Here is a 72,089-nt window from a genome sequence, read left to right as displayed (position 1 = left end):
CACTTTTAATCGGAATGGCTGTTCATTCCGATTAAAAGTGGAATTAAACTGTCCATGTAAACGTACTGACTGTCCACTTCTGTTCTATCATTATCTCCGCTACAAAACAAAAAGTCTTTTGGTTTTGGTTATTGTACAATTGTAAGATTTGTTGCAAATTTCATTCCGAGTAGCATTAAAAGTCTTAAAAAGTTGCCTTAAGCTGGAGGAACCCTGTTTAAACTGCACTACATAACACTTCCTGGAAGTAGCCACAGCCACTCCAGCACTCTAACACAGACAAAAGCTCGCTTTCTCCTACTTCTCTGGTTTTATATATTATCAGACAAACTGCCAGGGGGTTAAAGAATAGATTACAACATTAAAAAGTGTTGCAAATTCACTTAAGTGCTGTGTGACAAAATTTAGCTCAAGCAGTGCCGGTGGTGACTGACTGACACTGACACTGCTGAGATCGCTCGGTACCATAAACCACTACCCAATTGAACTCAACTGCTGTTAATGCCATGCTCCCGTACATACAAGCTGATCTCTTCCTGTACACGCTGAGCTGATGCCTGTATGCTAAGAGAATACCAAAGACACCATTATATTCGGAGGTCTCACCTGGTATATACCAAGGCAGCATAACACTTGAACTTCCCGGCACTACATCTTGATTCTAGATCACAAAAACAAACAATAACTTTTGCAAAGGTCAGATTCTTACAGTTTTACAGGCTGAATATACTTGCAAACTCATTAGAGCTAGACTTGTAAAGAAGAGAGAACTAATTAGGATGTTAAAAACACAAAAAGAGACATGCGATAGGTGGAGAATCAAACACAATCAACACAAGAAGAAGGAAAACACGTCACATTGAGTCCAGTGCAGTCTTGGCAGTTGGCCATTGTTCTAATGAGTGCCCATTAGGAAATGGACTGATTCCCTCTCAGAGACCTTAAACTAATTTCCTGAGGCCTACCAACTCCTTTGAAGGAGGGGGGTACTGAAAGGCTGCGTGTGCCACTGGGTCGCCAAGGTGACGGGACATCCCGGCAGGAAAAACAGGAAGTGAGGGCAAGGAGTGACTCTGATTGGACCCCTCCTCGCTCGCGTGCAGCTCCTTTCCCCTCTTTCATTTGTGGTTTATGTGTTAATGGGACTGTGTCATTTAAAATAAACATGGCAACGTCTTGAACATCCTTTGGGCTTTTAGATGTTTCACCTAATCAGCAATCATGATAGCAAATTTAATTCAAAGCTGGAGGATGTATCCAGCCATGCCTTTTTGTTCCATGCCTGTCTTTCCCAGAACTTCTTGCCACGTCCTACCCCAATCCACACCACTGTACATCCTCTCAATGATAAGGTGTAAGGTCATTGTTAATTAAACTGTCTCTATTCTCTCTGTTATCGCCCTCTCTTCCTCCCCACTGCGTCCTTGGACTAGTAATCAGACAAAATACCTGCTTGTCTTTCCAGAACACAAGCTCTCAGTTTCATCAAGTTTGAAGAATCCAAACAATGAAAGTGCTGTATCTATGGAAAATGGTGCGCAATATGAGCACGTATCATTTATTCTATTTAAATGTTTCATATTTAGCTATTTAGCAATGCCTGTTGCTCAAGTGGACTCAAACTGAGCCACTCACACTTGTGGAACTCTCTCTGAGATCACTGTAACCCAGCGTGACCTGAAAGAGAAACAAAGTTTTAAGGCAGATAAATGTCAAATCCTTTTTCTCAGAACTTTAGCCGTTGGTCTCGACCCCCTCTTAAGTTGTAGTCTAGTCTAGTGTTGTTTTGACATGTATAATATGTTTGATATTTCTTTCTGCAGGAAGTTATACAGGATCCCACTGGAATCAAAGATATCTGAGAACACAATGGCAAGACATTTAAACTGTGAGCACAACACTCAGGCCTCATATGTACAGTATGTAGACACATTTGTCCATGCATTGGTACACACAAGGTTACATTCAGTTGGTCTTTTTACCAATGTTTGCATTGTTTAGTTAAAGCTGCACTCATCTTTTTTAACAATGGGTGGTGCTGCTCTTGTTGATGAACCAACAGAGAATCATTATTCAGAATTATCACCTGATTTGACAGTTCCAGTAGCTGTACAAAACTCTCTAGCATTTTTCAGCGCATTGTTTTGGTTTTATGGTTCACTCCTTCACTGTTTTGGTTCACTATCAGTGCTCTCGTCAGCATCATTTCCAGCAAAGAAACCCTCTGTGCGCTGCCCAGCACTTTGCAGCAGACAGTTATATTTGCATCTAGCCATTGAACACTGTGCTGTAAATTACAGCTAAAAAGCCAGATATTGCTGAGACCAAAACGTAGACAGGAGAGGCGTAGAGATAGGACATATAGGCTATTTGACTTACATTCGTTATGTGGCCAGACTACAACTACAATGAATGCTAAGGTTGGCACATATCCACTAGATCAGTGTCTCCCAACTAGTGAGTCTCAGTCCAAAAGTGGGTCGTGGGTCCATTCTGAATGGACCGCAAGTGACTTACGAATGTGTCAAGTATTCTGAAGGGCTGTTTTCTGCTGTAGAGTGAATAACTAATGGACAGAAACTTGACAGAGACAGCAAACCAGCTTGACGGCATGGCCGAATGCAAGCAAGACGCTAAATATATTAAATTGCATAGACCTTGACCAGTCGCTGGACCAGTTGGGAACCACTGTACTAGATGAGTAAATCAGCCATTTAAATAAAATGAATTATAATGAGATTGCCGATACAGGCGGCCGAAATTAGTTTCCTTTGTAGGGTAACTGGGTTCAGCCTTAGAGTTAGGGTAAGGAGCTCGGAGTAGAGCCGCTGCTCCTTTCTGTCGAAAGGGGCCAACTGGGGGTGGTTTTGGCATCTGATCAGGAAGCCTCCTAGCAGAGGTTTTCTGGGCATGTCCAACTGGTAGGAGGCCCAGAAAATGCTGAAGGGGTTATGTATGTCATCTGGCCTGGGAACGCCTCAGGATCCCCCAAAAGGAGCTGGAAAGTGTTGCGAGGGAGAGGGATGTCTGCAGTACTTTGCTCAGCCTGCTGCTCCCACAATCTGGCCTTGGACAGGCAGCGGAAAACGGATGAATGTATGGATGGTTTATAAACCGAGCTGGCAACACTGAGTATTAATAGAAGAGAAGTGCTTTCATGTAGGCTTCAGGTCAAGACATCTTTAAGCTGATAATAAATTAATCTATTTGCAGTGGAAACAACTTAGTTATGAGATGAATCATAATTATGAGACACAGACGTTGCAATAGTGAGATGAGGTTTCAATTTTGTTTTTCCTTTGGGGAATGCCATACACCTCCATAAAGCAGGGCCTTGAATATTTAATTTCACATATAGCTTTATAATATCCCTGTGGCTGTATGGGCAGACAGCAGCATTTCTGTGGTAACAAAATACAATCTGGATTAGACTGCCCAACTCAAAAAGGATTCAAGTTTAAATGGAGGGGAAAAGGAAACAAAAAAGAGCATGATCCCCTCATAAATGCTTTGACTTGTGAGGTGTGAAGTTATGCTTAATCTTCATCCTCCTTCCCAACCCCCCACAAGCTCACCTGAGACCTTGCCGCACCTGAGAGAAGAGATGTCGGGGGCGGTTGTGGGTCTGAGGGCTCGTCACAACATCGGGCTGCTCACACATGTCCAAGGACAAAGACCCCAACACCTGTGGGTGCAGAGGTCGGGGATGTGGATCGGGTGGGGGTCTCTGTGGGTGGATTGCAAGGGGGCTGAGAGGAGTGTATGAATGTTGCGGAGACATGCATGGTAACCGAGCTAAGTGCTCGGAGGCGTTTAAGAGGATATGTGTGTTTGGAGCATAACTAGAGAGGGAAATGAATGAAAACGTGTTGAGCTGCAAGTGTGCCGCATGTGTGTATGTGTGTGTGTGTGTGCGGCTCTCTCCACGTCGCTGCCTTTCCATAAAGTCCAGGTGTGCGTTGGGGTCTATTGTCATCCGACTGGACTTATCGGCCCCTCTTCTCCCTGTCAGCTACCTGCCCTTTGATGTCTGGGAAGTCTTTCACCCTCTTTCCGTGTGGGTCAACATTCCAGCAGACACACACACACATACACACATACAAAAACACACCTGCATGTACGCACACAGACATAAAGAAACGTGTGCTGAAACACACACACACATACACAGAAAAGAGGGAGGGATGAGCAGAGTGAAGGGAGGAATAACAAAAGAACAGGAGGGGAGTGAAGTACAAGTAAACATTTGCTCTGTATCAAAGAGATGGGCTTAAAACTGAACTAAAGCAGAGTCAGCTGTGGAGAGCAACCCATCAGATTTTGGGCGTTATTCTAATTACTCTGATTTGCTTGCTTACAAAGAGTCAGCCAGAAAAAATGTTCACATTGTATATTTCTGCAAACCATGGATACATTATAATTGTGCATAATTTCACAGTGGATACATTGAAACTTTCTATTCTTCATTAACACTGTGGTTAACGTGCAGTTAACGTGCAGTTAGAAGGCACAAAAATCACCGAGTTATGGTTATGGTTTTAGCTTAAAACACCCACATTTGGGGGGCGGCACGGTGGTGTGGTGGTTTGCACTGTCACCTCACAGCAAGAGGGTTGCCGGTTCGGTCCCGGGTGTGGGAGCCCTTCTGTGCGGAGTTTGCATGTTCTCCCCGTGTCAGCGTGGGTTCTCTCCGGGCACTCCGGCTTCCTCCCACAATCCAAAGACATGCAGATTGGGGACTAGGTTAATTGGTAACTCTAAATTGTCCATATGTGAGTGTGAATGGTTGTCTGTCTCTATGTGTCAGCCCTGCGATAGTCTGGCGACCTGTCCAGGGTGTACAACCATCCCCTCCACCTCCCGAAGCGAAATTCAACTTTTATTTTTTCTATAACATGCAAATGTAACATATTTATAATTAGAAGAAATGTACGATGTGAATATTATTTTCGGTCAGGTGGTGGCACTCTCAGATATGATGTTGATCTTCTCATCTAACTGTCAGCATGAAAGCAAATAAGCCAATTTTAACTTTTCCTTCAAACCTCCACTGACTGATTCTTTGGCCAGTGTGGGGCAGCGGAGATATTTAGGGAGCACAACACTGACATCGCCTTTTTGCATTAATTTGGCTAACTTGTTAGCAGACAGTTATTATTTACACATCAAGCAGTAACGATGCAACATTATCGTTCATTTAAAGTAGTGTTTCTGTCCACTTAGAGAATTCAAGTCCAGTGAACGAAAGCCCTTTGCGCAGAGGACGCGGCTGCAAATGAGCACATGGACACATGCATCATCAGCATGAACTTCAAGCGGCAGCGGTGCAGCAGTGAGAGCTCCACAGTTAAGTTTAGCATGGACAAGGTGTTTCCACTTCTCCCTTTTGATGCGTGCAGAGTGATTAAGAACCACAATTGTTGTAAACGTCCTGCCTTAAGAGATTAAAGTATCCTCTCAAACCCGATTCTCTGGCCAGAATCATTCACTCCATAGTTGTCCAACCCAAACCAGTGTATCCCTGAGGTCCCCGTCCTCACATCCAATATTTGACTATCTTTTTAGCTCTGTGTTTGGCCTCCACCAACTCCTGAGGGCTATATCTGACTCTTTGTGCTGCTAAATGTTCCACTGTACCCACCAACTAGCTGCTAACTTTGTCTGTGTCCTATGTAGTGCTGTGCAGGTAGCATACTGTGGGTTTAAAGCTATTAAGGCGAAAACAGCTGCCTGCTGGCTGAAAGCAACTATGAGAACGTTGAGAGTGAATCAAAACAGCAAAGGTATGGGATGGATGGCTAATCAATGAGCTGAAACTCAATACAAAGTCTAAGGGACCTTCAAATTGAGGAGATAAGTCTCTTTAGGTTCATCACTACAAGTGACCTCCTGTCATATTACCAAAATAGCAACCATAGCTGCTTTAAGTAAAATGGCATTAATATCAGCGCAACATATTAAAAGGAGGAGTATTCAGCTTTGCATTAATGTATCCTCAATAAATACAGACACATTAATGTTTAAAGGTCCAGTGTGTAGGATTTAGGGGCATCTGTTGGCAGAGATGGCTGATAATATTCAGAAATATGTTTTCATTAGTTCATAATCACCTGAAAATAGGAATCATAGTTTTTGTTACCCTAACATGAGCTGTGTAGGTCTAGATCTAGACAGGGAGCGAGATAGGACCATTTGTGTTTGCGTTTTTGCGTCAGCCACCGTAGTTCTTCTGCACACTTTGCACACATGGAAGTTTCAGTTCTGTAACCACACCGCTAGATGCCCTTCACACCGGACCTTTAAGCCATCTTTTAATGTTGTAGCTAGTCATCATTACGTAAACCTTAATTTGCAAAGTAAAACACTGTGTATATTTATGGAAAGGTAGAAAGTAGCAAAATTAGAAATGCTCAAGTAAAGTATCTGATGAAGCATATAACAATTAAACTTATTAGATATATACACGTAAGTCACTTCTTTCTTTCCTCCATGTTTTTCAGTACATATTTTCTGTGCCCATGTTCTGTACTGTATATAATATTATGTATATGTTATATCTATTATATCACCATATAAACACAATGCTTCACCAGAGTTCCATCTCCTATAACGTTCCTCTGTCCTCACATCGCGCCTGTCTGTGTCTGTGGTTGTTTTCCCAGTGCTCTTGATGACTAGTGCTGACAGATGACAGACTGTCAAGGGCCTCTGATCACACAAACAGTTTCACCAGCGCACTTTCACTCACTGCTACACTCGCTTTTATATACTCAGCTTGACTGACACTCCTACAGGAACACAAGGAGAGGAAGATTATGCTGAAATGAAACAAGAAGAAGGGCTGAATCTTCAGGATCGGGCATGTTTTACTGCAGGTTTGTTTAGTAAGAATCCCCTCTGTCTCAAAATGCATATCCGTTTGTGTTTTAATATCCAGGAGGGCTGTTTTAAATGGTGTTCACTGGTGAAGAAACAGGATGAAAGATTAAAATATAGTTTGTCGGGAGAGGAGAGAAAGGGTGGTCCTCGGGTTCAAATTTTCTGTTTGACCTTTGTACTTGATGGTGTAGTTTTACATTTCAGGTTAATTGGTGAAGAAATGATGCCTCCATGCATGTGTGTATGTGTGTGTGCTCCTGTGCATGTGTGTGTGTCAGGGTTGGGGCTCTGCCTGTATATCTCTGTCTTCCTCTCCCAGCCAGGTGCATGGCACTGCTGTGGAGCTTTTATCCCAGGCAGATCCCTGGGAATGTAGGGAATTTCTCCCAGACGCTCCTGGTCACAGTGCCCCGGCAGCTCCTACTCACCGACACACACACATATACACACACAGATACACACTCACACCTCCTCCTCCACCCCTCCTCCAATCCCCGACATCATTGACAGACACAGCCCAAAGAGCAGACACCTGGCTTCACATGCACACACACTCACACACCCTGGGGAACTGCAGGGAAAGTCAGGGATCAGCAGAAACACTCTAGAGAAACAGGAGAACACAGAAGGAGCCAGATGCAAGATAGTACTCAACAAGAGACAAAGAGAGAGGTGGGGGGAGCAAAGAGTGAGGCTGGAACAAAGACGAGAATCAGCGATTAAAGGGTCAAGATGTCAGAACTGTACATGGATAAATTCACACACTAAACCACTCAAAAATTAAAGCAATAAAACCATATTGTACTTGACCAGATCATGTGTGTTCAACATCATGATCAAGGTCAATGTCATGACCTCTGTTGCATGACATTCAGCTTCTTCTTCTTCTTCTTCTTCTTCTTCTTCTTCTTCATTCCCAAATGATTCTTTCAGTGGAGGAAAAAAATGTGAGCATCAGAGTTTGAAAATGTAACAATAAATGGCACATGTTGGAGAAAGTCTGGGTGAGGAAGAGTTAACTGACTCCCCCCGCCTGTCAGTGAGGGCGCGGCCTGCCTGTCAGTCAGGAGTTAACACCACCTGAGAGTCCTGTCAGCCTCACTTCCTCTCCTTTCTACCGCCTGCCAATCAACCCACCACACCGCGTAACCACACGTGTGTGTATATATCAAATTGTGTGTCTGCGTATTTATGTGTGCGGTTTCTGTGGATTAAAAATAAAGATAACAAAAGAATAACAAGAGTTTGGACTTTACAATATGTTACACCAGTTAAGGGAGCGAAAGGAATTGGGAATTGTGTGAAACACTCATCAGATCAAGTGAAAACAAAACAGAGTGGAAACTGCAGAAACCTGTTGCTTGCAGCTCTACCGTGGCATTTCTCCTTGTTGTACCACTGACTGGCATGTGTGATACTATCTTGTCTCAATTCGCACACTGAAAGAATGAAAATCATTTAGCTGGTGGGAAGAGAATCCACATGCAGCTTCCATCCTAACACACACACACACACTCACACACAGCTCATTATCTAAACACTGCAGGGCATGGTTCTCCACTCCTCTTCTCTCTCTGTCTGTGTCTGCACCTCTGAGGCCAAAGCAAACACTAGGTGTGTGTGATACGCTCATATCTCAACACACACATACACACACACCTCTCCCAACTCCCAATTCCCCAGATGTGCTGAGACTTTAAGTCAGGTGGTGTATGTGTGTATGTGTTGGGAGTGGTGCAAATCGCATCATATACGGTATATCAAGGCTGTTTTCATGCAGTGTTCATACGTATACCTATAAAAGCAATGCTAAATTTGTATATAACCCACATGTTCGTGAGCCAATTATTTATGTATAACCCACAAAATTGTGAAGACTGTGATCATGTGACCAATGTGTTAACAGGAGTAGAGAAGGAAGCAGAATAAGTCTTTGTAACAGGGCAGGTTGGGGTGTTGAATGGGTCAAACAACACAGGACTTTCCTCCAGGAGGTCAGTGTTCAGGACTGTGTGAACCTAAGTGAACTTTGGATTATTTTAAGGTACATCATCACCTTGTTTCTTTGCCTAAACCTAACCCATGTGACTGTGTGTTAAGTATGTACCTTTATGTTAAAGGGATAGTTCAGAATTTTTTGAAAGTGGGGCTGTATGAGGTTCTGATCCATAGTCGGTGTATTACATACAATGGATGACGGGCAGTATGCTCCCAGTTTGGAGAATCAGGTGGGACTAGCGCCCCAGAAGCTCAGCAATGTATTGCTCTGGATGGAGGTTTCCAGCAAAACATATTTTAGCCACTTAAAAAAGGCCTAAGTAAAAACATCATTCTAAGTTTACCCTGCTGTCAGACAACCCTTTCCAATGGCACTAAATTGTCTCGATCTTATAAACGTCTGTATTCCTATGCAAAACTACAGCCGTGTGTCAGACTGTATTACGCCGCAGGTCAGTTGTTTGGGTCAGACTTCCAGAGATTTTTAAAAAAGACAAGACCAACACATTCTGACTCTGACCTCGTCACATATTGACGTTTGGTCATGGACTTTCCACGTCTAGATATGATGTGAAAGGTACCCTGGGTGCGTCGGTTGCTGACGTTCTGGGATGCTGTGTTAAGTTCTACCTGTTACATGCATTGTCTTCTTTCAAAACAGGAAATTTACCGTTTACATACAGTCTCTTTCAAAATAAACACACTATATCAGTACATCAACACGTGGGGTTTGGCTTTAGAATCTTGAGGGATGCAAACAGCGCTGTCCCGGGTGTCTGTAGTCTGTGTTTTCTGGACCCATCCACCAGCCCTCCCACCTGCCCTACTCAGAGTTTTGCTGCCTTAACTTTCATTCTTGTCCCGCCATGTTTCCCCCTGATGCCGCCGAGGGCCATTAAGCTCCAATGGCAACCAGCTGCATATCGTGCCATATAAACGTATGAGTGTATGTTGATATATCACACTAACCTTTCATTGTTGCATCTAACAAGCATAAAATCTTCATATTGTCACACTTTATGTGAGTCCAATTGATTATCTTTTAAAGAACGAACTACTTGTTTGCAAATACTGCCTCAGAAAAACAGCGTCTGTCTCTTGTTGTCTTCAGTGACCGCTTGAACAAATAGATTCAGCTGGAGGAAGTGCACGAGATTGACAACAAATGAAAATGGGTTAGAAGACACAGAAAATGGGTTTAAATAGCTGGCGAGTACAGCTTGTCAACGACGCTGTAGCTGTGCAGCTGTGTGGTGTCTCTGTCAGTCGGCTGGTCTCTGTTTCACAGAGAATTCCTTTGTGGCTCTCTAATAGGCTGACAGCCCCCCCTGGCCTTACAATGCTGACCTGCTATTGGTTCCCTGGGGGCCGTGGACCTCCCCCACTCTCAGACAGATACAGACTCTGCACTTAAGAGTGTGTATGGATGTGTGTGGGTGAAAAAGACAGTCAGTGTACACCTGTCTGTTGTTCTCCTGGTCATGTTAAAAAAATGTATGCGTACAAGGAATCTCTTAAGAAGAGCTGCCCGACACACATTTGTCACTTGTGTGGAAGTGAAGCTGAAATTCTAAAGCAAGAATGAGGAAGAAAAATGCAGGGGAAACATGAAAGTACTAGCTGTTCCCTGAAGTGCAGAATCTGTCCTGCTTTATGCTGCGGTCACATCCTGTGGGAATAACAGTTTGGAAGTGATCATGCATGTGAACTTGCTTTAAAGCACCAAGATGCTGTAATTGAAGTTTTCTGTTGACCTTGGATGCTCCCGGTCAGCTTCTTAGTATGCAGAAACATGTGCATTTCAGTTGTGCAGCACGACAAACATTGCAATGTCACTGCGTCCTGCCATTGTGCTGCAACGCATATAACAGTGTGATAACATCAAAACTTGGTTGCTGTTGTTCACTGCCTACAAAAGGCATAGGGAAGGATTTTAAAAAGTCCACTAGCAAATTGTCTTGTGCAGCCGGATCTGAAAACAAAATAACAAAGAAAGAGTGATTCTCTTAGACAGTTTTAAAACTCCTACATACCCCTGGTCCATCTACACAGATGTTTTCACTTATATTTGCCTGATTGGAGCTCTTCTCAGGACTGTGTGGGCATGCACACACTGTACTTGACTGACATCTTCCTCACTCTCCTCGTAGTCTTGTTGCACTACTCAAGCTTTTATTGCTTCATTGAGTTTGGGGACTTTATGTAATTCCCTGCATAGCTTTACTTTACCTCCACCTGAGCAGAGGTCTAACGAGTTGATTCATAACACCTTTGTAGGTGTGCGAGAAGGCCTGCACACCATGATTTAAAACTGGGAAACTTCATGGCAAAATCAGTGTATTTCAATTGAATTGTTCGATTCAATTCAATTTTATTAATTATTAAGCCCAATATCACATATCAAAGTTTGCCTCAGAGGGTTTTACAGCATACGACATACCTCTATCCTTGGTCCCCTACAGCAAATAAGGAAAAACTTCCCTTAAAAAAACCCTTTAAAAGCAACTTGGCTCAAGGACACAACATTAAACCATGCTTATGTTCCACATAGAGTTAAGTTTTGGTGAGCTTTGACACACGTCAATGTGCTGCTGACCAACTTTTCCTCTTCCCCTGGGCAAAACAAAACCTTTTTTGTGATATTACTACATTTTTCTAGTTTGGGCTGTTTTTCATGTGCACATTGAAAATGCATATACAAACAGGTGGATGGAAACGCACCTTATTTGTGCCAGTATGTCATCTCAGCAAACGATGATCTGAAGATCTTATGATCTTCTTAAAAATCTGAGGCCAAAGTTAAGGTTTTTATTTCAGAAACAAGTCCTGTTTCTCCTTTGAGGCCATAAAAAGACTGGTTACTGCTACGTTTTTGCAGGTTTCGGATCATACAGACCTGTTGCACATGAATGCATCTGCACATTGTTTGCACATGTTAGATACTGCATATCATAGTGCACTGAGATCTGTTACAAACTGTACAGCCCTCACTCATCACTGTACGCTTTATTCCAGGGCTGGTCGGCCATCTCTGACCTTTCGTAGGCTCAGTCACTGGTATTTGTTCATTTATAAAGCCATACTGGGTAAACTCCCTTCGTACATGTGTACTTTGATTGAACAGAGATCTGACTGTAGCTTCAGTCTGATTTTAAAGCTCTCATAAGTACAAGGAAGAATTTGTCAGTTGGGTCTTGCCATTGTGCGTAGGTGTTCCAATATTTCCTCATGTTACTGTGTATCTTTTGTGTTCTTTTATTGTGTTGTTGTTTGGCTGAAACTTTTTGTGTGCTGCTGTCTCAGCCAGGTCTCCCTTGCAAAAGAGGTCGTTGATCTCAACGGGTCTTACCTGGTTAAACATGGGTTAAATAAAAACAGTCTGAGAGTCCTGCACCTGCATGGGACATGGTCATCATTAATATTATTACTCCTCTGTTTGGCGAGCTAGCAAGACCCATTGATCTGTTTGCTTCCATACTTATCTATACATTTTAGATTGTACTGTATGTTACAAACAATTTGTTCCTATAATTGCTTGTTTTGGCTACAGGCTCTGCAAAAAGAGAAGAGGGACCGAAACAGGCAACATCTGTGGATCTGTCTTCACAAAAGTTCACGGTTCAGCCCCAGACTGAACCCCCAGACTGTCAACAGGAGTTTTCTCTGGGTAAGAGTTTAACCCTCATCACCACATATGAGCCTGGGAGGCATCTGCCTGCTTGTACTCACAATAAACTTGGAGCCATCATCATTCATAAACAGCTCTGAGTAAAACTTATTTGTGAAACAAGAAAGCAGCAAGGGAGCTATATTTAGAAACAATTTGAGCTGTCTGTTCTTAAGAATGAACCGAAATAACAGATAAAATAATAATGCAGTAGTGGCACAGTAAATAAAGGCTCATTCACCACTACTGAAACCAAATTTGGAGCCAAGCTACATGGATGTAAGGTTGTGGTTTCATCAGTACCTCTTGGGTCAGCGCTACAAAGAAAATACAGGAAGAAAGGGTTAGAGTGGAGGTTAGTCCAGAGGAAATAAAAGACAGGGATCTATCACAGAGATTAGCACTGGCAGGGCTCTGACAGGAGATCTCACAACAGAAAGGGAGAGGAGGAGAAGAGGAAGAAGGAGAGGAGGGGTATCTGTGCTTATGCTTATGTGCTGCTGACAGTAATAGTCTATAGACAGAATGTAAGACTTGCAGGGGTAGTATCATTCTGGTTTGGATACAGGGCATGAAAGCTACTGGCTAACAGCGCAATACAGTGAATAACATCTTGGGTTACTTGAGGCATTTCCAGTCCAGTGACAGGGGAACACACTGTACTGTACAGACAGGAGAAGGAATAACACAACACACTCTCCCGAGTCATCCTGACGCTAATGAACACAAACAGGAACTGGGCAGATGGATGGAGAGGTGAAATTAAAGAGGGAAACACAAGGACTCGACACAGAGCGCTTAACAATCTCTCCATCATCGTCATGTCATCACTCAATTAAAAGGTTAGGCCATGTTTATTCTTTCTATTAGCAAGATTTGGAAAACATCAACAAGCACTTATTAGTGGGACTCACAGCCTGAGGGCAAAGCCACTGCTAATTGTAGCGTGTGTGTGTGTGTGTGTGTGTGTGTGTGTTTGCTTGCAAAAGAGTGAGTGAGAGGGAGAGAATATCATCTGCAGACAACACACTGCTTGTTTTTCATGCTACTTTTCAGCCAACTCCAAAGACACACCAACTACATCCCATAACAAGTGGAAACAAATTAAATCCATTCAGAAAAACCCACATTTTTTCCTTACAGAATATCCCTGTAACACCTCTATAGTTTTGTTATCAAGCAAATCGTTTGGCATTATGAGAAACACACTTCTTTCTTGCCAAGAGTTAGATAAAAAGATCAATACCACTCTTATGTTTGTATTGTAAATAGCAACAGCCAGGAAACGATTATCGTAGCTTAGCATAAAGACTGAAACAGGGGGAAACTGCTAGCCTGGCCCTTACAGGAGATTTAAATAATCCACCTACCAGCACCTCTAAAGCTTGCTACTTAAACAAGAACTTCATGGCTTGGAAAAAAGATCATCTTTTTATAAAAGCAGGCTATCTTTGCGGTAGAAAGACATTAATACGCTTGACATTGGTTCTACATGACCAGAGAAAACAGAAGAAAAGGGCAGTGGCATTTGCTTTTGCTCAATAGGTCCATAACATGCGGCTAACAGAACCTGCACAGTGGCCGCATCTGTCCACTATACACTCCTGTTGGTAATGCGAGCTTGTCTGTTTTGACCAGGCCACCAGGAAGTGCGCCAGGCTTTAAACCCACTTTTCCTAGTGGAAGACCGGAAGAACAACACAGCTAGCTCTGTTCAAAAGCAACAATATCTGCCTACCACCACCTCTAAAGCTCACCACTTTAACACATTATGTGTCACTTAGTTTGATAGAGATACTGAGGGATTGTTTTTATTGGCCGGGCTAGATGTTTTCAGTCTTTATGCTAAGTGAAGCTAACCATCTCCTGACTTCAGCTTCATATTTATCACACAGCCATGAATGCGGAATTGATCTTGTGATCTAAGTCTTGGCAAAAAGTGAAGCGTATTTGCAATATGTTGAACTATTCCTTTAAGAGTGTCAGGGGCAGTGAGGCTACTCCTTTCAGTCAGAGCAGACCCAGACATAAGAGTTCACAGTTTGTCTGTGTCCATTATGTGTGTGTGTGTGAGACCACATCAACATGCAGAAGATAAAACACCTCAGCCTGAGTCACAGTCCGTCTTTATGTCTCCCTCCCTCTCGTCCCATCTGCTGTCTGCTGAACTCGTCTTGTAGGGTCCAGATAGGCATCTCCCTCACATCTCAGATGGGACGCACATACACCACCACCACCACAGACCGCAGAGCAAGTGAGCGTATGCCTCTGTATGAGAGTGTGTGGGTGCACATAAAGTTATGTGTGATTGGATCTCAGCAAATGAGATAAGGTTGGTGCTATGATGATGCCGCTTGTGTGAAAGCGCGGGAGTGTGTGTTGCGGCAGTCAAGCGTGCCCGTGGTCTGCAAGCACCTAGTAAGTATATGTGTGTGAGCAAAGCAGGAAGCCAACTACTCTGCAGCATGATGGTGGCGATAAGGGCGGGTGTGTCACCAGGGAGGTGGGATGGGGTTCAGTGGTAGGACATGTTCGTCCATGCTGGTATTCGTGAGAGGCTCCCAAATACCAGGGCAGGATGGGAGAAGGGAGGCGGTGGGATGGTGGTGGGGAGTTGTAGCAGGGAGCAGCCCAAAGCCTGGCACTTTATCTCTCCGAGCAGAAATAAAGTACACTGGTACAAACAATGCAACAACATGCCTTGAGTGCTCTGAGCAGGATGCCTCTCTGATTTGTGAATATAAATTTCTCTTTGGGCTGCATCCTTCTAACCTGTGTACAAATGTGTACAAGTCCAACACATTCTCACTCCGACCTCATCACATATCGACGTTTGGTCAATAGACCTTCCACGTCCAGACACAAAGGTTTAGGCAACAAAAGCACGTGGTTAGGTTTGAGAAAAAAAGAGCAGGGTTTGGCTTTACAGTTTTATGGGATGCAAACATCGACTTCATGGGTTAAAGTTGCCGTTTGTTGGACCCATCCACCACCCCTCCCGCCCACTCGACTCAGACTTTGGCTGCTTTAACTTTCGTCCTTCTCCCGTCTCGTTTGCCCCTGATGCTGCCAAGCACTGTTAAACTATCACAGCGACCAGCCACGTATCATGCTGACGCTAAAGGACGGCTTTTTTTTTTATCAGTGTCTGACGCCACAAGTCACAGCCCAAGTACTGGATTTCGACAACTTCGGAGTAAGACTGGGTTGAGAAATCACAATTATGACTTGCATTCCCACTTTTTTTTGGTTGTTATGGTTCTGTTCTTTTTGGAGAATAATACCTGATTCTCTCTTCATACTTTTATAACCCTTTTCTCCTTCCATTTCTGTTTTTTTTTCCCCTAGTGTGTCATGTTTGTAATAAACATTAGAGAGAGCACAGAGGCAAGTTAAAATGTTACAGCGGCTTTTTATAGTCTGGGGGGCTCGGTTCGATTGGGCAGGGAATGCTGAAAAATTACACACCTGCATTTGGTTCAGTTCACTTTTAAACTGCACTTTTTGAAGCAGACCAAACCGCCTGGACGTCGAGCAGTTACACCAGCTGCTCGTTTAGGGGCGGTATTGTTTTTGGCATGAGTTGCCCAACTTCTTTTTTTTTTTTACCTCTGCTTCTCCCGGTTCGCGCTGTTGGCTCTGTTTTTTTTTTCCTACCCAAAATGCACTCTGCTCTATGTCACTTCCTCTCTTCAGATCACTTCCTCTCTTTAGTTCGCCGGATAGTCTGTTTGCATTTCCCACTGTAAGCGAACTGCACTAGGGTGACCCTGAGACCCCAGTTTTCAAGCCGACCAGAGATTGCTTGTTTGGTCCGCACCAAACAAGAGTTCGAATGAGCGTTCACACCATTTCAAATGAACCGAACTATACGTGGAAGTGGACCAGGATTCGTTTAAAGTGGACCAAATTGTGCCAGTGTGAATGCGTCCTAATTTGGAATAATGTGCAGGCGATGCTCCTGGACGGGGACAGATGAGGGGGGGTGGGCCTATTGTAACCTGTGCTATTTGTGCAGTGGGAAAGGGGACTTTATCAGTCCCTCCAGGATGTTGTGATCAGCAACGGAAATCTAGCCAGTCCCCGTGAATTCTGCACAACTTTGCAATTTTGTCCAATCACAGCAACTTTACCGGAAATTTGACTTATTTCAGTGGGTGAAATCTTATTTCATCGTAGATTTGCGTGAAGCATATTTATCCACTCAGCCTCTCCTTGCAGACTTTTTCTTTACTGATGTTCTCCATCAGGTGTGATGAGTGCCACCCTGTGCCATATCCAAATGAAGCTTGTAGTTTATGAGAAAAAAAAGTAAGGCAGATCAATTAACACTGCCCACAACTAGTTGCACTACCATGCTGGCCTTGAAGAATTCACAGCCTTTCTCTGTGAGTGTATGCTTAACAGCAGTATTAGGGCTTTCATGTGTGTGTGTGTGTGTGTGTGTGTGTGTGTGTGTGTGTGTGTGTGCGCGTGTGTGCGCACAGTGCAGCAGGTGTCAGCAGTGACAGGGGGAATGTCTGAGCAGACTTTGGCTCAGAGCTGAAGTGTGAAGTGACACTCAGTACTTACACTCTCAGGCTAATTGCCGTTGCTCGCAGCTGTTCTTCAACAAGAAACACACATGCATGATACATATCACCCCTGTGTATGCTCATGAAAATGGTGCAAACTCATATAAAGCTGAGCAGAGAATGTGCAGAGTGTGGGTCCGTTTCTGTGATTTGCTGCGCGCTACAGTTAATCCTGTAGTTGGCATTGGTCACAATGTTGGTATCAGGATAAACTTCACTTTGTGCCATTGAGAGGCCACCTGCTCAGACTAGAGGCATGGCAGAGATCCTGGCATAAACTGATTGGTAGAGAGAGTAAATAAATATAGTGCTGTGTGCAAAAAGGAGCACTAGAGTGTTTTGTTTGAAGAAACTGTCCTGTTTCCACTGACAAAACCAGGATGACATTTTTCTATGGAGTTTTTACTGAATCGATCTTATCATATTCTTTAATGTCATGGATAGGAACGTGTATTCAGTGTTGGATTTATTGGCAGAAATGGAATATAATATTCATAACTCTGTTTTCATTAGTTTTTTATCTATCATGATCCTTGGTTTTTGTTTATATTCTGTTATCTTGTGGACTTTGTTTTGGAGTTTTCTGTTTGTGTTCCTTGTTTCATGTTATTCATTCATGTTTGATCTGCTTTCTGTTTTATTTTGTGTATTCATGTGTCATGTCTGGTTTTACTTCCTGTCTTTGTGTGTTTTCCCGCCTGTTTTCTGTCACACCTGTCTCGTTAGTCCTTCCCTGTTCCCAGAGTCTTCCCTTCACACCTGTTCTGTGAGTCTTGTCTGCTCCACCCTAATATTCCCCACCACACCCTTGTTGTCAGCCAATCCCCACTTCCCTCCTTTTGCCCGTGTCCTCCTCCTTCAGCTGTGTCTCGTTCTTGTGATTAGTTGTCTGTGTATATATACCTGTGTGTTTCCCTTTTGGTCTTTGTCAACTTGTCTGCATTCATTCCTGTGCTCATCCCTGTGTTCTTGGTGTGGTTTCCTGCCAGGTTGTGTTGGCCTTTCAGTGACCTGCTTGCTCTGGATGTTTTTAATCAGCTGCATTAACGCTCACTTTTTGATAAAAATTCATCTTGCCTGTTACTCTGCATTTGGGTCCTCCCTGGACTGATTTATGACATAATCACCTAAAACTAAGAATTGCGTTTTTGTTAACTTCGAATGAGGTGTTTATATCTACATGTAGAGTGGATCCTCTTCCATGGAGTCCACCATGTTGTTTCTACAGTCGATCAGAACATACAAACGAAACACTGGCTCTAGCTAGGGCCCTTTGCATTTTTGCGTCAGCCACCGTAGCTCTCCTGACAAATGCAAAAGTTGTAGTTTGTTGATCTACAACTTCACCATTAGATGCCACTTAACTTTGGACCTTTAAAGAACAGAAACCCACAGAATCAAGCTGTATGTATCAGCAGATTAGTGAGTCACAGCTTGATTCAGTGACCCTGTACACCAGACCGTTAACAGCAGGCACCCTTTGCTTGATGAATTTCAGCCTCTTCCTTCTTGATGGAGATTTGTAGTTTCAAGGTGTGGAACAAAGTGTTGTAAAAACAGCTTTGCTCCGGCAGCCATCACTCAAATAAACAAGTCGTAGCAACATTCTGCATATGCTATACTTGTAGTTATTTATTTATTTTAAGCAATTATTGGAGCCAGACTTTTATCATGTCTGTTGTCTGTAATCTGTGCATCAAGAAGGGTAACTCCTCTTTTACAACAAAACAAATCTACCTACAGGTCCAAATAAAGTAACCTTACCTTACCTTACTTAAGTGATAAGTTTTTCCTTATCCGCTGCGAGGGTCCTAAGGACAGAGGGATGTTGTATGCTGTAAAGCCCTGTGAGGCAAATTGTGATTTGTGATATTGGGCTTTATAAATAAAATTGATTGACTGATTGAAATTGAAGTGTCAGCACCAGGACACCTGACCTTGAATCAAGAGAACTAAACCAGAACCACTAAGACAGAGACACACTAAATATACACATGCACACACACACACACTCAGCACAGGAAGAGAGTGATGAGGTGTCTGACAGGACCAAACAAATGCAGTGCCCCTAAACAAACACCCACACACAATGAGCATTGAGAGAGCTGAACACACACACACACACACACACACACACACACACACACACATATCCAGACATGAAAAAGTACTATAAGTAGCTCCGATGTAAAGTCGGCTTATCTGCAAAACTGTGTTTATGTGTGAATCTGTGCATTAGGCATTTAGACTTAAAACATATCCTTCCTTGTTCCAACTTCTGCTAAAGAGCAGGTTATGTATTGTGTGTGTGTGTGTGTGTATGCGTGTGTGTTTGCGATAATAGCCAAGACCATTATGAAAGCGTATGTGCAAGTTCCAAGTGTGTGTGTGTGTGCAAGAGAGAAAGAGATCTGGTTATGTTTTATTATTTTTGAGACAAGGATGAAAACAAACAATCAAGCACTTGCTGAGATGTGTGTGTGTGTGTCTGTGTGTGTGTGTTTGCGATAATAGCCAAAGCCATTATGAAAGTGTGTGTACAAGTTATGAGTGTGTGTGAGAGAGAACAGAGTAGCTCAGTCATTATTTTGGCAATGAATATGAAAACAAACATAACTGTTTAGAGCTTGTTGAGATAGGCATATGAGTGTGTGTGTGTGTGTGTGTGTGTGTGTGTGTGTGTGTGTGTTTGTGATATATTTATTTATACACGCTTTCAGTACCTTATGTTGGCAGTAACAATAAAAGTTTTTACTCACACACACACATTCACACACTGAAGCACAATCCAAAACACCGGGGGCTCCTCATATTCAAGCCAAATTATTGAGTGTGTGATATCCATCTGCCGGCGTGTGGCACTGCGAGGTGAAAGAGAAGCCGAACAGAGGGATGAACGGGGGCGAAAGGTAAATATTTGGTCTAGTTAAAGTGCTGGTGTTTACGTTAAGAGTAGCGAAGCTGTTTGTTTGAAGCCTCTCTCCCCTTCCAGTGTGTAAACTTGGCTACCAGATAAAGACTCGGCCCTGCTCGCCTCCTAGAGATGAAGAGAAAGGGAGTGAGGGAAGGATAACAAAATAAACACAAAACAAATGAAGGAGTGCTTTTCCAGTGGCTCCTATCTCTATCAGAAACATTTACTGTACCGTGGCACAACAAATAATGAAGTGACAAGTGAGCAAAACATAAATAGCACTGCTGTGGACCCACACGGAAGACAAAGACGAGGAAATACACGCACAAAAAAGACACACTGACAAGCAAACACACTGACAAAGAGATCAGCTGAAGAAAATATGTAATTCCCACGGGCCTGCAGCACCACGTCGAAATCGCTCTGTAGAAATATGTGTTTTGGCCAAGACAGGAACGCAGGAAAAGGTGATAAAATGAGGCCTTACTGGAAAAAAAAAATCTGAGGGGATAGATGAGGACAGAAACATGCAGACGGGGGGAGAAAGAGAGGCAAAGAGACGGAGATGTAAAGATAGAGTGCAGGCCAGAAAACTGGAGAAGTTCAGCCAGGCCAGAGATGAAGAGATAGCTCGGCCAATAAGGTTTAGAGTGTGAAAGAAAGAGGCTTTTCTGTGGAGCTCAGAGTGGCTGTCAATCCAACAGAGTCCACGATCCAACAGAATATTTATTCAGCTAATAGAATAAAAAGAGGGAGAGGAGGGATGGATGGATGGACGGATGCTTGAGTGGTATTTTCTATTTATATGCATGTGTACCAGTATTACACAAGAAGAAATAGCAAGTAAACAAATATATTCTGCATATGTAGTATAACAAGACAACTCTTTTAAAGGGACAGTTCATTCCAACATCAAAGATACATATTTTTCCTCTTACCTGCAGAGCTTTTTATCAGACTAGATTGTTTTGGCGTGAGTTGCTGAGTGTTGGAGATATCAGCTGTAGAAGTGTCTGCCTTATCTCTTATATAATGGAACTCAATGGCACTTGGCTTTTGGTGCCAAAAAATACATGTGAAAAACTCAACAGCAATGTCTCTTCCCAGAAATCATGACTTGGTTAATCAGGTTAATCCACAGACCTTGTTGCGAGCAGTAATGTAATGCAATAATGTATTTTGCCTCTACCAAACTACACCCAGCGATGATATCTAGCATTGTCACTCTTTGCCACGCCGAGTAAGGCCATGGTGGCAGATTTGTGTTTCCATTGTCAGTTTAGATGCACCGTGCCACGCTGAGCCACGCCGGAGATGGACCTTCTCATGAGTAGGTCGAAAAGCCGGGCTGCCTGCCCTCAAGTGAGTAGTGGTGACATCTTGACAACCGCAGCCAACTCCCGATGACCCTCATTCTTCCCCCCAAACAAGCATGTGCGTTGCAAGACTCTACTCACCTCTGTCTGGAGGAGACCAGAGAGAAAAGCGTCTTTAAAAGTAGCTTCAAACTGAATCTCTGTGGTTTGGAGTATAGTTTCTCTCCTGTGTCCTGTTTTTACTTTAGATACCTGCTTTATTTCACTGTTTCATGTTCACTATCAGCCGTGTTAGAAGTTGTGTGAAGTTGCTGCTTGAAAACTCAACATTTCCTTATTTTGCTGCCTGACAATAAAATTTTATACATAACAAAATAGCGGGGGACTTTTATTGTGAAGAATCTACAGGAAATGAAATGTGTTTATCGCTGACTTAGCGGAACTTTGTTAGCTGCTTCTCTTCAATAAAGGCAAGGCTGATAATATGGCAGGGAGGACGAGTAAAAGCAGAAACCGTCACGGTGAGATGTTGATGAAGAGCTGCAGACAATAGGCTCTTACTACACCTCTGCAAACAGCTCACCTCCAACAGGTAAACTTCTTTTACCTGCCCTGCTGTGGAAACACACATGCAGCAAATATAACAGATAACTTTAGCTAGGAGTCAGCACTCTGATTTTAAACGTCATCACTCAAGACCAGCCGTCATCAGTTAAAGACACACCTTCAAGAAGGTAGCCCTGTTGTAATGGAAATGCAAATCCCTGCTGACGGTCCAAACCAGACCAAGCCAAGCCAAACCATGACTGTTGAAAAGGGGTATAACAGTACAGCAGAGCCAAGGGATACGACATCTCACCCTGTCATGAACACAAGCCTGTTACCCATGAGTAGATGCACGCTTCCTTCTGCACAGTCATACAATTGGTGGGTGTAGTACAGTAGAGAGAGATAGTACCTACATGAAACTGCTCACTACAAGGTCTGTGAGTTGAAACACTCAGGTTACAGCAACACAATAATGCAGTGTGCTCATGTGGTATATTAAAGTGAGCTATTTTGCATCCACCTCTGAATATACTCATGAGAAAACAAATTAATAATCACAAAGAACATACTTAATACAAATAATGAAGTTGATTATTTGAACACTGCCGATGCAAACGTTGTGTCCCACACTGCTTTGACTCTGCATCAGTGAGCGCAGTGTGACCTTGTTGTTCTCTGGATTCACAGATAACGTGAGATGGGAGGAGAGGAGAGAGGGTGAAGGTCTAAAGAGGCCTGTCTGTTTTCATGGATGCTCATCAATGCAGTCACAATGCATAGTTTCTTTCTTGTATTATCTCGTGAAAGTTCAGCCTGCTTTATTATTTCATGTGGGTGTGTGAGTATGCTCATGACTCCCAAGGATGTCCAGGAGAAAGATGCTTTATTCATCAATCAACACAAGGCAATTTTTTAGACAAGGCAAATTCACTCAAGGCTGTCAAAATATATCTCTTTGCATATCCCTCCTTTTACACACACCACACATGTATTTTTTCAGAGGGGTAGTGCAGGGTCAGCAATAGTGCGGCGCCCCTGGAGAATTTTCGAGGGTTCTGTGTCTGTACATTGTTTTTTAGGAAAATCCTGCATGTGTACCAGCTACGACAGAGGGGCTGGTATTGTTTTTTACCTTGTGAGTCTGTGTGTGTGTGTGGAAGCTGAGCCTCCCTGGAAGTGACGATTTTGTCGCATTTATCCAATGCTTTGCTTATCCGTGTCGCTTTGCTTGGAGGCTCCGCGTCCACCATGCTGACATGAGAATGTATGACAGGGAGGTCGCGTTTGAAAACTGGTGGTAAACAGCTGATGTTTGAACATCATGATCTGAAACGCATCATAGTGCACGTTTGATGCAACGTAAATTCTTATTTTAATGTAAATTCAATAGCGTATATTTGACCATTTCTTCTATGAAATTTTAGGGGAAGTTCAGCCTCCCTTGTTGTCTCAGAGCAATCGCCCCTGGTGTGATACAAACAAGGATGCCAGAAGTAGAGGGGTAAGGAGTAGGGAAGGGGACACTGGCACCCCCACTTTACAACCCTGGCCTACATTCATTTTAAGCTGTGGATCAGCATCACACTGGTGTGATCCCGCTGCAAGAGGGTCTCTAGTGTTTGAATGATGCTCAGTGCAAGTATATACTATGACAATATTAACTGAGACTGGGAACAACCAAATAAACAAACAAACAAAAACATAGATGATGTGATGATGTTGGGAGTCTCATTTTCAGCTTTGAGAAGTGTCTGAAGGCATATTTTGAGGATGCATACATCCTCAACAACCTTTACCAACAAACTAGACCAGGCTGTATCACATGACAGGCAAGACAGAGTACATAGTGATAACTGAATGCCACTCAGATTAGTAAATCAGTATTTTTTTTTTTTTTTACCAGTTTAGATCTTCACTTACCTTAACTATGGTAGCAGCCTAGTTCAGTGGCCCCCTAAAAACGTGTGGTGCAGTATACTGGTGTGCTGTTATAGCAGTCCAGGTGTGTCGTGGGATTTTGTGTGAACCACACATTAGCCTATTATTGCAAATTCAACTGGGCTTATACAAAAAGTTATAAATGAATTTTTAACTGTATCAGTATGTTGTGCGCACCCATTTCCTTATAAATTGGCAAACTCTAGCTAAAAAGTGTAATTTAATTTAAAAAAACCTTCACATGGAACCTATTTGTCACCATTTACGCGTGGGAATTACTAGTGTGTGACACATCAAAAGCCCTGGTTGGCAGCCAGTGTGAGGGATGATAATATTTAAAATGAGAAAGCCGTGAGTGGGACAATGGATCTCTTTATTGTACAGAGCAAATTACAACAGTGCACCAGCAAAGATGACCTACCGCCAAAGAAAAGAGAGAGAGACAGTGTCACGAAAGCTACCTGTCTTATTTTTTTCTTATTTTTATTGTTTTATGTCGTGATAAGAGTAATAACACGTTACAGAAGCTATTGTGCACAGATATTAATACAGGTATGTCTTGAGATTTGGCTTTGGCTACAAAAAGTTTATAAACCACGGGCTCAGCAGGACAGTCAGAAGAAAATGCTCAGAGACTTTGTTATGAAATTAATCTGGAACAATTAAAGTGAGTGCCATGCTCGGGGGAAATCACGTCTGAGCACCCACAATGTGTCCCTCTCACTTGTAACCGCGCTCATTTCTCCCACGCACCCCTAAAGCATATTTACAAAATGCTGCATTGATCTCTCATAAAAACATTCCCTGCAAAAAACAACAGAGCACAACAAGCTGCTGCGGTGATTTCGATACACCGCACTCAATATGTTCACATTTATTTCAGGGATTAGTGTCATACACACTTTCAATCATGGCCGCAAGAATGGAATATTGAAAAATTACAGACCACACAAAAGTGTATTCAGAAGTCCATTAATTCAGCTCAGTTTTTAGTCAGTGAAACATCACCCAAGCTTACATGAACTTGCAGAACAACATTCTCAGCCTTTATTGGAGGCGCTTTGATGCTGTAGTATTTTGATTGGGAATTAGTTTTCCTCCCCCTGCAACAGTGTCGACCAGCTAAACAAGAGCCAGCTGTCCAAGCCTGTGATTGCATCTCATCTCCCCACTGTTTGCCCCAAATACCCCAACAGCAGAGATGTTGCTCCCTTCATCAGCAAATATGAGCACGGCTGCAATCAAACAGTAAAGCAGGCTCGTTTTCTGGGTGTAAATAGGTATGTGTGTGATATCAATAGTGTTTGTGTGTGTGTTCTAAACGCCATATTAAAAGGTGTGCAGAGAGGGTGGTTAAGAGAGACACAAGCAGATGTCAGAGCTCACTGTATATCCACACAGGCCATGATAGTGTGTGTAAAAAGCACAGAGAAAAAAACAACACTCCAACTTTCACCCTGAGCGAGCCTACACATTCTCCAGATAGTTGGGTGGCTTATATGAAAGGCACTCGCGTGGCGGGGCAGCACGCTGATTCAGCTGCAGGTTATTGTCCCTCAAAGACACTTTTTTACAGTGAAAATATTATGATACATCTGCACATATTTAGCTCTCGGCCATTCGCACACTCGCGCAGACACAAGCCTGCACAGACACACATCAAAAACACACCTCACATGTCTGAAAAGTCAAAGCAGAGGAGCCTCAGAGGACTGTCAGAGTTGCTAAAATGTTGGTGGGCGCTCAAAGCAATAAAAACGCTATCTGCACGTCATCAGCGGCCCATCGGCCCCCGGGGGAGGCCGATTGATCAATGTGGGAGCTAATCCGAAACGGACTAACCCGTGGCGATTTCCTTCCTTCCTCAACTTAGCCTTTTCTCCCAGCAACTCTGCGCGTTAAAGCCTTTTGTTATCCCTTAAAAAAACGACAAATGTTTCTCACTAAATGTCCAACACCACTTTCAGTGTTGCTGGCGGGTATGCATGGTGGAAATAAGAAAGGGCCAGGAATTCTTTGAAGTGCACTGGATAGAGGTTTGGGGTTTCTACACACACACATCCTTGAATTGTTAGACATGTGAGGACAGCCTGTTGACATATATTGTCTCTTTAACCCCTAGATTTGTCGTGACAGCATGCCACGCTGACCTTAACCCTTTCTTTTACCTTACTTTAATCTAAATTGAGCTGCAGTACCTAAAAATAGCTCCTTAACTGACGTGGTCTCGCCAAAATTCACCATAATTGACCACTCTCTGGTTTCTGGGGATGCCTGGACCTCATAGACTAAACCACAAAGACGCAGCCCTTTGGGAGCAGTGGGAGCTTAGTAAGCAGGGAAAAAAAGCAAGTCTTTGCAACGTCCAAGCAGCATCATAATATAATGACACACTTCATTGCATCCACTGGAAGAGTATATGGCGCGAGACCTCAGGATAACCCTCCATGACCCTCTGGGCCTTCGGACTGAGGCGCCATCAAAACAAGGCCTCACCGGTCGCCTCTCTCCTCTCTCTTCTCTTGTTATTTGTTCAGTATGTAGTACAAATTTCCCCGTGTTGCAGGCATATAGGGATCAGTGCGGCGAACTGTGCCCAACCTCAGCTTACCTTATGGAGCTCGTTACGATGCCACAGAGTTCAGGCCTGACAGATCCAATAACCCCTCCACCGTCGTTCAGGGGAGAAATTGCTCCGAGCGATCCACGCCGAAAAACGCCCCGCGCCTCACCCCGCGTTTAAAGTTATGATCCTTATCGTAATTAATTCAATAAAGCGGTAATGTGCTGCAAACCCGGCACCCCCCTGCCTTGTCCAGTGTGCAGGGGGATATAGGCTTTCAGGTCCGGACTCTCTCACTGACTTCAGTGTCGAAGGTAATAGGGAGCAGACAGGAGTTAGACAGTGATATGTCTGCACCGGTGCGAGTAAAGAGGCCTAATCAAATTTGTTTTAGACTTTAAAAAGATACTTTCAGGGGTTTGTGTTAATAACCTAATAATAATAAGAAATGGAAAGCTGATCCAAGGTCAACAGTGGAAGGAGGCCATTTTTAATTTGGAAAACTGGAGTGGGCTCCAAATAATTGGCTACCATCCTGTGGATGTACACACCGGCTTCCACGGTTGCCACAACATCACAGGGCTGATGGGACATGAAGTAAATCACTGCAACAACTGTTAAAGGAGACCCACTGACAAACATGAACAGAAATACTCAAACAAAATGTCGAATTAGTCAGAAAGTTGTAGAAAGTAATTTAAAACCGAAAATAAATAAATAAATAAATAAAATCAGTAGTATTTTAGTTTTAAGGAATATTGGAGTATTAATATTAGTTTTCTGCATAGGCTTTGGTTTAGCTATATCAAAAATCTTAATCTAAACTGCTGGTAATAGTGACCGTCTCATCCACTTGCCATGTGGGGACACATTACCTGAAATAATATCAATATTATCAGTGAAAACAGAGAGCATGTCATCACAACATTTTAGAGTAATTGGGAGTGTGACCTGGCTTTAGATGAAAAATAATAGCCAGTCTTGTGTATTGTTTTACTCAAGCCTTAATTATTTCAACAGACTTCTGGAGATTGGAAAACTGATTAGATGAGAGTTGTTACACACTGCAAGCACGTGTGTGAGTGTGTGTTGGTTGGTTGAGTTGAGTATATGCTTATATCTGTGTAAGTTTTTATTCATGAATGTCTTATATTATAATTTATTGGCAAATTAAAGGTGCACTACAAAGTTTTTGACCACTAGTAGCGCTATGGAGTAATGTTTTTTAGAGTGGGTTCTGATTATAAATCCATTTCTGCTATGGTTTCATGTTTTTTATTCTTCTCCACAGGTGGATAACAGATGTATAAGTACAAGACAAAGCATTTACAGAACAACAACACAGACGAGAAGACATTGAAACATCAAAAATATACTTTTGCTGGCAATGTGGCCAGAAACGTAGCTATGTAGTGAGACTGTGTTTGAGCAATGTTTGGAAAATGTTACTCTCAGATTACAAACTATGGCTGAGGAGCTAAATTTAGACCTTGGTTCCTCTGGTTTAAACACAGGTAATATACTGGGCCAATGTGATCTCATACCTACTGTACTTGTCATATTTTGCTGCTTGTGCAGAGTCCCTGGATGTTGCTAAAATGATGCCGAGGATAGCCTTTTGCATTGTATCTTGAGGCAGAAAGGATTGGTGGGGCTAAATTTAGGCAACAAAACTACTTAATTATGGTTGGGAAAACATCACAGATGTCGCAAAAAAAAAAACACCTGGCTTTGAGTGGCACAAACGCAGTGGTAAGAAGGGGTCAGTGGTTAGGTGTGGCCAACAAAACTACCTGGCTATGTTGTCTATGACAAGGAAAAGATCATGGTTGGCATTAATAACATGAGACGAATCACGTAAGGGATTGGTGGTCAGGTTTGGGCAACAAAACTACTTGGTTATGGACAGGAAAAGGGAAAAACTACTCGACTTTGAGTGGCACACATGTGGCCAGAAAGGCGGCGGTGTGCCACCACGAAACACCCACTAACATCCATGTTATTGTTCGTTGATATCGAACACCACTCTTCTTTGTCAAAGTCTTGTGTTTGTTAGGCATCTAGTGGCTGCAGGGACACTGCCAAAGTAGCGTATGTGATGCAAAAAAGCTTGAAAAGAAATGTATCACTGCACTGGCAGTTACACCTGACGATATACGTACAGGTGGATGTCCTGGCTAACGGAACCAGCTGTCGGACAGTAGCTAGCTAAAAGTTTGGGGGGCAGCGGCGGTGCAGTGTATAGTGTCATTTTTCAAGGTTTAAGGGGTTTATAGTTGTCATTGCAAATTTTTCACATATGGGCAGCCACCAGGGTTTTTTTTTTTAGGGGGCCCCAAATATAAGCCCAGTTTGCCTCCTCTGACAGTGCGCCCATGTGGGGAGTAGCATTTCTGCAAAGGAGCAAACATCCACAGTATTCGTGCCATACTCGTGATAAATAAATGTAAGAAGAGATAAGGGAAAAAAAGGTGTTGAAACAGCAGTGTAGCTGGACCGTCTTAGAAAACAGGAAACCTGGAGCACTACGCAGTGCTAAGCAGAGGGATCCAATGCCTCCAGGCAGTGAGCGCTTAGTCGTATCTCTTGTTACATTTTTAGTGGGAAAAAAATGGTGTAAGTAGATGTTACTGACTCAGAGAAAAAAAACTTGGCACAGACACATTTACCTACAATTTTAATATTATGAAATCCTCCCTCTTATGCTTTGTTTATCTTCATTTCCTGGAAATCCACTCGCGGAAGTTTGATTGTAGACTGGAGTCAATGCAAATTGAAGAGAGCTACGTGGAACTGATCCAATGTTGGTCACAAGTTCAATGATTTAGGGAGGTATGGAGAGGGGTTTTGGTGGGTGGCAGTGAAGGGGGGGGGGGGTCCAACAGCTCCTCAGTCAGCTCAAGATTTGACCAACGTTTGCACCCACCCGCCACTCCACACTCCCCCCTTCTCCCCTTCTCCTCCCCTCTCTCAGTCCCCCTTCAGATTGATTAAATTGGATCAAGATGACACCAATAATTGGCTCAAGCTGGGGCCGGTGTGCAGACCCAACGATCCATATCTAACTCCTTTTGTTGCGATGGTGTCCCTTTTCCCGCGCCGCGCTCCATTTGGAACGGTTTACCTTGGCTCCGTCACAAGCGTTTTAGCCCCAATCCCCTGCTGAACACAACAGCCCGCTGACATCATGAGAGCGACGGAAAGGTTACATTTTTCGCAGATGTCTGGGAAATTATCAGCGTGTTGGCTTTTTATGGTCACCCGATTCATCCCTTTTGTTCATTATCCCCCGGGGGACACGGAGAGAGAGAGCGGATGAGGTGTTTTAGTGTGAAATGTTCCCGTTTGATATTAATATCCATGACCTTGGGGTGAAAAAATAGATTGAGAACTCCAGGAGATGATTTATTTTGAGTGTCTGGGTGTTAAGAAACAGTGATAGGAATCTGTGCTTGATCAATGTATAGATACAAAAGGAAACAGTAAACTGGACACTTTACAGAGAGTATAATTTTGGCAAAGGTAAAAAGAACACAAATAACTTTTATCTGCCTGCTTTCCAAATCCAGGGAAATTCACTGCTGGAGCAATTGGGGACGGATCAGAGAGCGCTGCTGCTAATCAGCACTCTGCTTCATTCCTTCTTCAAGGCTGATTTATTTTTTATGGAGATGGCAAAGCAAAATGTTTGAAGCTCTAATGAATTTAAAGTAAATTGTTACAAAGTGCAGCAACATGAGCACAGAAAAGCTTAATCAGAAACAATATACACCTCACAGCTCCGGCTAGCGACCTGCCGTTGCCTGCTAAATAGGTCTGACATGTTTGTTATGCTTAGAAATTCCTGACTACTGGAATCTACTTTCACCCTTCAGGTTGCTGATTTTCCTGGCCACTGCGTCGCCTTGGCCCCGCTCCTTTTACATCCTTAAAAGGCACATAAACATCTCAAAAACTCTGTGAAACTGTTTGATACCTGGAGCCACAGATATCAACCAGTCAGTGCTTTGGTGGACATGAGGTGTTACATGGCATGTAGGGCACTGGGACGAGATAAATCAGGTTATCAGTGCACGATCAGAGGTCAGTCGACCACCCTCGGCTGATGCATTCAATGATTCAATTTATCAAATGCTCTAACTCACCCTTATAGGCCACGGTGATCCTACTGCACTGGAGCTGCAGACAAAAACTTGATCTATCACATCTGATTGAAGCAAAGCCTCGTGGATCCCATCGCTTCGTCACCAAGGTTACTAATCAGATTTCCATCCAGTACAGCCGCATGCAGGATTTCCTGATCAAACGCTGCAACTTGGCCCCACTGGCCGGCCCGGGTCCATTATCTAACATGTTTTCTATGTGCTGAGGTCAAGCTGAGTGTAAAGCTCAGGGAGAAACATTATACCTGTCTTTTGGAGCAGGCTGGAGGTAGAGCCACCGACAGGTTAAGAAGGAAAGGAATTGATCTCAGGAGGGTCAAAGTCAGGACTCAGCTCACATCAGGGGATAAATCCAAATAACACTGGAAAATATTAAGAGCTCTATCAATCTGGATGTTTTTCAAACATCAGAGGATTGCTTAAGTATTAATATAACTGCTTGAGATGCAGGTTATATGTTCCTCTTATTGATTATTGGTATGTATGTATCCGTGATATACACCCCAATCACTTGGGAAAAGCAGCATAAGTATCATCTAGGTTCTATTTTTGTGTTCAGCAAGAACTTTTTTCTACTTATGACTCACTAAAAGATCATTTCAGAGGTGGTAGCCCAGGTTTTGACCAATCAAAGAAAGCTGCAGTAATGTTTTGAGTCACTGTGGAGCCAATCACATGGTCCCCTGTTTATTGACACAGGGATGACCTTTGAACCCAGCCTGTGCCTGCCAAGAGGTACGGTATTAGTCATGGTAACTCGGTGTGTGTGTGCATATGAGTATAAGATACTTTTGTGTGTGTGTGTGTGTGTGTGTGTGAGGGACATATTTGGCTGCGGCTGAGCCTCCTTCAACAGCAGCCAAAGCCAATACCTGTCTAATTCTCCACATCATGGGAATCAGCTGAGGTGTAAACACAGAAACGAAATGATCAAACAGCTAAAACTCTGAGAGAGACGTACACTGCTAAACATCACACTCAAAAACAGTTACACATACTGTAACATGTTACCAGGTAATGCTAATTAACATGTTTTTTGTGTGTAAATAGCCTAAGTCAATTTGTGGTTTTACACGGCAGACTATCGCCTCGCTTCCACTTACAAAATCCATTTATTTCTATGGGAATCTCTGTGATATATGTGCCTACAAAACTCCTCCCTTCCGTAGTATTTTTGTATGGAATTTGCAGGTTAGAGTATGTTTAAAAAAAAAAGAACTGTTGGCTTAGCTAACAGGCTGCTAACTGGCTAACAGGCTATGTACTTCAATTTAGTTGCCTGTGTTGATTGTCCATTGTTTGTATGATTTAAAAAAAAAAAAGGTGTCCCAGTAACGTTCCAAGCGTATATTCCAAACTACTGAATGATGGAAAACGGACAAATTAACCTCTCCCCATGGCTACAGATAGTTTCTATCAGGTTTCCGTCCATAAAGAAATTCACTTCCTTGCATTGGAGACTAGAGGCATCATCTGTATATTTACGCATCTATAGGGACACCAGTCACATACGCAAGTGGAAATGAGGTGTATGTCTTGGGTGGGCATTGTGACCTCCCGGTGACCTAATTGCTTTGCAGGTGTTGGTAGTCTGGGAGAGAGCCAGGTTATCTGTTTCCTCTATATATGTGCATAATAATAACTAGATATCAGACCATGAGGTGGCACATATGCCAAAACAGCTTTCTAGATTCTGGGTTTACTTCCGCGGTGTTCCTCTGGGTTGCCCTGCCAGCAAGTTCCTGCTCGGTCCACAGACTTTACATTTTGATGACGTCATAGATTTTTAAATCACTTCTTGGCTTGAGAGAGGTTTTCAAATATAAAAACTCCATGGATCAACGTTTTTTGTTAAGAGAGAGAATCATAATTGACCTTGTTTGCAGTTTGAGGTGTCCTGTTAACAGTTTTATAGATGTTTTGTTTATAATGTTTGGTCACAGGGGATTTTGTACAGCAATACCACGAGTGACCATTGGGAAATAATGGGAAGCAAGGTTGTGCTACATTTCTTGGAGCCTGGTGTGCCCCTACTTTCAGTCTTTATGCTAAGCTAAGCTAACTGGCAACTAGCTGTAGCGTCATTTTTAGCTTACAGACATGAGAGTTTTATCAATCCTCTTATCTCACTCAAAAAAGAAAGGAAATGAGTAAGTGTATGTCCCAAAATGAACTATTTATGTGTGTGTGTTTGTTTGTTTTAGACAACAGGATATTTCAGTGTATGCAAGTTTGAAAGTGAACTAAGGAGGTGCAGGCCCACTGATTTGTTTTCTACCGAAACAGCTGGATAGCAGAGGTTAAGAGGTGAAGAGGTAAAGGTAGAGGTGAGGTACGGCTCTATTTCTGCCAGATGTTGCAGTACTGGGTACAAACTGCAGGGGAGGGTGGCAGTGAGCCACAGACACCACCAATTTTACCAATGACAGATGTGACGGTGCCTAAAACACTTTGGTTGTTTTGAAAGCTCGCTCCACATGGACTCACAAGTTTGTATAGCGGCCCGATGCTGCTGGGCTGCCTGCTTGTTGAGAGTAATGTCATTACTAACATCCGCCAAAGAAAGAGCGGCGTGTAGAGTGAGACAGAGGAAATTGAAATGATGCTAAAGTGACCGAGATACCTCAGAGACTTGGGAGAGCATGTTGGAGCCTGATCGTAGAAAAAGTGTGAGAGAAGGGGACAAAGTGTTGAGACAGAGGAGAAGACAGAGAGTGTTGAGTGGTGAGGGTTAGGCTGATTCTATTTCACTTAATGTAACCATGGAGGGCTGGGAGCCCCAGTGCTGCGCGCTCTGGGCTCTTTAATGTAAATAGCCGGCGCTGCCCCAACTCTCAGGCACATGTGAACGCGCCATAGCCGTGTTATATGACTCTGTCTAACCAAACAGCACTCACAGACACAAAAATTCCTGCTCAGGCTCTTTTCCCATCACTCGAGTGAGACAGAGAGAGGGGGGTGACGAGGGGAGACGGACGGACGGAGAGACAGAATGGGAGAGAGATCGCGAGAGATCAGGGGCGGTGAGAGAGGAAACATTTCTTTGGCATGAGGCAAAATACAATTACCAGAGAGACATACTTCTCTGAGACAGAAAAAAGCAATTTATGGATGGAGAAAAGGAAGCAGAGATCTCCTGGAGTGAAAAGTTCATGATCTCTTCAGAAATGTCCTCTGCGTGGAGTTCAGTGGTCTCTCGGGGACCTGAAGTGCCATGACCTGATTGGCTGTCAGCCTGAGATTGAGGCGCCTGATTGGCTGTGGCACATTCCACATTCTAACCCACTCCAGCTTACATTCCCATTGATGTCGCCCTATCAAATTATACACGGCTGCTGAAGACAGTTGAAATGTGCTAAATTTGTCCGAGCACTCTACCTCATAGGCTGTTTTGCTACAAAATTGGACAAAAAAAAAAAATACCTTGGTGAAACATAACTTGGCAGCACCTGCTCAATATTAGTCATTTTCATAACCTTTTCTCATTCCCTTCCTGGCCTTGTTATGTCACTGATAAGATTCCATTATATCGACTGAAGTCAAAAGTTCAAGTTCACGGTTCGGGTCTATTTCCACGTGCACCGGTTCAGCTCTTACCACCGTCAGTCATCGGCCTCGCCACATGTGTCAAATCATGATGTTCGCCTCTGGCAGCCCTCGCCCCATTGCCACATGGGTTAAAACAATACACTACATCCTTCCATTGTGCCCACCGTGCCCGCTTCTGCAGCCATCTGCCCCTACGTTGCGCCTCCCGAGGCCCCGGCGTTGTGGGCATATGTGTGGGTGCCCATCCTGTCCCCAGGCGTTATGCGTGTGCGTGGTCACGCGTGTCTGCGCCACCGGGCCAGTGGTGAAGGGAAGCGGACGTTCACACATGCATGCATAAGCGGGAATCCATTAAGCCCCATGTAAAACAAACTCAACATGTGCTGCTTCCTTTTCCTATAATGCAGAGCTTTTATCCACGCTGACCCAGAGGCTAGCAGCTAGAGGGCCCGGGCCTGTGCTCAGAGTTGAAAGACAAGGGCAGACCCTGAGGTTACTTCATGTGGGTGAGAGGTCAAAGACAATGCCAGGGCAAATTATAACTGTTGTTTTACATGGCTTGATGTAGCAGACAGACGGGTGGTGATACATTGGCCATCACATTCAACTGTCAAGCAGCATATCTGCTAATCGTGGGTGTTAGGTGAGACAAGAAGTTCATTTTAATTTTAAGTACTGTAATATTATTATAGTAACTACATTTTGAATCATTCACTTTTAAATTTCAACTTTGTTTATGCTACGTTTTTTTTATTTTTTATTTTTCATATAAATCCATTTTGTCATATAGATTACCGTAAATTTATTATGTTGATCTGTTCTGGTCTGTCCGTCCTGGAAGAGGGATCCCTCCTCAGTTGCTCTTCCTGAGGTTTCTACCATTTTTTCCCTGTTAAAGGGGTTTTGTTCTGGTTTTTTTCCTTATCTGCTGTGAGGGTCCTAAGGGCAGAGGGATGCCGTATGCTGTAAAGCCCTCTGAGGCAAATTGTGATTTATGATATTGGGCTTTATGAATAAAATTGAATTGAATTAAGTTTCCCAATACTGTCAGCTATCATGGGCATGCATGGAATTACAAAAGTATACTTTATCTTGGTTTAATTGCTCTCATGACTTAATGCTTAATGTTAGCAAAAATCAAAGGTGTAAATTTCAATATTTAAAACGTGCATTTGTCCCCTCCCCCACTTAAAATACGAAGATAGGGGATTTTTACTCTGACACAGTTAAGGACGTTCACACCCTAAAGTGATGCAAAAAAGGAAAAAAAAATGAGTGCATAAAAATTACTCGAATGGATGAAAATGAAGTGTTTGATGCTCAAATTTTCCATCAGAGGACACTCAAACCCCCCCTTTTATATGTGTCTCCACTTAATATTGAAACAAAACCTATGCCCCTGTCATCATGTTTCTATAGGGGGAAAAAAAAAAAATCTAAGTTGAACCATGCAGTTTTATACCCACCCGTACTGTTTGATATTTTTCACAATTTCTGTAATTATTTTTATTTTATTTTGTTGTTTTTAGATTGTAATTTACGGATACTGTCAGTTAACACTGGCATGCATGGGGTTAATATTGATACAAAACTGTTTAAAAAAAGGTATACCTAATCTTCCTGTAATTGTTCCCACTACTGTCAAGCAAAATTACATTTTGTCCTCTGACCTTTATTAAAAACATGAAAGAATAATTGCAACCAAATGAACTGAAGATGAATCTCTGTGTTTTATACTCCACTCCTATCTCTGATATTTTGTAATATTAACTGTTGCATTAACTGTAAACGTTGGCATGTGTGGAGTAAGTCTTGATGCAAAAATCACTTTCTAGAGAATCAGCGTTATCCTGGTGTGATAACACTCACCTCTTAATGCCTGAGCAACTTTTTCCAGAGTAAAATGATGACAAGAACATTGTTATTTCCCTATGCTAATGTGTTCCTGCTATGATCACAACAACTCTGGTTGAAAATGTTTCTTGCTGGCGTCCCTTCTGCAGCGGCAGCCAGGTTAGCGAGGCGCCACAAATCCTGTCCTCTCTTGTTTATCAAACTCTAGCATCAGTAGTAAGCCTGCTGCTCATGTAAAATTCCAACTGATGCTACAGCACCAAACCCTGAGACTTGTGTAAAAGACCTGGCAGAGAACCAGCAGGAACCGTTACGATGGATAGAGGCCAGCCCGAGAGGTAAATTAACAAATGAGCTCATGTGCTGAGGAAAATGATGAGAATGAAAAGGGCACCATGTTGAAGGAAGAGAGTGTGAATGAGGAAGCAATGTCTGCCATGGGTCAGGAGGAATGTCAAGGGTTGAGCGAGCGCAAACACACTTCTTTAAATGGCTAACGCTGAATGCTCGGCTTGTCATAACTTCGTGTGAACAGTGGGGCATTCGGGGCTTTGGTTGGAATCAGAGATAACAGAAACCTTTCATATTACATCATGACAAGAGGATGAAGAGGTTTAGTCAAACACCCTCCTTCACTTTATAAGGAACGGAAACAAATGGAGCCCAATAGAAACAAAATTATCTCTACCACACACTTCCACCAACAGATTTCGGAAATTTGGGAAAACACCGTTTTACTCAAACCACATATACTAACATCCACATCACAACAAAGAAGCTATGCACAAAACTCAACTGAATATTATTCATAACAGTCCCCAACTGGAATCGGTGCCTCAGCGGTGCACAAGCCGAGCACAAATTTCCAAAACAGATATGGATCTTATCTATTCCACATTTCGGATTTGGAAATTTCGAATGCCCCCAAATTTTTGTCAGTTTATATAAACGCCTCTGAAAAATGTCCAATTAATCTCATATGGAATTCATGTTACAGTATTAACCACATTTACGAGGCATTTAAAGTATTGTTCTTTCAACAATGCGCACACACACACACACACGTGCACACACACATACACAGTGCGGTACTAGTGCTGTCTCGGTGGTAATTTGAGACCGGAGGGGACTTTTCAGAGGAAAGCAGCTCAAAGCTAAGTGAGAGCAGCTGATGTTGCATCATACTTCAAACATTCTTCAAATTAACAATATGTCAAAGGCTACGGAGTGCTCTCGCCGGCACACACACACACACACACACACACACACACACACACACACACACACACACGCGCGCGCACACATGCACACACACTTAGATCTGCTTTATGATAAGAAATAACCCCAGCACCTCTACAGATAAGTCCGCTCTGTGTGTCAGGCTGATATGAAGAGCGCCTCTTAAAAACTCCATGCTCTCCCACAACCTTTCAAACTGCACCATGGGACACAAAAGCAACAGGTACCCAAGAAAAAAAAGGGCCTTTTCAATATCATCCCTAATCCACCAACTCTATTATCATAAGGTTATGTTCTGAGGCGGCGGGGGGGAGATTCTCACTAGTGGCGGACGTTGCAGATGTTTCTGAAACAGTCCGAGGCCAGCTGTTGGAATGTTTTCCCACCACATGAGGAGGCGAGGGCAGCAACACTATTGGCTGCCCCCGATGGGTCACGTGACCCGGGTCATGTGACTGAGGAGAACCTGACCGGTGGGTTTGGCAGCTGACCGTTGCCGCTGCGGTCATCTCAACCGGGCCGACCCACGCAGGCCCGGGCCACTGATCTGAGGCCAGAGGGAGAGAGGAGGCGACTGTCAGCCACATCAAACGCCTGGAGCCTCCCACTCACAAGGGGATACACAGTCTGCAGGGCCAGAGATAAAGTATGGCGGACAGACTGAGGTCACTCACACAGATGGACACACACACCCACGTGCATGTTTCAGTGCATGCACACTGTGCTAACTTACCAAAAGATTTACCCTCGCATTGACACTTGTGTTTCAAAGTTTACAATCCTGCAGTATCATTCTGTATCTTTCTCTCAGACGCAGGCACAACAAGAGTTTACCTGTGGCACAGCGAACAGGTGCTAACTGGGTAATCATCAAAGGAACAAGGTCAACTGCAGATGATTGGTTGGAAACCAGCTCGGCTCTAAGTGATTGGTGCCGACAGACACGTCTAAACATCTCTAATGTTGGCTGCTAATTAAGATTAAAGCTTCTACACGGCACTGACAAGCAATATAATATAAGGGTGTAGTGTGTCCGTGTGTGTGTGTGTGTGCGCGAGAGAGATAGAGTGCACGAGTGATGTAAGATGTGTACACTAAGTGAGAGAGTGTGAAATATCTTGTGACATTACACATTAACATCCAGACGCGGCCACAGTAAATCTGAAACGTTTAGTATTTTCATGTAGAAACCTACAAAAACACTCGTCCGAAACTTTCCTGATGACGATTATTTCAGATGTCTCATTGCTTTCTAAAGGTATGAGAGTAATATTTATTCACATTTAAAACATTAACTCCTCAGGGAAGCCTCTAGCTCAGCAAATAGAGTGTCCACCCCATGTAGTCATTTGCAGCGGCCTGGGTTTAATTCATACCTGCAGCCCTTTGCTGCATATCACCCCTATTCTCTCTCCCCCTTTCCTCTCACTCTCAAGCTGCACTGTAGTAAAGGCAACAAAAAATAATCTATCTACACTAACTCCTCTTTAAGATCTCGGGATATTTGACAAAACTCATTTCTGCTACTGTCCTCTAATCGTTGCTTTTTGGGGGATGTTTTCAGCTAATTTTAATTTTCATCACACTTAAATGTCTTAGTTGAAACATTAAAAAACACTCTTTAGTTGAACTGTTCATATCGAGTACGCAACCAGTGATGAAGTGGTAGATAACAGATGTACTTTGGTGTAAGGGGTCATACGCAGCTTCATTTCCTTATCGGCCTGATCAAATTGGATAAAAATTTGCATTTCATGGATCTTAAAATGTATTTATTAGTCTTTGGAAATATAACACACAGATTAAACAGTTTATCTGTGCCCTGTACAAGTTCTGCCAAAGTCAGTGAGTGAAAAGCATGTTGAAACCATTTGAGGAAACTCAGGTGAGGATGGTTGTGTTGCTACACATCAGGCTCTGACCTAACGCCCTCTAGTGGTGTGTCCTCCACATGAGCAAGTGACTCCAGTTTGCTGTTATTGTGGAGGAGCGTTAGAAGACAGATCACATCATAAAGATGTAAAAATCCTGTTCTTAAACACAAGAAGTTGGTGATTTGTATCAAGGTGAAAGGAAAATGATAGAAGAATAACAGTGGTTTTGATGGATGCTGTGTGTGTTTTTATTTTATTTTATTTTTATGTAACCTTTATTTAACCAGGAAGTCCCATTGATACTGAAAATCTCTTTAACAAGAGAGACCTGGCCGAGGTAGCAGCCAATCAAAACACATTTAAAATGCAGCAAATACAACATAAATCCACAATGAAACAACAAACATAGTGGCCTCTCAAGAAAAACAAGCATGTGTCTCTGTCATCACATTCTTTATGATGTCTTTAGATCCCTTTGAAGATTGTTCCATGTCCAAGGTGCAGAGAAGAGAACGCAGTTTTCCCCAGATCTCTTAAAACCCGGGGTACATTAAAAAGCAACTACTTGGAGGAGCTGACACACAGAAGGGAGCTGAGGTCGGCCAGAAGTTTGACGAATATTGCTTTATAGATAAAAATATACCAGTGCTGTTGTCTGCGAGTGGTCATTGATGTCTAACTCACCAAATCATAAAGAAGCAGTGATGAGTAAGAATGTAGTGATGCAGTGTGTGCGTGTGCAGGTGCATGACAAACGACACTGATCCCTCTTACCTCCATCAACATCATTACATACTCGGCAATATTATTGTAAATACATTAATACAAACGCCACATTCTGATCATTGACCAAGTGCAAATTGTCATCAGGAACTCAGGATTTGCAGGTTTTTTCCCCTTAAATAACCTCTGAATTTATATCTTAACAATTTTTCTCAATATAAAATAAATGATGGACAAACAAATAAAAGTTAGGAGGGTGCACTCAAATATTTCTATTTGTCTAAATTCAATATTGTTCTAATCTTATCTATATGTTTCCCTCTGCTGCTACGACTTCCTGAGCATCTAAGGTCACCTGCAGTATATTGTCTAGCATATTATCTGCATGTTGCATATAAGCAGAAACTATTTGTGTGCGAGGTCTGTGCATAGCTGCACTGCAGCAAATGCAGAAACATGCCCACACTGCAGTCCGTCTCCTCCCCGGACAACAACAACAATAACAGCTGTTAGCATCTCGCGTGTAACTCCATTTCCCCCCGCAGCGTCAGTGCAGCAGACCCCTCCCCATCTCGTGTGCCACTGTGCCGTGACAGACATGACAGTTATTAATCACCTTTTCTTCCGCCTATTACCAACCGGACCCTGGATGCAAAGGGCTGCTGGTTGGGAGCCGGGGCTCTGCGGCTAAAATTAGAGGCCGGCTCAATCAACAGCCTGATTTAGTGGTAGCAAGTGTGTGTGTGTGTGTGTATGTGTGTCGTCTGAGTGCTGGGGCAGATCAGAAGACTGATCCCACTGGATTTCCTGCTCCTACGGGACACTGATTCTGCTTACCGTCACTGAGGAAAACCATTCTCCTTTTCCTTCTGCAGCTTTTTGCTTGTTTCTTTTCTGTTATTACTAAATATCAAATGATAAAAAAACCCAACCCCCCTTCATCTAACACCCATTCCCAAACCCTCAGCCGCCCCTTATACGCGTACAACACCCCACCACCACCCAGTCAAGCAGGGGCGACCTTTGACCTTTTTAAAAAGCTGGGTATTAGCTACCTTATCAGTGCCACGCTCCCCCTGTCACCCCATCTCTTACCCACCCCGATCTTGAATTATAAAAATAACAAAGTGAGAGTGGAGGAGGGTGAGGGGTGCAGGAGTGTGTGCTGCTTCTCGCGTTGCACCTAAACCCCGTAAACCCGGCCGGCCGGGGGTTTAGTTAGAAACAAATGCAGTGCTGAGGTCTGATGGAGGTGTGTGTGTGTGTGTGTGTGTGTGTGTGTGTGTGGGTCGGTGTTAGTTTGCCTTTCACTTTGAGCTGGCGGGGGGTTATGGGTGAGGCTGAAGTCAGGTTAGTGTGTGCACATGCCTGTTTTTTTATGTGTGTGATTCCGTACTTAAAAGGAAATGGCAGTTTATAGCAACGTGGGTTTTTATTTTTGTAGTTTTTGCCATCATTTCTGTCAGTTATGATAACAATTTTACCGAATAAATTATTACCGAACTCTGAGAATGTGTCCCACAATCCCAAACCCAAAGTGGGTAAAACTGTAAATGTGTTGTAATAATCTGTCATTGCACAAAACTGTGTGCATGGTGGTCAGAGTCTGAATTTCTCTTCCAAATAAGTTTGGTGAACCAAATTTATTTAAAACCTGTCTGATGGTCCAACTTCTCATTGTTTTTGGCACCATCTGACATTGCTGTATGTAACCAACCAAACCAGGGACAATTGTTATTAAATGGCTGATAGCCTCTCAAACTGGCTGGCCATGGACAAACTGATGTGTGCCACTAAAGGCCACTCATTCCTAAAAAATATGGGGATGCTTTATGCACCTGGAAACCAACTCTCAATGTATCTTATACATGACATACTGATGCACTGATGAACTATATACATGATGTTTTTTCTCCCCATGTTTTCTCTGTGTGTTCTTTATGGTTCCTGTTTGTTTTTGTGTTTATTGTGGAAAAACATGGAATACATATATTAAATATAGTTCAAACCAATATAAGATGTGCCTGGTGGCACAGAGACGGGGCTCTATGTTTCATGACATACCCCTTATCTCTGTCACACCACTTCCTGCTTGTATCTTTTCTGCTATATTCAATAAAGAAGAATTACCAACCCCCTCAAAAAAAGATAAATAAATAAATAAAAATAAAATAAAATAAAAAAAGGAGAAAACTATACAAGACTACAAAAAGAATGTCTTCAGTATTTAACACATAATGTAACATGCAGTGTGTGTGTGTGTGTGTGTGTGTGTGTGTGTGTGTGAAGTCATTTCTGGGAGGCATGAATCAGTGAATATAAACAGATGGATGGAGGCCAGTGAAGGTCATTAGGTGCAGGTGAACTCTGCTTCATACCTCCTGCCTTCCTTGACTTTGACCCTCCTCACAGCCCCCCTCTGAGACACACACACACACACACACACACACACACACTTAAATACACAGATACACCATGTCTACATGCTCTCTGGCACCTTATTTTATTCACTATTTCGCTTTCACAAATGGAAGTAAATGTGTAAATGTCAGAGTCAGACGCTGATACTCCATCTAAGTATTTGAAACTAAATGCTACCAAAAAAAAAAGAAAAGAAATGAGCAGAACATTTAGTCAACTGGTTAAAATTATCCCACTTGAGGCATCCTGCTGGCATCGTGGTTAAGACACATACCACATGACCGCAGTGTCCCCGGTTTGGTTTCAGCAGCGGCCTTTTGTTGCATGTCATCTCTTTCATTTCCTGTGTGTGTGTGTCTCTGCTGCTGCTTTCTAAGACAGGAAATGCCAAAAAAAAAGAATAATCAAATTTATTCTGGTGTATTTTTAATTAATACTGTAACATGAGCTAGTAACTTTTTTACTTGATTCAGAGAGGGACACTTCACAAGATTTTTTTGTTGTTGAATAAAGTTCAGTAGCTCAAAGTAAAACCTTTATTTTTTCAGGCAGAGTTTGGGTTTAGTGTTTTATGTAAATTATAATTTGTCCACAGTGGTGACATGTTTCAGTCCCAAAGCAGAAAGGAAGCGAAAGAAGAAAGTATCAAATGGACAATAGAACGAGAGACAAGTTTTTAACTTGCAAAGAAAACTATAAATGCACTTCATAAATTCAATTAATAGCTACATTAATAATGTCCTCCCTCCTTCACACATGCCACACACACACTTTCTCTTTTCATTTCAGTCTCTTGGTCTCTGAATTATTAAATCAGCTTCAGGGGGAGGTCACAGAGGCTGTTGGAGGTAATGTCACTGTGCCCTCTGCCCCCTTCTCTCCCTCCCTTTCTCCTTTACTCTCCCCCCTCTCCTCTCCTCTTCTCTCCTCCCCTCACTTCTACTATCGCTGCATCTCCTCTGGCCTTCTATGTGCCCTCCCTCCCATGCTCATTCCTCTTCAAAGACGGGTTGGAGGAGGAGGAGGAGGAATAAGGCTGGCCTTGAGTGCTTACTCCCAAGCCACAACATCACTCACTCTCTCTCTACACACACACACACACACACACTGCAACAATCTTGAGATTCTTTCACAAGCTGCATCCGACACAAGTAAAGTCAGTGACAGTTTCTGTAGTACAGTTCATTTTATTGTAGTTTGCACCAATAAACACAAAAAGAAGACTCAGTATGACGCAAGAAATATCATGTCAATATTTATGGAATTAGTCCAAACAAAACCAAATTATTTATAAATTATATTTGTCCCTTTTTTAACCAGGAAGCCAAAATGGCAGCATAAAACCGTTAAAACAGGAGGAATTAAAAGGGACCTAAAAAGGAAACATAGGAGTCACAGACTGAAGCCTTAACTTGGCCAAAAAATACATTATATGCCTTTATAATAAAACATTTCTCAAAAGAGGCAGATAGACAGTGTGGGGAAGTAGTGAACTGCATAGTTTAAATGCATTTTGCAGTAGCATGCAGGTACTTAAATACATTCTTATTTGTATAATGGTTTAAGTAGTTAGAGATGGCAAGATGGTGGCGCACAGAGGTGCAGCAGTTCAGTGCTCTTCCTCTCAGTGCTTTGTATGGCTGTTCTTGTTTGTGTTATTCAATTTCATTGTACATGTGCAAAGGCAATAAAGATATTCTATACTATTAATTACTCTTCTGTCTTTTTTTGTGAAGTTAGCTACTGAATCTTAACAATTTTGGGCCATAGAAGGAAAGGAATGTTTGTTTTTTTCTAAATTTTACCATTGCTTCTTTACTGTAATTGAACCCCCTTTTGTTCACAGTTAGTCATAAGTATTGATTATTGCTATTTATTAACACATATTCAAAGAAGCTGTTGCATGATTCTCAAGAAGTTACCTTGCTAACTGAGCAGTTCTGCTTGGCGCATCACCCCCACATGAGCTCTAGCTTCTAAAGGCAGGTGTCTGTCTGATGGACACTGGATACAAAACCAAAGCTAGCATTCCTGCACTTCCCCTATAACTGTGGGGTATTCTATTTATGTATTTATTTTTGGTTTATATATGACCTGGTAAGAAGTGGGAACTTTTTGCAATACATTTTTTTGAGCAGAGTTTTTAGTTGGCATGTGACTTTTTCATATTATATGTTATTTATGCTGTCAGACTTTACAACCGGGACTGCTCCCTGTGGACCACACACACTAAAACCATGGACAATCAATCATCACTCATGTGCAATATCTGTATATACCAACTATAAAATTATCTACATGATATGTGCAATAATGTAAATAGCTTGTCTGTTTATTATATTTTGCTTTTATTTTTCACTGCACACAATCATCAGGTGCAATATCAGTATATGTGAAATCAACCATGCGGTCTGTCTCTTTATTATGTTTGGCTTCTTTTATATTGCTTTATGTTATTATTGTTATTATTGCTCTTTGTTTTGTAGTTTACTCAGTACACCAACCTGTGTTTTTTTATTTTACTGATACATAATCATATATTGCTTTTGTGTTTTTTGCTACTGATGCTTCCTGTTTGCACTCTCTCTGCTGCTGCAGCTGTAACATTGTAAATTTCCCCGTTGTGGGACGAATTGTGGATTATCTTATCTTATGTTATGATTTCATATCACATGTACATTGTTAATATGATCATTGTTGTTCATTTTGTTTGAGCAAAATAGTTTCTCTAGCTTTAGTTAGGCACACTAGATTCTTCCCTATGAGTAGCTGTGTTGTCATTCAACTTCTTCCAGTGTAAAGTAATTCATAGCTCACATTTTCAACGTAGCTCATGTTTTCAAAGCTTCCCCAACAGTTATTTTACATATGAAAGGTTCAATTACCTTGATTGTTCTGTTTGGGGTCCTGGAGACCTCAGACTGTCTTAAACAACTCAACAACATACAGTATGTAATAATATTTCATCAGCTTGATACTTCATGTTTTATTAACTGTCTGACTCCAGCTGTAAAAGATGATTGAATATAAAGGGCTTTCATTTCATTCACATACTTTGTAATGTAGACTATTAACAAGCTTTTTAACTATTTGGATTTCTTTCACTGGAGTTGTATAGCAGTTTGTTCATAAGAGGTCTAACAGGGATGTTCTCTGGGGCCTAATTGATCCCAAACATACATACTGTCATCAGCATATGACAACATACAACATAAATGTCTGTAGCGGATGACTTTTTGGCATACAACAGAAATATATTTTGGGGACTGTGAGAGTAAGGTCAAGAATAAAAACATTATACAGCAAGAAGATTATAAACTGAAGACACTTTTCGGCTGTGAAATGAACTGTGACTGCACCCTGTTTGCAAACCATCCAATAGGGACACACATATTTTCCCATCGCTTCATAAATCCCTCAGATCAGAAATGGAAACAACGTGCCACATTCACAGTGACACTTTTAAAGTGAGCTAGTTGTTCCATCATCTCCTCTCAGAGTCTGGCATATTTGACGCTCCAGTTGTTTGAGGATAGACATCCTCTTCACATTTTCTCTTGTGCTCTCTGCACAGTGCGCATGCACGCACACACACACACACACACACACACACACACACACACACACACACACACACCTTTCCGTTTCACCCTGCTCTGAACCCGTTCTCTGTCCACCGTGCAGAAAGCTTAATAAACATATGTGGCGAGTCCTTCCCAGAGTGCCCCACTCTCTCTACCACCACCACCACCACCACCACTGTCGCTCAACCCACCCGTTACACCCCCTGCATCCCCTTTCCATGATCTCCCCCTCCACCCCCCTCCTCACCCACATCCAGCCCCTCTTCTACACTCAGGTTTCACCTCTCAGCTTCCTGCTGCTCCCAGTCACGCTGACACACACTCTTACACTCAACCTACTGACTGTCTTAGAAGCAGTGGTGGAAGAAGTGCTCTTTATTTCAGTAAAAGTGACAACACATAAAAAATATTATTTCAAAATACACAATTACAAGTCAAAATTATACTTATGTTAACATACAGAAGTATTAACTGTAGAACATGCTCACAATAAAGTTTTAAAGTCAAATCACTGTGCAGAACTGTCTTTATCAGAGATTTAAGTCTTTATAAATAATCATGTTACTGATGCTTTAACATTTTAATATTTCAGCTGGTTAAAGTGGAGTTGATTTAATAGGGTGACGGGCATATATCATATTTTTAGAGATGGGGGTATCACAGTTTTAATCAGTAAAGTCACTGCAGCTGTCAGATAAATATAGTGACGTAAAAAAAAAATACAATATTTACTTGCGAAATATAGTGAAATTAAATATAAAGTAACAGAGAATTGAAAGTTTCAAGTCTTAATACACACTGATATCAGTCTCAAAATTCAGTTGTGGAAGTTTTGAGATGTATTTTTCTTTAAACATGTCAATGCAAATGTTCCAATGCAAGCTCCCATCATTAAGAAGCTAGATTATTATTATTTCATACTGTATTTGTCTTGTTTGCTCTGTCCTTTTGCAAAGAAGCTGCAAAACACATGAAAGTGCAATAGAAATTGGCAGTGCTGTCATGTCTCCCACTTGCAGAACACATAAAATAATATAGTTTTCTATCTGAAGATGACATTAAATATATTGTGTATGAAGTAAGTAACTTTTTTTCTGCTGTGTGTGAGTGTGTGTGTGTGTGTGTGTGTGTGTGTGTGTGTGCACAAGCAGCCCAGTCCATGTGGATCCACCGCAAGCCTTCTGTTTCAGGGTCAACTCCATCTGAGTTCAGGAGGTGAACGGAAATTCCAATTCAACAGTGAGCATTTCACATTTCATACCTGGGAGCTGAAGCTAAGTGCCACTTTAGGATCACTTAGAGTTACACTGAAGGTTCACACTCCCCCTCCTGCAGAGATGGACAGATGGACAGATAGATAGATAGATAGATAGATAGATGGATAGATAGATAGATAGATAGATAGATAGATAGATAGATAGATAGATAGATAGATAGATAGATAGATAGATAGATAGATAGATAGATTAACCTTTTCTCCTTGCATCTGGAAACAAACCTTGCAGTCATTGAAACCAGCAGAGATTGTAATCCTCTCTCTCTGGCAGTGGGGCTGCAGGATTACTTTCTGTCAGCAGTGTGACAGCTGTGTACATCTGGTTGTGTAGGGGCCTCTTACAGCTCAATCCGCACGTCGTTTCGCCAGTGTCTGGGCCTCTGGACTCACTGCCACTGCTCACCTCATTACCGAACCAGCCACACCTCCATCTGTCCACCTAATATCTAAATCCTACTGCAGATTAGTTTGGGGGGGGGGGTGGGGGGGTGGCTGGGGGAGAGGGGAAACAAAATCCTAGAGGAAGGGTCTGTGCGTGGCACATGAGGTTTTATTAATGATCTTCATGGTTGTGTGGCGGCGGCAGCGGCTGCATTTTGGGTTTAAATCCACAAAATGCATTTTGTGGATGTGGTGGCGTGGTGGCATGTTGGGGGCTTGTGACTACTGCTGTGCTTTGTGAGGGAGGTAGAGAGAGCCAGACATAACCACAGAGTGATGGCGTCATGTGATCTCACAATCCCTCTATGATGATCTAAAATGTGAAGAGTTTTATTCCAAAGTTCCTGAAAGGACACGTCCATATATGTTCTATATGGTCAACAGCTCCCATAGAAAAACAAAAGCCATCAATGAACTGACGTACCAGTATTCTCACGTAGCCACAGTCTGATATGTCTTATTCCTCTGTGCCACTGTTGTCCAGAAACGATTAAAAACACATCAGTGAGTCACACTCTGGCACTGATGTTTCTTTATTACCATGAATACACACACACTAGTTTTGTCTCATGTACAGTGTCCTGCTGCTGTGAACACACTCACTAGCACAGCAAATAGTCCCCAACAAATGCACTGTTTACTCCTGTTTGAGAACATTTGTTAAAAACTACAGTTTCCAGTTGTTTCAGTAAATTATCTAGCTTTTACTTTTAAAATAAAGTATATATTTAATTTGGTTTGGGGGTACAGAACTCATGAGCCTTGTTGCAAGGCCGCACAAAAGCCACTTATTTTTACTTTTTAATAGATTTTTGGTTGCTCAGATTCATTCAGTCATGATGACACGTTGTTTCTTCCACTGTGATCATATTACTGTTGGTCAGATTAATTTGATTTCTTTGTTGGGTTTTTAACACTTATTTAAGTATTAACTCACATTGGAAGAGAATGTTTTAGCAGTATTTATATGCCTGCTAATTTCTGCAACAGAAAATAATGGTACCTCATTTAATAATTTCTCAGTGCTACTTGTTACAGAAGTAATGATTTCTAAAAGAGAAAATTTAAACTAATATTAATCATCTAAATGAGGCTGTACAGAAATCAAAATCCCTCCAGTTCTGGTCGTCACTAAAGGAGGGTGATTTTTTATTTTTATTTTTTTATGCTCAAAACCCAGAAAGAAAAAAAAACCAAATCAACCACTTCTGAATTTATTGTAATTAGCTGAGAGGGAGATGTGAACCCACTGCAGACCACCTGTAATTTCATAAATTTAATGACAGGTTAAAGGACGAACAAAGGTTGAAACACATTTTTCAGAGTTAAAAAAAATCAAGTCAAACATTACCTGAGAGGGTTACTTATCTGGTGGACGTCACTTTGTTTAAGTCAGCGCTGGCTGTGACCCTAAAGCACTCTGATAACGTGTTTCAGTTTTATGAGCCAATGATTGATTCATTAATGAAGTTTTGAGAGCACATATGACCCCAAAGCTGCACGACCTGATGTGCTGTATGTCTTTAAAGTTCAGGGACTTTTTGGACTGAAAGCATGGCAATGAGAAGGTGACATTTTTATCTGGTTTACATGCAACACTGTCAGACTTTGTTTCAGTTTTTAAGCTGAACTAAAGCAACAAACACATAATAATAATAATAATAATGTATCTTTTGTGAGTGGATACAAAACTCTGTGTGTGTGTGTGTGTGTGTGTGTGTGTGTGTGTGTGTGTGTGTGTGTGTGTGTGTGTGAACATAATCTCTCTTGTCTTATTGTGTCTTTCAGTATTTGAAAGCACACCTTTTATTGAAGAAATGTATAATTAATAACAAATCTATATATGCATATTTGACAACTTGTGTTTTTCTTGATGCAGAAATCACCCGTCATTTAAATCTATTAAATAAAAAAAATGCACAATACAAAATACACACACAGACACACACATGCAGATCAAAAATAAAGTTTGCTTGGACTGTACATAAATCATTACAGACTGTTCTAATTATGGATAAGTGTATGTCATCATTTATTTTACACTATAAACACTAATAAATTGGTTTTATTCTAAATAAATGAGTCATCAAGTGCACATTTCTGTGAGTGTCTCTCTTTATAAGTGGAGTATTTGACATCTTAGCACAGCTCTTATCGTCCAGACAGAATTTTAAAGTTATCAGCCAATTCAGGAACACACTGTAATGACAAGTGAGGAATGTGTGTAGGCTACACAGAGCTGAGCCATGAAGGAGATAGACAAAAGAGGCTGTGGGACTCTGATATGAATATACAATATGTATAAATGAGCATTATCTCCAAGTGTTCTCACTGAAGGTAAAAGTTAGACTCTTTACTGGTGAGGTTTCAGGATATGTGGTGTCATAGTGCCACCTGGTGATGACATTTCAATTAATTTTTAAAAAGTTTTTTTATTGCTATATTATGCTATTACTGCATTGTGAAGTGACACAGCACCACAGGATTCTCACACAAACAGAAACATATTTTAACAAATTCATTGCCTAAGTATTGTCAAATATCATAATAGGATTTTAAGTTATTTTCTATTGTTAATTAATAATTAGTATCTATTTTTGGTCTTGGCTTCACTGTCTACTTGTTTTGTCTATTAGTCCACACTGCTGATGAAATGGTGATTTATTAACAGCAGAAAACAAAGAGAAATTCATTAAACCTCGACGCCATGTGTAGACACGTCAACAGACTTCATATCCCATCACCACTTGCATCTTGAACTGCAGGGTCAAAGGTGAGGTCGCCTCTATGACGCACTAACAAACATGGCGGCGCTCGGAACAGCACGGTGCTTATTTCGGACCTACTCTCGGGTTAAAAATGTTCAAAAGAGCAAACAAATATTATTCAAATGTAGCGTCAGGACGCTTTGTAGCGGAACACAAGATACCGGTATGTTTTAACGCAATAAATATTATTGTAGATGTATTATTTTCGTAACTATAACACTGACCTTGTAGCATGTTTCGCTAGCGTCCATACTTTCAGTGCGGGTGTCAAACCCCGTTAACAAATCGGCCAATTTAATATTGCCTCAACTTTTTGTACAAATAGGGACCCTGTAGAAGAATTTTCAATATCTTGTACAAATAATTTAAGTATTATTATAAATTCGGCATTATGGTAGTTGATGAATTGTCACCAGGATTGTTGTAAAATCCAATATATGCAAAATCCATACTTGTTAAGCGCTAGCTGCCTACAGACATAGCATAACTTTACAATTGACAGCTAAGGAAGACGGCAAAAACGGCTGTCTGATTATGAAAGCTTAGTATTAATCACAAGAGGTGTTGCTTGGTGAAGAAATTGCATAGAAGAGGGGAGCTGCATGCATTTTTTGAAGGTTTTAGGACACCAGATGTTGCAACTCAAAATATCAAAATACTTGGAAGGAAACATTTATTGGGTCTCCTGTATAAAGCTAACTCGTCAGCTATTTAGCCACTGAGTGCATGGATTCAGTAAGCTAAATGATTAACATACTCTGCCTTTTTCTCCAGCCCTCTCAGACAATGCAAAGCCCCAGTTCACGGATCCAGCTGTGCAGGACATCCTCACCAGGATAACCGGCCTGGACCTGCAGAAAGTGTTCCGACCCATTAAACAGGAGCTGAAGCCGCCCACATATAAACTCATGACTGATAAGCAACTGGAGCAGGTGCTGTTTAAATAACTCATAATCACCCCCTCTCAGTCATGCACAGACACAGCACAGTAACACCTGTTTCATCCAATCTCTTGTGTGTGTTTCCAGGCAATAGAGATGGCCACAGAGCAGGCTAAGAAGCTGTTGCAGATGCCCCCCGTCCTGCCGGAGAGGAAGCCCATCAATGATGTGCTGGCTAATGACCAGATCTTAGATGGCATGGACACAGCCAAATATGTCTTCACAGACATCACGTACAACATACCACACAGGGTAGGCACATGAGTTTTTGTTTTGTGTGCATATGTGTAACTGGGGTTGGATGATTTCTTGATGCATGTGACAGTATAATTATTTCACACAATTTATACGTTAACAGGTCACTATTGGGTTTTTTTCATGCACAATTCCATTGTTCTTTTTTATATTTGACATAAACATCCATATTTTTAAATTTAGTTTGATGAAACTCAATTTTGTACATAGTTAATCGATCCAGGACTACAGTATTGCTCAAAAGTATCCACATATAGAATGTATTTGCTTTGTTTTTCCTCCAGGAGAGGTTCATTGTCGTACGGGAGCCCAATGGGACCCTGAGGAAAGCGACATGGGAGGAGAGGGACCGGCTCATTCAGATCTACTTCCCCAAGGAGGGACGCAAACTCACAGCGCCTCTCATGTTCAAAGAGGAGAACCTCAAGGTACGAAATATTGAGTCTGATGATCATTAGAGGCTATTTCTTTTCCTGCCTGCTACCTCCTACAGTTGTGCTCTCTAGATCTGACATGACTCTTTCCTGTGGTGACAAACAACATGCCTTAAACCTAGGGAACTTGTAGTTCTAATACTGATTCCTGTATTGGGGGGTAAACAATGTAATTACATCATCTACATCACTAAATCAGTGTTACACTGTCTCCCTCAAGCTCTCTCTTTCCCCCTTTTACACTTTTATCTCCTCCCTTACTCTGGCTGACACATCTCATTTGACCTGTGAGGTTAATGTACACCTGTTTAGGTTTGTACACATGTATTTTGTTTTCATAATGCACTAATTGATGAATGTTTTTAAGACAGAAAAAGGCTAGAAAATTAAGATATAGTGCACAGACAGAGGTCATTCAAACTCTTGCCTGTGGAGTCTTGCGTGCTGTATCGTAGGCAACTGGAAGATTGAAGCTTGAAGATGTGCCACGTCTCATCCAAGAGGCTTCAGTTCAGTTGCCTACAATACAGCACTTAAGTTTACCATGACCTATATGACTGAGAATCTTCAACATGCCTTTAGTGTGCCACTGCCAATTAAACAAAGAGGAAGAAAAAAAAAAAGTTTTCTAACGATTTAATAACTCTAGATTTGCTGTTATACTACAGTTTTTAATTTACTTTACAAGCCTCTTTTGACTTGTAGTAGTGTTCATCACAACATTATGACGGCTTCATTATCTTTCGGTATCCCTCAAAGTTATGACAGTAGACAGCCAGCATGTACAGTACCAGACACCTGAAACTGAAGCAGCTAAATGGAATTTAGCCGTTGTAAATGTTCTTAGTAACAGCAGAGCTTTTAATAATTTGACGTATCAAAATGTCGTCCGTGAAAACAACAGTTTTTTGTAGCTGTCAGCAGCTGCTGCATTTCCTTTGTGCATTGCCTTGTGGGAAATCAACAACATACTTATTTTTCTGGGCGACATTGAGTGTGATTACATGGACATGAATAACCCATTTGTAAGGCTTGTCCCAGTTATGGTCATATTCAGCATATGGTGTTAACATGAGCACAGAGAAATTGGGTTATTTGTTTACCTGTATACATCCGGGTTTCTTACGTACTCCAGAAAGCAGATTCAGGTTTCTCATTAACAAATATATAAAAGGGCTACTTCAAAAATAACCTTAAACAGATTAATCATGTCCATGTCAACACACAATCACAGTCTGTGCTTGTAGTACTGAATTCTTTGACATCACAGTCGTCGGGTTCAGTGTGTATCATCATTACACTCTGTTACATCATGTCTTTTTATTGTATTTACTAACACTGCTGTCTGAGTCGAGTTGAGGCTGCACTGGCATCGCAGACAATGATCAAACATCTAGTTGAGATGTATACACACTGTTGTATTCTGGTTTCTAGTACTCCATCTTGCATATTTAGGTTTCTCTGATCTGGGATAAGAGCTAATACATGTTCCTGAAACCAGGATTTGATGTTTGTATGCACAAAGACGCACAGAATACCCAGAATGTGTCACGGTAATCACTGTAACACATGCAAACACTCTCAGTGATAAAGCTGTAACTGTCTCCTCTGACATGGGAGTAAGTGGAGATGCCATGTGAGGTCTGCGCACCAGTACAGTCCAGAGAAGAGGTCCAATCAGGCAAAATAAGTGAAAACACCTGTGTGTGTGCCCAGTGATTGTCCAGAGCTTTAATTTTTTTGGCCCATTTCTACGTCTCTCTTTCAGTTGGTGTTTTCCCAGGACCGCCATGAGGATGTGTTGGACCTGTGTCTGGTCCAATTTGAACCAGACTCCTCAGACTGCATCAGGGTAAAGTGACATTGATTTTCCTGTTTTTTTGACCTGATCACCAACTGCGCTCAAATCTGTAGACTGTATATAGTGCGTTAAACCATGACATTTGCACAGTCAGTGCTGTATTTTCTTTGGGTCACTTGATACAGAGTGTGAAATGGAACAAGAGTGTGGATTGGAAGTTTATGAATTTGATGTGAGGAGCATTGTGCAGAGTGTCGACAACGTCCATTGGATTTAGGATCATGTGCTTTGTGTCTAGGTACACACAGCCACTTACGAAGACCTGGAGAAGCACAGCAAATATGACCTGCTGCGCTCCACTAGACATTTCGGAGGCATGGCGTGGTACCTGCTCAACGCTCGAAGGATAGACGGGCTTATAGTGGACATGCTGAAGAGAGAGCTGTGAGTTTGTGTGTGTGATGAATGCATGAATGGTTAAAACTGGTTTAAGACTGTTTCTGTAATTGAGGCTCGAAGCTGGAAGCTCTTTGTCGATGCTTGTCACGCTGGCTACAGTACCTGCTTGCAGAGATCTGTGACCTAAGCCCCCAAGTGTGTATGTGTGTGTTTACAGGTTCCAGGATGTGATTAGCCTCGTGTCTCTGTTCCACATGGTCCACCCCCACAGTGAGTCGGCCCAGGAAGCTGCCAGCCAGCAGGCCACCGGAGTTGACCTCCTTCAGGTGAGAATAACTCAACCTTGACTGGAAATATCTGCTGACTCGTAGCTCAATTTTACACTTCTATTCCCTTTGCTGTGTGTATATTATATATTGCCATTTGATCCAGAAATCGTCCAGGTCATATAAATTGTGCCCCTCGGGCATTAGAGTAAAATCAGGAGTCAGTGCAGCTCTGAAGAGGTCAAGTCAAGGCCGTCTCATCTTAGGTTTCCTGTGTGAGAGGGTCTGCGTTTGTCTCCAGCGTGGGAACAGTGGGGCCAAGCTTAGGGCACATCAGGTCTTATTAGCGCTCACAGCCCCTCAGCCTTGAAGCAGTGGGGAGGGACATTGAGAATGACAGCCATTTAATGTGAAAGGTTAGCGGCAGGAGACGTGTGTGTGTGTGTGTGCGCTGCAGTCACAATCACACAAGGCCTCTCGTTTAGTCATGCTTGATCACGGAGCACTGACTTAGCTTCGTTTTATTATTCTGCCACTAAATAAATTAATACTGCTCCAGCCTCAAAGTAATTGGGGTGCCCTTTTTCTTCTCAGTCTTGCTGACCTCTGACCCTTTGTCCTCGCAGATCTATGCACAGAAGGAGTCCCAGAGGTCGGGCTACATCGAGCTGGCCCTGCAGGCGTACAAACAGATGGATGCTGAGAGCTCTGCTGCTTGACCGGCCCACTCCTAGATAGAAATATACAAATTTGTCCACAGTGAGGAATGGTACCCATAACCAGAGGAAAGGACTGAAAATGACATCGAATATGTAAAATACATCTCTCTGTTCTTCACTGTTTGGGTCGTTCTTGACTGAAAGGAAAGCTATTCGCTCCACAGCCATGTCCAGAAGAATTAGCTTTGAAACTTATTGTAAGATGCACGAATTTAGTCACTTATTCAGAGAGAAGCTGTAGTAAAATTCTCCCTGTCTATATGTGTTTGTCATCGGACCTCTGAGTCAAACCTGATATGTTAAGTCAAATGATGTACATAAAAAATAAAGATCTTTGTACTTGTGTGACGTGTTGTTGGCGTATCATAACATGACACCTGGATAACATACAAGGTTTTATTGACTGAAGCTTATTTAATTCACTTTTCAAGTGTGGAAACACAGTACGTCCAACCTTTTTAAGAAAAGGGGAAAACAGTCTTTAAAAAATAACACACCTAAGGCACTTGTAACAGATGTAGATTTCATACGAGTCAGCTGATTCAAGCTTTGAGAGGTAAAGATGCACCAAACTATTATGACATCAGCAAAAAAGAGGTAATGGAGACACTGGATATCACCAAATGGGAGAGTTGTCCAAATTGTGGGCTTGTTTTTGAATGCATACTATTTATAAAAGTCATGGCACCCAGAAGACACGAGGCAGCCAAGTTCCAGATAGAAATTCAAAAAATACTGCTCTTATTTAACTCCAGCAGGAATGTTAGAGAAAAATAGTTAAATTTCACTTCAAGAATAAAAGCTGTATTCAAACTTGAAGAATTCCTCAATGGCTTGGAGAACACCCTGATCAACAGCGGTGTCACTGTGCTGGGTATGAGGAGGAAGAACAGAGAGATTCTTCATCACTTTCCATGCTGGGGCACACTGCAGTCAGCTAAAGCATATGGCACCTAGAGATGAGAAACATTCTACCCCTAAAATATGGATTGTAAACTGATGATACTAAATTAGAGATGTGAAGGAAGTCTGACACGAGCAGTCATGGCGGTGGCCGTATTGTTTAAGCAGCAAATGTGTGGTTTAAAATGAGGTCACAAACAACAGGCTGAGGTGGATTTTTTAACTGACCGTAATCTATCCCATATTTCCAAACACACCCGACTATATCGTATCCCTATTTCTCCTTTGACACATTTATGTCCCTTTAAATCTACCCTTAATTACTTTCACTACAGAGTGCCACTGCACAGGTTTGGTCTCACAGGTTGGGTTTAAGTACAGCCTGGACATGTCACATCTGCAGCTTAATTTGAGGTTAAACCTGCCCTCTTGGAAGTGTACTTTTGAACAATTTAGGCCCACAGTACCACAAATTTACAAAAACCAGATAAGGTACATCTTATTATACTACTTCAGTTCACAACCAAGTAAGCAAATACTTGTAAATTAAGCTTAAAGACATTTTAGTCTGCTGGAAAACAGCCCTTTGTATTCTTTGGTCACTGACAAGTTTGGTTCATGGTTGATTCCTCTTCCTATTCACTCAACAGTTCATCATCCAGGTTGACATCTGTGGTGTCAATATCTTCCAGGTCAAAATTGTCCAGATCCAGATCATCCAGGATCTAAACGTGTGGGAAACAAAAGGTGCTGCGTTAAAAGACACAAGAAATTCCTGAATACACATATTTATTGTTTATTTTGTTCCATAATCATGCCAAACTTAGTAAATTAAAAACGAATGTTTACCTCATCATTAAGCTCTGCCTCGAGGCTCTCTGCAGCAAGTTTCTCAGCTCCCTCAGAACCTGCCTCCTCCTCCTTCGCTATGTTCCCCTCTGCGGGAGCTGCTACTGGGGATAAAACCTCTGGCTCAGCCTGTAGTGGCACAGCAGGCTCCAGCTTGTCCTCAGGCTTTACTGGGAGTGTTGCAGTTTGTTCCTCTTGTTCGGGTTCTTGTGCCGAGACTGGTGTCAATGCTGGCATTGTATCTTCGAGTGGGTCCAGCAGTGGATCAAGGGCAAAATCTGGAAAGGTTGGGGGGTGGTCAGGCTCATTTGGCGACAGACTGGCTGTGTTTTCAAAGGAGATGAGCTCCTCTACTGCGACTGGTTGTGCTGCTGCTTCTGTAACAAGTTCCTCTGAGACATGAGTCTCCTTTACTGCTGTTTCTACGATGACTGGTGCTTCTGGTTCTTCACTAACAGGCACTTCGCCAGTTGCTATAGACTCTGTTACATCAGTATCAACTAACAAACCAGTGCTAGCTGGGGCATCTGTTGCTATGGTTTCTGTTGTCACTGGCGTTTCTTCTGTAGCCACGATGGTTTCTGATGTTGTCTCCATGAGATATGTTCCAGATGCACAGGCAGCAGGCACAGCATCAGCAGCTGGAGAAAATTCCTGAACATCTGCCTCAACTGATGATGTGACATCTTCCATGAGGTTGGACTGTACCACCTCTGGTTCTTTGGGGGCGATATCTGTGGTGGACTCTACAATGTCTTCCTCTACAGAGACTGATGCCTCAACTGATTTAGCGATGACGTCCTCCTCAGAAGAAACAGATTCTGCTTGCTCTGGTTCAACATGCTCCTCTACTACTGTGACAGGCACAGGCAGAGGGGATGCTGCTTTTGGGATGGATTCTTCTGCTGCTGCTGCTGAGACAGGATCAATAATCTCCTGTTTTAATGGAATGGGTTCCTCCACTGCTGCTGTTTCTGCAGCTACAGCCTCTGTCACTGCTGCTACCATGACGGTTTCAGTTATGCTGCTCACCACTGCCTGTATTTAGAACAAGCAGAATCACAATTTAGTTTTAAAGGATAAGTTCTATATAATTCATGAGTTTATATTCCCATAATACTCACATGCCCACATGTACATTAAAACAGTCCAGATCCTTTACTATTTTTCCTCTTCCTTGCAGTGCTATTTATCAATGTAGATTGTTTTGGTGTGAGCTCATGAGTGTTGGAGATGTCAGCCATAGGGATGTCTACCTTCTCTCAAATATAAAAGAACTAGATGGCACTTGCTTTGTGGTGCTCACGGCGCCAAAAATACATTTGAAAAACTCAACAGCAGTGTCTCTTTACAGAAATCATGACCCCTTACTCAAGATAATCCACAGACCTTGTTGTGAGCATTTTAATGTAGGAAGTATTTTCTTTTGTGTCTGTGCAATATGGACCCACGCTAGGTCAATTTTAAACTCAGCAATTTTTACTCTTGCATTCAAAATCTTACCAACAGAAGTGTTTTTAGAAATATATACTTTAAGTATCAAAAGTAAAAATACCTTTGCAGCTGAAAAATGGCCGTGGTCTCATATTATAATGTATTAAATTAGATTTGTAATATTGGTGCATCAGTATGTCATGATGTATTGATGCATTTTACTGTTGCAGATGTTCAAGGTGGAGCTTGTTTTAATTGCTGATGCCTCAGTTTCTCCTCCACATAGTATGTCCTTGGTAAGTTGTTGGTGAGTGATATTAATGCAAAGAGGGAATTTTGTAATAAAAAGAACTTTGCTAGATTCCCACTTGATATGTCTGACTCAGACTGCTAAAGCCCCATATTAGCTTTGGCTGAACTGAATTTTCTTTATTCATGGAATGAAGACTGTTGGTTTTGTCCCTACATTTGAACTATGCAAAGTGCGGATCTCTTCTACGTCAGTATGGAATGTAGTAACAATGACCATGAACAGTTATTGTTTTATTGTAGATATGAGCATGTGAATATTACACCACAGCAAGACAAGCTTGAAAAAAATGTGAACCCTTCCTTTCTGAGTCTTTTTTCCAGCCTCTATCAAAGACAGAAAAAAAAAATCCAGTATCTCCCTCAATAGATCCTCACCTCCGGCTCAGTGATCTCTCCCTTGGGCACAAAACCTGCAATTTCCTCCAGAACATTACGGTCCTCATTTGGCTGAAGCAAAGAGAGACAGGAAAAATGAAATCTCAAACACGATGCTCAGAGTATGCACAGTTAATTCAGACGACAAATTAGAAGAACATCATTTGAGAGAAGATATTCAAACTCAACAAGGGACTATAAAACTGAATAAATTAGCTTATGCAGCAGTGAACCTTTTGTGCAACATTTATAAAATATAAAACGACTCCTTGATCTATTACAGCTTTAAGTATAGCTCCTCTGACTTCCACTGACCATGATGAGTGGGTACTCTGCAGCAGGCCTGACCCTGACATGAGTCTCCTTCAGGTACTCTTCAGCCAGCACGGCTTGCTGGAGGCCAGGGAACAGGTTGCTGTACTGGGTGGGGTCAGCCAGAGCATCTGCTGCCTTCTGGTTCACCTTGGACAGACTCTCCTTCCAAAGCTTCACCACCCTGGAGGAAGGGGAGTGTATGCAGCTCATCAGTGATGCATCATGTAAATATAAACACAGATATAGACATTCCTGTTATCAAAAACTGTTAGGAATAGCATCATTAAATCTTGGTTTCTGGAAACTTGTTGTCCTCTGGGAAACAAAAACACGTATTAATTCAGAATAAGGGGCAAACTGGTGTATGCAAAGGTTCTGCAGGACACATATGGATATAAGATTAATGTATGCACACAGAAACAGCCAGTGCACTGGAGTTCAACACCCAGGCATATGCTGTGCACTCAACAGAAACAACTTTACCTCGACACATGGCTGGGCAGATATGTTCTTGCCAGAAACGCAGCCTCTGGCAACCGATCTGTTTCAATGAGAAGGTCCAGACATTTGTCCAATCTGGGCAAACACAGAGAAGTGGTGATGTGCAAAAATAAATAAACTAATTTAGAAAAATATAACAAGATTATTGAAACCTGGATTTGAGCATAGCTCCTTCCTCACCTTCCCTGCAGGAAGTAGGTGAGAAAGGCCACGTTGGTCTTTCCATCTCTCTCTGCCCCCTCGGCCAGCTTCCCCACCATGTTGGCGTTGCCCGAGGCAGTGGCCAACAGCAATAATCCCCCGTAATCCTGAGCCTGGTGCAGACACTCCTGAGCCAAGCTGAACTGGCACTTTGTCGTCGCGAGCTCTGCCAACTGCTTCCATTTCTGCTCTGACTGTAGCACCCGCATGCCAAGGTGCCAAAGAGACAGGAGAGAGGATTAACACAGGAGGAAAAGCATGAACCTCAACAACAATGCGCTGTGAAGTATGGGAGCTCAGGGCTGTGACTATACATTATCCTGTGTATTACAAAGCTACTGATGAAAGAAAATCATTGAAAAATGTTTTGGCAGCTCAGTGGTGCAGCGGTTAGCACTGTCACCTCACAGCAAGAGGGCTCAGGGTTCACACCCACTGGCTGGCTCGGGCCCTTCTGTGTGGACTTGCATGTTCTCTCTGTAGTTTTTCACCAGATTTTCTGGCTTCCTCCCACAGTCCAAAGACATGCAGGTTAATTGGTGACTAAATCGCTCGTAGGTGTGAATGTGAGTGTGAATGGTTGTCTGTCTGCATGTGCCAGCCCTGTGATAGTCGGCAACCTGTCAGCTGGGATAGGCTCCAGTTACACTGAATAGAATAAGCGGTTACAAATAATGGATGAATGGATTAAAAAGTCTTTTGAATTATTCTATCATAAGATAAACTAATGTTAGGATCCTCCAACCAGACTGTGTGCAACCTTTTTTTTTACCTAGCTTGGTCCACATCTTGTTCCACAGTGAAATATATCTACGTCTGTTGAATGGATTGCCATTAAATTTATCGCCATTGTTCTCAGAGAATTAATCCTACTGTCTTGTTAAACCGGACTTTTTTGCTTTTGCCTACAGTAGGTTGACATGGGTGGTTTGGCGTGAAATTTAATATTAACATTCATTATCCCCTCGGGATAAATTGTAACATCATTGCCCCTCTGACTTTTCATCTGCCTTTCAGTTTGTTCACTGATTTAAGACCAAACAGCTACAAAGCTAATGACATTCTCATCAGCTTTAGCTTTAGTCTGTGTTTAATGCTAATTAGCAAATATTAGCATTCTTGTACACTTAACTAAGATCATGAACATTGTTAAGATAATAACTGCTTAACATCAGCATGAATGCAATTGTTATTGTGAGAATGTTAGCATGCAGAGGTTAGCATTTAGCTCAGAGCACCAATACAGCCTCATAGAGCTGCTAGCACAGCTGTAGACTCTTGTGCCACGCCTCAAACCTGATACATATTCTTTCCCAGCATGTTTTCAGCATGTTGACACAAGGAAAGAGACAAAATAAAGAATACTCAAAGGAGACAGTATGCGTACTGCTGACTTTCGAGTGTGCTGTTCACACACATTATTCTTCCACAGTGCAATTCACATATGAAATGGATGCACTCCTCACAGCTCAGAAAAAATGTGGGTGGTGGTGAAAAAGTTAATAAAAGAGAAAAAAACCTCAACAAAACATTCTGACATCTCTTTGTGAAGTTTAATGGCAGTAGTTTTCCATAGTTGCAGTTTGACTGACAACCGGCTGTCACACTGTGGAGGTGGGTCTGACTCGAAGTCAGCTGCAGGGGAGAGGTGAAGGGGGATGAGTCATGAGAGTAGTACCAGGTGAGTTGATTGACACAGATGCTGCTGGTTTGTTCTTATTACATCTCCCTTTTTGATGCAGTAGTGTGCTGGCCCTCGGAGGACTGCGGCCCAGACCAAGGAGACCAAGGAGAAGGTAAGTGCCTGAGTTTTTGGTTTAAGACTGAATGGACTGGGAGACATGTGCTGGAGGAGCCGATCTGATTTTGCTGTTGTGTGCTTAGCAGAAGTAAATAAAAGTATTGCATATAGAGGGAGTGTTTATTCTGTGCGTCTGTGCTGGGGAACTCACAGCAAGACAGCTACACACACATGGATATTTTTGTATACAAACTGCTTAGAGGATTAGTATGTAGTGCATGCTGTATAGACTCAGTATGCAGTATGGATTTAGGACACTGCTATGGTCTTGTTTTTGTGTGTATGTGTTCTCTGACCTCTGCCTCCAAAGCCAATTGGTAGGCTATCTTGAGCTCTCCCAGCTGCAGGGCCAGTTCAAACTTGTGTTCCGGGTCAGTGGACACAGCCAGAGCCTGCTGTCTGAAGCCCTACACAACACAAGAAAACACAACAAAAAGTTATAAATATTTCACTCCATGTTTTCTGCTCTGTCGTCTGTTTTTATGTAAGGCACTTTGGCGACAGTGCAAAATTAGATATGTGAAACTATGTGAAAGTAAAGTGGTAAAAGACACTGCGTGAGAAGCAAAACCATTCCCATGATAAATATATTTTAAAAGAAACATACAAGAATTCTGCTCAGAGGATTTTCCTCCATCTGGCTGCCTGATGTTCGGTAAATTATGCATTCCATAGTCAAATCCTGAATTTATAGTCAGCTCAGGCGGAAAGGAAAGGCACAGAGCTGCACAAAAGTTGGAGGACAAACCTGTTTCTCCAAAAAATGGGCTACCCTGGTCCTCTGCTCTTTGGGGATTGTTGGCAGAACCTTGTCAGCCGTACTGAAGTCCCTCCTCATGACAGCTGTCTGGTACTCCAGCACTGACAGCAGCAGGGCGTAGCTGATGACGTTCAGCTCCTTGTCTCCGAGGTAGAGACGATCGTCCTTGGGGATGTAGCCCAGCAGATACATGGTCCTAAAACCAGAAAGGCATTACTTTGAGAATTTTTCATGGTATTTTTAATTTACGGGATAGAAATGGATGGCAAGAGAACAGTGGATGCCATGAGACATCAAGTGGATTCAAAACCGTGCAGCAGATTTTCCCAGCATGCCTTGTGGATGGCCGAGTTCAGAGATGAATAAACATAAATGGGTACATCTTTCTAAAAATACATGCATACACATAGTATACCTGTCCAGATGAGCAATGGTGATGATCTCTCCTCCAACATAGTAGTTCAGTCTGTTAAGAGAGCTGGTGTAGATGAAGCAGTCTCCCACCCAAACTCCTGTCTTCACCACCTCAGGGACCTCACCCAGCACCTGGGCACCAGGAAGAAACAAGAAAGACACCATTGGAAACTCCCGTTAACATTTCTCAAAACCTAAAAGAGAAACCACAACTCCTCAATAGACGTTTCAAATGACACCAAAGATTGGCAAAAGTTTTTAAAAATGAAAATGCAGTAGGTGATAAAATTTCTCTGCTTTTCGTCACGTGCTTCTGGAGATTATGTCCTGCAAATAATATCCTTGCACGTTAGTTCAGGAAATTGTCTACTACGTGTCTCTGACCTCGAAGGAGCCCTCTATCCCATCCTCCGTTATCTCCTCCTTGGACTCCTGAGCTGATGCCACTCTCTCCGGTAGGTAGCGCAGAACGAAGAAAGACTCATCTGTGCTGATACACACAAGCTCCCCACCATCGGACCAGAAGATCTAAATACACAAAGACAAGATATTATAAGAGGGCAACAGACAGACTGCTGAAGACGTGAGAGCCATAGCAGCAACACCCACATGTTTAGGCTGGATCTCGATGCGGCGAATCAGTTCAGCAGTCTCCCAGTCGTAAAAGGCCAGGCCGCTGTTTGACCTCACTCCAAGTAAGAAGCCACCAAAGATACCTGTGGGACAGCAGGATACCAAAGATGAGACATACTTGCATATACACATTGTACTGTCCACACAAGGAAAAAACAACAGAACTCACCTTCAGCCCCAAAATCAGGTTTAAAAGCCTTCTTCTCTTTGAAGTTCTTAAATAATTTGACCATACTGTTGCCTTCTCTAGTGGCATACCTGTGGAAATAACATGAGCACTTAGTTATAATGTCACTGACCTCATCAGAGGGGGAAGTTAATCACTCTTGTTACAAAACTTAACTAAATGAGGGAATATTTTGACATTTTGGGACAGTTAGATGAGATCCAAGACCGCGCTTTGGTCTGTTCACTAAATATGAAGCTAAAGCCAAGAAATAGCATACAGATAGAGACTGGTATCAACCTTCTCATTTAACTCGCAGCAAGAAAGCAATGTTGACTTACTGTGATGAGTCATGGGCCCAGACAAACTCCTGAGCTGAGCCGAAGCTCTTGTTCCTCAGGGCCATGGCGGTGTAGATGATATACTCCCCGTCTCCACACACCACTACAAATCTGCAAACACACAAGACGCATACATATCAGGATATAAAATAGGGAGGATACATACTATTCTCACCCCCCAAGAATCAGGTTAACACGTGTTCTGGATATTAACACTGTGATCAGACACAAACAGTACAGTCCAGAAACGTCAATGTGCTCTTGCTCCAAGTGATATAAAAACTAGAAGCATGTCTCAACAGCACAAATCAGGACATATATTAAAAAATGAAAACAGATAATATACATTATGTGTAGGATGATTCAAGACCCCTAAGCTATGCATTGAGGCCTCATTCCACATTAAGGACCTGCTTGCTGCACATTATCCCGCTTATTACACGCCTACATACTAAAGAAATCAATAATTTGACACATTTAAAAATAATTCATTGCGTCCTCTAAGCATCTGTGATCAGAACCTTAGCAATCAGAACTGAGAATTCAATAAATCCCTGCCATAAAAATATATAACCTCTTATTACCACTGTTTCCACCCACAGCCCACCGCTCTCACCTCCCATTGGGGCTGTGCTGGATGGTCTGGGGGAAGATCTCGCAGCTGCCCATGTCTTTGACACCCAGCGGCAGCCTCTCTCCATCTCTGATCTCAGTCTCTCCCATGGCCTTCAGGTTGGCCTGCTGTACTTCGGAGTGGCGAGCCCACATGACCTTCCCGCTGGAGTCCATGGACATGGCCGGCTCCTCCCGTCCCAGCTGAGACAGACAGGGTGAGGGAACAGGAAGATGAGGTGCCAGATTTGTGGTGACAACGAGGGGCACCATTTTAATATCGCAGGTCAACAAACATTCCTTCAGCGTACACAATCTGCTATATAATATTATCAAACTGAGGCAGTGTTATGTAACTGCTCATAGCCGCTACTGAGGATAGAGAGGTCGTATCCTCCATTTTCTCTGGGGATTTGTGGGTGTTAATAACCTGTGGAGTTGTTTACAGTTTAAAAATTGAGCATTAATGTTCCATTTTCTGTTTACAAGAGATTATTAACATTATTTCATGAGTCAGTGGTTCCCGGCTGCTGTCCTCAGGGCCCCACTGACAAAAGAGCGGCTTCCAAGGGCCCATCGATTGGGCCTTAATCAAAAGTCAAATGCAGCTGGAGAATGAAATTGGGAAAAAATGCTAATATCTAAATAATGACTGTTCTAAGAAACTGCATTATATTGTTTTCTTAATGTTCTGAGATGAGCTGCTCACATCAGCCTGCTCCTACTTTGTATATTCAGTCATTTATGTGAGGAATTAAGGAATTAAAGAACAGTACAGCACTTAAAATCAAGTATATTGAAAATTTAAAACTTAGTCATACTGCTTTGTATACCTTGATAATGATGGTGCCTTCATCATAGCCCAGAGCCACACTGTTGGAGCCAGGCTGGCCACAAATACACCACACTCTCTCCATGCCATAGTTGAGCGTGTTTTCTAGTCGGTAAGTGTTGGAGTGCCACACTCGCACAGTGCCTATGGAAACAACAAAGAGGTCAAAGTGAAATAAAATGCTGTTCTGATTTTAAGCTTTAAAAATGTTTCATTGAAATACAAAACCCACCATCCTCGGAACCGGTGAGGATGATTGGCAGCTCCGGATGGAAACAGACACAGGTCACATTCTGGTTGTGACCCTCCAGGGTCTGAACACAGGTTTTGTTCTGGTAGACAAAGACAAAAGCATATGCACTCATCAAATAATACCACTGGCAATAGTATGTTTTTTAAATCTGAACTGCTCATGTGTGTTTGTTACCAATATGTAACACTGAATATTAACACACAGAATAATATGCACATGCCACCTGCTACACTGTAGTATATGCAAGTTTTATTTAAGATATTAAATGCATGCTTGACAAAGTTATGCCACTTTAAATGAGCTTCACACAACACACTGTGGCAACTAATTAAAAATCAATCATTTTGGAAAAGCATGCACCTCTCTGTGTCTGCTGAACGTGCTGGCCTGGTCATGGTACTTTTTTTAGACACACACATGCAGGAGAGTCTCACTTCCCATAACAAACGCCGCCAAACTACGTCACATACACATGACGTCTTAAAGCGGACAACTTGGCTGGTATACATTATCAAATAATGAGAACCGTTCAAGTTTTCCATTTTTATCAAGAATCAAATAGGTTGTTTGAGTTAATTTGCCTTACTTGACATTGTACCTCCTTCGATGTTACTATATCACTACGACGCTGAAACAATATATCATGCAGCTCTAGGATAACGCATATTAAAGCTATGTTATGTCAATGGCTAGCTTACAGAAAATAAATTCTCCGTTATGTTACATTACATGGAAGGTTATGCCCGGAAGATCTCTGTAACAATGAATTTAATTACAAACCACAAAATTCCATGAGTTTCCCAAAACTTTCAATAATGTCTACTAATTCCATTGACTTTTCCAGGTTTTCCATGACCTTGGGAACCCTGTACAGTGGTTACAACTGACATCTGTACGTTGTTGTCATGAAAACATGGCTCCCATCTTCCAGTTTACTCCCAGTTAACACTCTTAGCTTTGTTAGCACTGTTGCCGTTGTCAGCACTGTTCGCACTGTTAGCACCACTAGCTGCTAGCTGCTGGCCCAGCCACCCCAATGTTGAGAACCGTATGCAGACCTCTGAATCATAGTTATGCTATAAATATTGTAGAGCTCCTAAATACAATAGAGCTCCTTTAGGAAACTAGATATTTAGTTTTTTGAATATTAAAAGATGAACCCTAGACAAACATTTTGAAATTTGAAAGCATATACGTAGCATTGTAGAAATGCATCCCTGTTATTGCTTTCCCTACAGATACAACTACACCTACTACTTCTGCTGCACTTACTTATTCTCTATATGGGATGAGAACCATGTGAGGCTCGCTGGAAGATATGTATATTGTTCTACAACTGTGGCTTTTGGTGAGGCATTTTTTAATAATGTCTTCCACTGTGAGAATGTATTTGCTGATAGTAAAGAGCAATTTGCAAATGATATATGGACTAAACCAAAACTATGTACATTTAGGATGACATAATAAATAATAAGGAAATGCTAATGTGAATTACGTCGAATATAATTGATCTAAAAAGCAAAGATTTTAATGTGTTGAGCTGAGATCTGGTATTTAACCACTTACTGCTGAAACTGTCAGTCTGGAAGAAGATAAGTGGATTTGTTCTATCTGCTGTCTGAATGATACAGAAAAGTCCCGTTTGTTTTTTCTATCTTCCTTCTTACTGGGCAGCACATGTTTGGTAAGATAAATGAATGGATGATTCACAAAGACTCAGCTGAATGTTCACATGAAAGATTTAAATTGGACAGTTACTTGGAGAATGCCTGGGAGATGAGACAAAAAGCTTTAGGCTATAGCAGTTGTTTTGGTGTGCAGTTAATTTTGGGATTTTCCATATCAATATGTTATTTGAAAGCTTCAAGACCTACATATGATATTAATGATCTTTTTTTCTGTACATCTATTACTGGAGGATGCATATTTTGTGAAATAGCAGTGTCTTGTGTGAAATAAAAACTATTGATAAAATAATGATAAAATTACCATTATTACCTAAACCCTGTAAACTGCCGCAGAATACTGAGCAAAAGAACTCTCTAGTGTAAGTGGTACCTGATAATCCCAGATCTTGACCAGGCGGTCATCAGCCCCTGATATGAGGTAGGGCTTGTCTCCTCCGCTGTAGTAATCAATACAGTTCACACCCTTCTCGTGGCCCTCCAGAGTGAAGTTGGGAGTCCTGGAGCCCAGCTGCCACACCTGCAAAAAGAGAGATAGTAAATATCAGTTTAGATGTAGGCAAATGAGGCCTTGATCAAGATGATTAAAGGCTTCTGTCTCACAGAGGTGGTGTGGTTAGTGATGGTGTTTCCCAGAATTGAGACCACAGCTCCCATAAACCTTGTTACCTCTGGCTATGACGAATATGTTCCTCCTTTCTGTCACATTTACCTTCATTTAAACTGGAAGAACAGCATCCAGCGTCTGCTGTTTGTGCCCTAAAGCGAAGTTCTCTTGTGTGCTCTTCCAAGCATTTGCATGTGTCTCTGTGTGTGTTTGTGTGTATACCTTAATAGTTCTATCTAAAGATGCACTGGCGAACTGGTTGTTGTCTTTTGGGTTGATGACAATCTGCATGACGTAGTGAGTGTGTCCCTCAAACACTTGACTGCACGTCCACTTTCTGTCCCAGTCCCACAGCTTGATCAACATGTCATCTGAAAACACACACAAATAAAACACCACCATGATAAGTGCTGAATGTACTATACTTTCTTATTTACAGTTAGAAATAGTGGACGTTTTATATAGTTCTTTCCTACCACTGCTGATCCTGGTGAGCTCAGACAGCTGATGAAGTGCTGTTTGGGGCAGACCTGAACAAAACACAAAAACACAGATTTGAGCAGCACTGCACATGCGTAGAAAACTACTGGGTCATCAAATCAACCCATGACAAAGGATTATTTTGAGAAACAACAAAGGATACACATGCAGAATAAGACAAGTTATATTATAGTAACTTGTCTTGGATGTAAGTGGTGGCCCGATTGTTTTATTACTCATGAGTACTGGGCAAAGTTACGCCAGGATTGTGTGTGTGCTCCAACAACCCAAATTAGATCAATTTTGACCTGGTGATTTTTAGTGTGTAACAATTAAGAAATGACACTATTTTTGTAAATGCATACCTTAAAAAACATTTCCCATTTAACTATGATTATTTTGAGAACAGAATAAGACAAGTTATATTATAGTAACTTGTCTTGGATAAGATTGTTTTATTACTCATGAGTACTGGGCAAAGTTACGCCAGGATTGTGTGTGTGCTCCAACAACCCAAATTAGATCAATTTTGACCTGGTGATTTTTAGTGTGTAACAATTAAGAAATGACACTATTTTTGTAAATGCATACCTTAAAAAACATTTCCCATTTAACTATGATGCTTTATAGGAGAAAAGCACGTGCATCTTAATTTAACACTTGATTTTTTTGTCAGTTAACATACTGAAAAGCAGTGGTGGACAGTTACAAAGCATATTTACTTCAGTATAGTTTTTGAGACTTTTCAGTGTTGCTTGGAGGACGGGTACAGTGGCAGGATTAGGGTCCGCGACTGGAGGGTGTGCTCCAATTACAGGGGTATCACACTGCTCAGCCTCCCCAGGAAAGTTTATTCCAGGGTGCTCAAAGTGCAGCCTCGGGGAGGAAGGTCCCCCCTGAAGGTCCAGTTTGGGATCCTCAGAATTGCATTTCTGCTTTTTGCAGACAATGTGGTTCTGTTGGCTTCAGCACACCATGACGTCCAGCATGCACTGAGGTGGTTTGCAGCTGAATGTGAAGCCGTTTGGGATGAGAGTCAGCACCTCCAAATCTGAGGCCATGGTTCTCTGCAGGAAAATGGTGCATTGCCCCTTTCAGGTTGGGGGAAAGTTACTGCCCCAAGCGAGGGAGTTCAAGTATCTCAGGGTCTTGTTCACATGTGAGGGTAGAATGGAGCGAGATGTATTGGCAGTTTGATGCGGATGCTGTGCTGGAACGTTGTGGTGAAGAGAGAGCTGAGCCCGAAGGCTGGGGAGAGAGACGTCTAGAATGCTTTGCTTAGCCTGCAAGTACTCTACTTAAACTCAAGTACTAATTTTACTCATACACTTCTACTTGTATTGGAGTAATATTTGGCCAGGAGTATCTATACTTTGACTCAAGTGATTAAGATGTGTACTTTGTCACCCACTGCTGAAAGGACAGGTATGGATAGGTTGCAACTTAAATATACATTAACTGAGTCACAGTACTTACTGCTCCAGCGATGACCCAGTGTTTTCTGGCTACAAACTTGGCCACTCTGACAGGCAGGTCACACAGCTCGAAGGTTTTCACCATCATCTACACACACACCGGAGTGATTAAACCAGATCAACATTATACATTATTTTCATCAGAAAATCACAAGCTGCGATGGAGAAATATGAAGCGACTGTGTGTGTGCAGGAACGACTGAATGGGTGATCAAAGGCAGAACGCGTAACTGACAGATAGTGACCTGTGTCTCGTGGTTCCAGACCACCACAGTGCCGCTGTAGAGGCTTGCCACCATCCAGGGCTCAGTGGGGTGCAGATCAGTGCTCTTCACCCGGTCTGACCGAGCAGTCAGCTTCCGCTTGATGTCTAACCGCAGAGGCTATGATGGAAAGAACAAAGGATATTAATCAGCAGCAGTTTAATCAGGTCACTAATCCGCTCCTCTCATCAAAGGTGGATTAAAAAACACAAAATAATCAGCCTGTGTTTTAAATATTACAGTCCATATGACATGTTTAGCACTGCAGACACTTTAAATTCAGTTACTTGTATAACTTAAGGTGGAAACAATGACAAAATATTGCTTTCTATCCTGTTTGAGGTTTTGGAGAGAGTCATGGAGGGGGTGTGTCTGTTGATACTGCCCATTCCACATTTTATATGCATGCCTGCTCCAGAATGACTGGATCCTTTCAAGTCTAATCATGTCAATGAAAATGAGTAGCCTTTTCATTTGTCTGCTTTTAATGGGATGAATGGACGCTGGAAATCTCACACAAATCTAACAACTTCAACATACAACACAAGAGTAAAGAAGAATGTTGTTCAGTGCTGCATTTAACGTCGTTGATCATAAAATATTTGCAGTTTACTGAGTTTGTTTTTGCAACAGCTGCTCCATGTACCACGTATAGTGTATGTTTTGGACGGTGTTTCCAGTTTTACTTTAAAAGTTTATGGATAGTGATTGTACGCACATGGTGCCGCGTCCCACTGCCAAAACAACCATCAAACAGCAATCAACAACAAACAAAGTTATGGTGAATGATTCTGTTGTTTTATTTCCGCCTACCATGTTTCCACGTCAGTGAGTCTCTGCGGTGCTGTCCAGTAAAGTAACCGGCTTCTCTGTTGCCCTCGTCGGGCTTCTGCTGTGGAACTCAGTGGAGAAAGTTTTGCAACCAAGAGAGCAGAAATACAAACAGAATAACTTCCTGAAATTATTTTCACAATAAAATAAGTGGTCTCTGAAAAATGAAACACTGAATGTAACCACAAGCCTGCGGAACAGTTTATAAAACCGAAACTTTTGAGTTAATAGCCCAAATATGATCTTATGGCTTTCACTAGTAATCGGCACACAAAAAAATGAAAAATGAAATTAAAATAAAATAAAATAAAAATAAAACGAAACGAAACAACATGAAAAAAATAAAATAAAATAAAAAATAAATAAAAAATCTGGGGATTAATTATAACAATCAGATTTATTTGATATCAACTTCCACAAGTTCCTTATGTACATAGTTCTGAGAATATATTTAATAGTTATATGTTTGTTTGGTTATATAAACACCAAATGGACAATAACATACATTGACTGCATTATGGTCTGCTAAACTGTTAATTTAAAAAATAAAAAAAATAGTATTTGTAATTGCAAGGCATTTTTCTTTTTAGATATTTAAAAGATTTTTTTTTTTTGTTTGTAAATTGGCAGTAATACAGCTGAATTTTATTTCAGTGTTAGGTGGCGTCCTTTTATAAGCCTTATGAGGTTATTGTAATCCCACCTGTGCATTTCCTTATGTTACTTTTTTGTAATTGTATGCACAGATAAACAACTGAAGAACTATAAGGTGCATGAGAAGGCTGCTTGGGCGGACATTGTTTCAGTGCATTAAACGCCTACATGCAGACATTGGCTACAGTAGGTGCTTAACTAAATAACAAGTAGGCTACATTATTGCACAATATCAAATTGTAATATCTATCGACAGTACTGTATACGTGTTGCTAGTAAATGTAAGG

At 42.0% G+C, this 72,089-nt stretch overlaps 2 protein-coding genes across 2 annotated transcripts; one reads left to right on the top strand and one right to left on the bottom strand.

Annotated features, from left to right (window-relative positions):
• The first annotated feature begins 50,320 nt into the window (after nt 1-50,320).
• mrps22 (mitochondrial ribosomal protein S22) lies at nt 50,321-55,450 on the top strand. The gene is made up of 8 exons (XM_049575510.1): nt 50,321-50,453; nt 51,065-51,222; nt 51,319-51,483; nt 51,771-51,914; nt 53,689-53,772; nt 54,020-54,165; nt 54,338-54,446; nt 55,013-55,450. The coding sequence occupies exons 1-8, from the start codon at nt 50,327-50,329 to the stop codon at nt 55,103-55,105; spliced, it is 1,026 nt and encodes a 341-aa protein (XP_049431467.1). The 5' UTR covers nt 50,321-50,326; the 3' UTR covers nt 55,106-55,450.
• Nucleotides 55,451-55,513: 63 nt separating this feature from the next.
• LOC125888273 (coatomer subunit beta'-like) lies at nt 55,514-71,234 on the bottom strand. Its single transcript, XM_049575528.1, is given in 21 exon segments — nt 55,514-56,733; nt 56,858-57,895; nt 58,979-59,050; nt 59,294-59,474; nt 59,777-59,869; nt 59,975-60,189; nt 62,093-62,203; nt 62,545-62,752; nt 62,972-63,102; nt 63,355-63,498; nt 63,580-63,686; nt 63,773-63,861; nt 64,111-64,221; nt 64,727-64,926; nt 65,556-65,698; nt 65,787-65,886; nt 67,866-68,012; nt 68,322-68,523; nt 69,991-70,142; nt 70,300-70,437; nt 71,131-71,234. Coding segments are annotated over 21 exon segments (3,675 nt in total). The 5' UTR covers nt 71,134-71,234; the 3' UTR covers nt 55,514-56,643.
• Between the last annotated feature and the right edge of the window lie 855 nt (nt 71,235-72,089).

This window comes from Epinephelus fuscoguttatus, linkage group LG5, assembly GCF_011397635.1.
Source record: "Epinephelus fuscoguttatus linkage group LG5, E.fuscoguttatus.final_Chr_v1".
Lineage (NCBI taxonomy): Eukaryota > Metazoa > Chordata > Actinopteri > Perciformes > Serranidae > Epinephelus > Epinephelus fuscoguttatus.
Note: the sequence above shows the minus strand (reverse complement) of the source record. Positions and strands in the feature narration are given on the sequence as shown.

Bases quoted from the DNA above. Each gene is read 5' to 3' on its own strand.
- mrps22 (XM_049575510.1), top strand. From the start codon at position 50,327: ATGGCGGCGCTCGGAACAGCACGGTGCTTATTTCGGACCTACTCTCGG. The intron at 53,773-54,019 runs GTAAAGTGACAT...CTTTGTGTCTAG, and splicing joins ACTCCTCAGACTGCATCAGG to GTACACACAGCCACTTACGA. The intron at 54,447-55,012 runs GTGAGAATAACT...TTGTCCTCGCAG, and splicing joins CCGGAGTTGACCTCCTTCAG to ATCTATGCACAGAAGGAGTC.